Source organism: Pyrus communis, chromosome 2 (genome assembly GCF_041283825.1).
Source record: "Pyrus communis isolate YQ-2024b chromosome 2, ASM4128382v1, whole genome shotgun sequence".
In the NCBI taxonomy this organism is placed as follows: domain Eukaryota; kingdom Viridiplantae; phylum Streptophyta; class Magnoliopsida; order Rosales; family Rosaceae; genus Pyrus; species Pyrus communis.
This window is the reverse complement of record NC_142566.1, coordinates 17,235,065-17,305,387: the sequence shown is the minus strand read 5'-3', so window position 1 is coordinate 17,305,387 and position 70,323 is coordinate 17,235,065. Positions and strand designations below refer to the sequence as shown.

The 70,323-nt window shown below is 36.8% G+C and overlaps 6 protein-coding genes and 1 pseudogene across 15 annotated transcripts in view; 4 read left to right on the top strand and 3 right to left on the bottom strand.

Annotated features, from left to right (window-relative positions):
• The first annotated feature begins 18,151 nt into the window (after positions 1-18,151).
• Positions 18,152-21,011, top strand: LOC137746735 (ADP-ribosylation factor-like protein 8a). Its single transcript, XM_068486742.2, has 6 exons — positions 18,152-18,379; positions 19,545-19,626; positions 19,723-19,755; positions 19,923-20,044; positions 20,392-20,553; positions 20,645-21,011. Exons 1-6 carry the CDS (start codon positions 18,342-18,344, stop codon positions 20,760-20,762), a joined length of 555 nt encoding a protein of 184 aa, XP_068342843.1. The 5' UTR covers positions 18,152-18,341; the 3' UTR covers positions 20,763-21,011.
• A 3,360-nt stretch (positions 21,012-24,371) lies between these two features.
• On the top strand, positions 24,372-25,557 carry LOC137747863 (cytochrome b561 and DOMON domain-containing protein At5g47530 pseudogene; annotated as a pseudogene).
• A 788-nt stretch (positions 25,558-26,345) lies between these two features.
• DG1 (Tetratricopeptide repeat (TPR)-like superfamily protein) lies at positions 26,346-31,547 on the top strand. Its single transcript, XM_068486734.2, has 9 exons — positions 26,346-27,124; positions 27,247-27,438; positions 28,082-28,163; positions 28,255-28,446; positions 28,541-28,654; positions 28,878-28,971; positions 29,053-29,210; positions 29,904-30,341; positions 30,660-31,547. The coding sequence occupies exons 1-9, from the start codon at positions 26,544-26,546 to the stop codon at positions 31,416-31,418; spliced, it is 2,610 nt and encodes an 869-aa protein (XP_068342835.2). The 5' UTR covers positions 26,346-26,543; the 3' UTR covers positions 31,419-31,547.
• Positions 31,406-36,101, bottom strand: LOC137746734 (telomere repeat-binding factor 2). 8 transcript variants are annotated; one of them, XM_088684953.1, is made up of 8 exons: positions 35,838-36,052; positions 35,642-35,697; positions 34,935-35,117; positions 34,481-34,710; positions 33,772-33,856; positions 33,386-33,469; positions 32,301-32,649; positions 31,406-31,933 (listed from the first exon to the last, which is right to left on the bottom strand). In XM_088684953.1, the coding sequence occupies exons 3-8, from the start codon at positions 35,082-35,084 to the stop codon at positions 31,905-31,907; spliced, it is 927 nt and encodes a 308-aa protein (XP_088541079.1). In that variant the 5' UTR covers positions 35,085-35,117; positions 35,642-35,697; positions 35,838-36,052; the 3' UTR covers positions 31,406-31,904. The 8 variants fall into 8 exon arrangements, with proteins under 8 accessions (XP_088541079.1, XP_068342842.2, XP_088541084.1 ...); XM_068486741.2 differs by having other exon boundaries at positions 31,406-31,772; positions 32,316-32,649; XM_088684958.1 differs by having other exon boundaries at positions 34,935-35,132; positions 35,838-36,047.
• Positions 36,102-37,998: 1,897 nt separating this feature from the next.
• Positions 37,999-40,848, top strand: LOC137746884 (NADH dehydrogenase [ubiquinone] iron-sulfur protein 4, mitochondrial). Of its 2 annotated transcripts, XM_088684944.1 has the most exons (6): positions 37,999-38,256; positions 38,767-38,855; positions 39,296-39,425; positions 39,775-39,804; positions 40,446-40,550; positions 40,601-40,709. In XM_088684944.1, exons 1-5 carry the CDS (start codon positions 38,098-38,100, stop codon positions 40,503-40,505), a joined length of 468 nt encoding a protein of 155 aa, XP_088541070.1. In that variant the 5' UTR covers positions 37,999-38,097; the 3' UTR covers positions 40,506-40,550; positions 40,601-40,709. The 2 variants fall into 2 exon arrangements, with proteins under 2 accessions (XP_088541070.1, XP_068343003.2); XM_068486902.2 differs by having other exon boundaries at positions 38,000-38,256; positions 40,446-40,848.
• A 369-nt stretch (positions 40,849-41,217) lies between these two features.
• On the bottom strand, positions 41,218-49,030 carry LOC137746883 (putative amino-acid acetyltransferase NAGS2, chloroplastic). Of its 2 annotated transcripts, none has more exons than XM_068486901.2 (10): positions 48,518-49,030; positions 45,498-45,585; positions 44,798-45,006; positions 44,532-44,683; positions 43,955-44,369; positions 43,722-43,819; positions 42,847-42,958; positions 42,567-42,726; positions 41,770-41,842; positions 41,218-41,586 (listed from the first exon to the last, which is right to left on the bottom strand). In XM_068486901.2, the coding sequence occupies exons 1-10, from the start codon at positions 48,914-48,916 to the stop codon at positions 41,436-41,438; spliced, it is 1,857 nt and encodes a 618-aa protein (XP_068343002.2). In that variant the 5' UTR covers positions 48,917-49,030; the 3' UTR covers positions 41,218-41,435. The 2 variants fall into 2 exon arrangements, with proteins under 2 accessions (XP_068343002.2, XP_068343001.2); XM_068486900.2 differs by lacking the exon at positions 48,518-49,030 and adding an exon at positions 45,784-46,356.
• A 20,777-nt stretch (positions 49,031-69,807) lies between these two features.
• WIH1 (cysteine-rich TM module stress tolerance protein) overlaps positions 69,808-70,323 on the bottom strand; it is a 1,242-nt gene continuing 726 nt past the window's right edge. Inside the window, exon 3 of the mRNA XM_068487850.2 lies at positions 69,808-70,029. Coding sequence (XP_068343951.2) covers positions 69,984-70,029 — 46 coding nt within the window. The 3' untranslated portion in view covers positions 69,808-69,983. The remainder of the gene's footprint in view (positions 70,030-70,323) is intronic.

The following is a 70,323-nucleotide window of genomic DNA, read 5'->3' as shown; positions in this document are numbered from 1 at the left end:
AGACTCCATGCCTGCTTTCTTCAACAAGTCTTTTGCATACTTGGATTGGTTAATGAACAGAGAGCCATCATCATTGTAATGGATATGTAAACCCAAGAAATAGTTTAGTCAATCCATATCTTTGAGATCAAACACTTCTACCAAATTGTTGATTATATCTTGTACCTTTGTTGGATTTGAACCAGTAAGGATGATATCATCCACATATAACAGCAACAAAATAATATCTCCATCATCAGACTTGACAAACAAACTTGTATCTGAAATGGATGGTGTAAAACCCAGTGCTGGAAGATAACTTGTAAACTTGGAATTCCAAGCCCTAGAAGCATGTTTTAACCCATAGAGAGATTTCACTAATTTGCAAACATGAGTTGGATTCTTATCATCAACAAACCCTTGAGGTTGTTGCATATATACTTTTTCTTCTAACTCACCATGTAAAAATGCGTTTTTGACATCCAATTGTCGCAAAGACCAACCAAACTGAGCTGCAAGTGCAAGTATAATCCTGACTGTAGTATGTCTTACAACAGGACTACAAGTTTCAGAGTAATCAAGACCATGTTCTTGTGTAAATCCCTGTGTAACCAATCTAGCTTTGAATCTGGAAATAGACCCATCGGGATTCTTCTTAATCTTATAAAATCACTTACTACTAATAACAGTTCTATTTAATGGATGTGAACTAAAATCCAAGTACCATGAGCTTGGAAGGCATCAAATTCCTCCTGCATTGCATTCTGCCATTCTTTCTTACTTGCAGCACTTTTGAAATTCTTTGGTTCTTCATGATCAGAAACATTAGCAAGGAATGAAAAACCAGCTTGATATGGATGTAAACATTGATTATCAGAATGATAATCCATTAGTTGTAAAGAAGACAACTCAGGTAGTAATGCCAGATAGCTACTATAGTTCTTCCTTGTAATTGCACCTGTTTGTAGCTGAGTTTGCATCCCATGTGATCTTATAGGAACAGTATCAGATGCACTAGATGAAAGAGAAGTATTAAAAGGTAGGATTACTTGTAATTGTGCATGATCGAGGACAGGAAGCAAAGGAGTATTATCATTGTAAAGGGAAAGAGTAAAGCCTGTTGTTAATGCTGATTCATTGTCCTGAGAATCTGTTACTGATGCAGTTCCATTGTCTGAGATAGATGGAGAATAATGTCTACTTACATTGACCTCAGCTAAAACATAAACTTGTGGACTTGGAGATGAGGATGCAGTTAACTGAGATTCATGAATTGGACCATTGACAGGCTATCTATGATATAAAGAAATTTGGTATAATAACCGGTGTACATCTCCATGAATCTGGACTTTGTACCCCACTTGTTTGAAGCATCATAGGTAATTTACCAAGAAAACATGATTCATCAAATATTACATGTCGAGATATAATATATTTCTGAGTTTGCATATTAAAACAGATAACTCCTTTATATCCCATGGAATAACCCAAAAAAACATATATAGTAAATCTGGCTTGTAATTTATTTGCAACATATGGTCTTAACCAAGGGAACACAGCTGAGCCAAAAATCTTCAAGGAATGTACATCATGTATTTTCTTATACAACATTTGATCAGGAGAAGACATTGAAAGAGTCTTACATAGCATTCTGTTAATCAAGAAAACAGAGTGTGCACATGCAAAGTACCAAAAATCAGAAGCTAAACCAGCAGCACTGAGAAGTGTGATTGCAGTTTCAACTATATGTCTATGTTTATGTTCTGCCACTCCATTTTGTTGTGGAGTGAATGGACAAGAAATGTATTGAATAATACCTTTGCTAGCTAGAAAAGAAGTGAAACTTTTACTAACATATTCTCCTCCACCATCTGTTTGCAAACCTTTAATGTGCACCCCAAACTGAGTAAGTACAAAATTATAAAACCGCACAAAGCTTGGAAACATTTCTGATATATTACTCATTGGAAAAATCCACACATATCTAGTGTATTCATCAATTAGAGTTACATAGTACCTATAACCTTCTAAGGACTTCACAGGAGAAGGACCCTAAATATCTGAATGCACTTTTTCAAATGGATGGGTACAAGTATCTGATCTAATTGGAAATGGAGTTCGAGACATTTTTCCCTTAATACAAGGAACACAAACACTAGACTTTTTATCTATATCAGCTACAATATTCGACTTCTGTAACATAGAATTCATGATTTAATGAGTGGGGTAACCCAACCTCTGATGCCAAGTATCACACTTGATAGCTTTACCCATATAAGCAACTGGACTACATGTAATAGACTGCACTCATCTTTTCCTTTGCACAACCGGAATCTGAAACAGTTCTTCAGACTTACTCTTTCCTTGATACACTATTTCCCTTGTCCTCTTGTCTTGCATAAAGAATTCAGATTCATCACATATAAACAAGCTCTTATTGTCAGCACAGAGTTGTTTCACAGATAATAGGCTTCTAGCAATTTGTGGAACATGTAATACTTTGTTGAGAATAAGATAGTGATTGTTAGTGTGTAAAGTAGTTGACCCATACCATTTCCAATGGTTATTTTCTCAGAACCCTCACAAGGTGTAACTTGAGTCAAGGAATTGATGTTAGCTGTCATATGATGAGATGCGCCAAAATCAATAATCCAGGCATCTTGAGGAATGAACTAAGTGGTTTGTTGAGCATTCATTATAGATAGTGATGGGGGTGAAAGTTGACCTTGATATGAGTAATTGCCTCTTTGATAACAATCAAGAGCTGAATATCCTCTCTTGCCACAGATTTGGCATTCAACAACAAAGCTTGAATTAGAAACATTGTTGTTCATGTGATAATAAGTGGCTGCAGTATGCCCCTTTTTGTTACAGATTTGACATTCTATCATAGTATTTGTCTTTGTAGTAGTATTCCCTGACCAAGAATTATTGTCATTCTGCCTTGAGTTATTAGAACCATATCCTCGTCCCATGAAACTGTTGTTATTCCTGTAATTATTGCCTCTGTATTGATTGCCATGTGGTGCTCGAGGTCCAAATTGAACTCCCATACTAGATTGTGCACCAAGAATACTTTGATCACTCGGATGACCAATAAAACCATATCCATAAGATTCACTAGGATACATAGGAGATGATGATAGTGGAAAATATGTTGCAGGATGTTGTGAAGGAGCATGATAGAATGGATGCTAGAATGGTGGTAGAGGCAAAGACTGATGTAATGAATTTTGTTGAACTTGAGAAATGGAACCATATGGTACTGCAGTAATTGTCCCCGCAGTACTAGCAGGAATATAATTGTGTGCCTAAGAATTTGAGGATGTGAACTCGAACTAGCACTTGAACTGGAACCTTGAACATATAAAGCAGATAAGTTCTAAGACAAAACATTAATCTCTCATTCAATCTCCTTTTCTGCCCCCAATAGTTGCGCTCTAAACACCTTCAAGGTAATAGAGGACTCCCTAGCCAAAATGATTGTACGAATAACCCTATATTCCTTTGGCAAACCAGCAAGACCAGCAATCATTAGATCATTGTCAGATATAGAATCACCTGCAGCAGTGAGTTGATCCCTAATACCTTTTAGCTTCAAAAGATACTTATCAATTGTATCAGTTCCTTTTTGAATTATATGTAACTCAGTCTTGAGATGGTTGAACCTAAACTTAAAAACAGATGCATACTATCAACCAAATTGACCCATGCCTCATGAACAGTCGTACAACCAATAACATACTCTATTGCCTTATCAGTTAAAGTGGAAAGAAGCGAACTAAGCAACGCCATATCTGTAGACCCCCAATCCATAAACGACTCAATAATATCCTTTGTAACCTCAACTTCTGTACTGACCACATACTTTGATGGACACACAATTGTGCCATCGAATGCCCAAACAATTTGTACCCCTACAAAACACATTGAAATTGAAACGCCCATTGGGAAAAATTATCATCTCTTAGTTTGATTGTAAGCATACCTAGTATACCATCAATTTTAAAAGTCGAACTACTCATGATTGTCCTTCAAATAATAGCAACTAATCAACAATTGAGAATATACATAGAGAATGACACTTTGGGAAGAAAGAATGACACTTTCTTGAATCTACAACTTCTTGACTGAGAAAGAATAACACTTTCTTGAATCTACAACTTTTTGATTGCGAAAGACTAACACTTTCTTGAGTGCATGAAAGAATAACACTTCCAGCAAAGAATTCACAAATTATCCCCGATCAACATACAGATCAACAGATAACCCAAATCACGAATTATCCCAAATCACTACTTTGCAGACACCAATATGCTTCAAATTTACAAGACTAAGTAATTAGAAAAGAACAAAACCACCTGAAACTCCAGCAGAAATCAGAAGTATGCCCGCAATCTTCCGTCGACTGGAAATCCCCAGCACCTCCTTTATCAATTGCACAACAATTCCTCAGCACCCAAATCGAACCACCAATGAAGCAACGAACAACGGAGCAAGTCAGGATCGGAATCGGTGATTAACTAATGCCGGCGATGATACCATATTAACAGAGAAGAATGAAAGTATTGCTAAAGCAGATTTAGAGAAAGAAACTAGAGAGAATACTGTTGATTAAGTTTCTTTAGAGAGAGAAGAATACAATGAAAAATGCCTTACAAGGTTTGTTTATGTAGAGAAACTAACTACTACAAAAGTACAATACTACGCTTTTCATATCCTCATCCTTTCTAACAAACTCAATCCTGCTTAACAAACTCACAACTGCATAACCGACTATTATGATTATTAGCAATATCATACAACAAATTCATTGCAATGTTAGACCACTATATCTTTGTCTGTTAACTGCTGATGTGGCAATCGGGGACCTCATTCCCTCGCCCATTTGGATCTCCACTCCATGTTGTACCACCACTATGGAATTCTTGCAAAAAAATGGACATGTCATTTGAAAAAAAAAAAAATATATATATATATATATAATTATAAAAATATATTTATAATTTGGGTAAGTTAGGGATATCAAAATTTTAAACCAAATATGTTAACCAAATGATGTGTCACTAATAGGAAATAAGCTCGTTAATTAATACTAAAGTAATAATCCAATCATCAACAACCATATCATTTAGTTTACAAATTTGGTTCAAAAAATTTAGTTTCCCCGTAACATTTTAACTATTTTAAGAGAATATTTCAAAAGTTAAAAGCTATGTTTCTTGTTACCGAAAAATAAAATAAAAACCTATGTTTCCCGCCAAATATTTCAAGCAATTAATTGTCTCTCCCAATGAAATTTTCAACTCGTAAATGGTAGAAAGGAATCAAAATTTCATTATTCACCCCGAATTTGAAAAAATAACATAAAAACATGATCTAACCACTACATCATGAACTAGCAAAAACATCACACATAAACCACCGAAAACTTTCAAAGGACCAAAATATGAATTGTCCTTGGAAATGCAGAAAACCTGCCAAATTATCCACAAGTGCACCATTGCACTGGTTCAGAAAGCCTACTGGAACCTACAACCACTACAAAATTACAGTTCCTACACCAACAATTCACAACTTCAACATTAGAACTCAACTCCAACTTTACAGAATACAATCATCTGTTAAAAAATAAACTAGTTCCAAATGCCTTAAGTCTTTGTTTGCCTCGTCTCTCTCTACTTGGTGCCTCTGGATGATTCAGCTCGTGCATTTGCAAATGATGTGCTTGGTTATGATGCCTAAATTCAATGTTGATTACATTAATAAGAGGCATTAAAACATTAAGAGTCATTCAAGAGTATTTTTAACCTATTCAAAGGAGAGGATGAGGTTATTACCATTGATTTCCTTGTCCTTTTTCTAGGGGTAGATTCACTGTCTTACTTATGCAATGTGGCTGCTTATAACCAGTTGAAAGGATTAAAACAATATGGATAAGTGCAAAATTATAAATAAACAAAAACAATGAAAGTAAAAAGTGTTACATGCTTGTCCCTTAAAGGAAAATGTCTATAGTGGTCCTTGTATTATGCTAAGTACAAAGTGTAACATGCTTGTCCCTTAGAGAAAGATGTTTATAATGATCCTTGCATTATGCTCAAGTGCCTTGCCCTTTCCTTCTTAACTTAAGTGCATTGCCTTTTCGTCCTAACTTAAGTGCCTTAGGAGGATCTTGGTGATTGTTGGTTGAATTTGTACGAGTCTCTTCAACTTCATTCTCTATCTTAGCATGTCCTTTGTTTCTTCTCCCACAACTACGAAACCATTTATTAGTGTCGTTATGATAACCGACAAGAAATGTATGGATGCAGTGGCAGATATAATAAGCGACAGAATTGTCAGCGTCAAGAAATGAATTTTCCGACAGAAAATACTCTAAAACCGACAGAAATTGTGTCGGATATAACCGATAGCGAATATATTAATAATGAATGAATAAGAGCATTCTCTGTTGGCTAAAACCTACAGAAAATTACTAAATTGACAGAACTTGTGTCGGATATAACCGATAGAAAATATATTAATAATGAATAAATAAAAGCATTTTTGTCGGATAAAACCGACAGAAAATATATTAATAATAAAAAAATATACTGATACATGCTTTTATTAATAAATATATTAAGATTGCAAGTGGAGTTGGTGAACCACTCTCAGAACGCATGCTTTTATTTGACGCATTTTCATGACAGATACGAAATGTATGCTTCTTCGTCCAGTACCTGACTTTACTTCCAGCTGTGATTCCTAGACTTTAATTTGCTTTGATTTTATGAATGCATTATTCTTAGAACAAGAATCGTTGAAGCCATAGTGGCTTTGTATCAGTGTAACCTCAATATGTTAGTTATGCAAAGCTCGGGGACTGGATGTAGACGGCTAGGGCCACGGAAGAGCAAGCACTGCCGACGGCTTAGCCACAGTGATGGCGCCACAGAAGAAGAAAGCAGAGCCTGGAGACTGGATGTAGACGGCTAGGGCTTTGTTCGGCGGGAGTGTTAAGTTGTTTAAGAGAAATATGCGGAGCTCACGGACTTGATCGTACGTTTCCCCTGCGCATATTAGAACCATACGTTAGAATGATAAATTGCACCGCCGAAGAAAAAATTGGAAAAAAGGGGAAAATAGGCAAATCTACCGACGAAGGTGTTCATGTCGAGAATCCAATGGAAGGTGTCGATCTGGGAGAAGGAAGAGATGTCCATTGGGAAACTGTGACTCGGGAAGACGACTCCGAACATTTTCTTGACTATGTTGTGATGAAAGAGGAGACTGGATATGCGAACAGTAAATGAGGAGAAAAAAGTAGGAGAAGGAAATGAGGGAAGGAAGGGGGAAGGGAGAAGGCACCGATGCAAGGAAGAGATGGAGGGGTTTTATTTTGGAAAATTTTCATTACTGTTGGTTAAAACCGACAAAAACATTTTTTAAAATAAAAACCGACAGAAAATTTTCATTACTGTCGATTATAACCGACAGAAAAAAAATAGCGGCAAAAATCCCCCCAAAATTTTGTTACGATTTTAAAAAATAAAATAATAATTGTATGGTTTAATAAATAAATAAATAATATGTTTTTAAATAGAATATGTTTTTAAAAATAAAATAAATAATTGTTTGGTTTAATAGATAATAACCCATGTAAAATATGCGATAAAGAAACAAAAAGATAATTGTACAATAAAAATGTCATCACACAAACTAAATATTGTCCAATCAATACTTGAAAAACATAAATAAAAATTTAGCACAAATTACTTTTCCCACTTCAAAATTTAGGCAAATTTAACAGAGATATGCATTCTACGAAATTAGTTTCCAGATCTAACTATTGTAGATACTACAAGATCGCATACATAAAAAATCGCAAAAAAAAAAAAAAAAACATTCAGAGATTAGGTAATGGAACAAAAGTTTTCGACGGTTATAAACAAAAAATCATAATTTAACGGTTATTTTAGCTCCGGGTTTTTATGATTTTTTTACAACTACACTCTTCGACCCTATAAGAATGCAATGAACGAATTCGATCTTCAATTTAAAATATTTACACTAGTGGATACCACAAAATCTTATTTTATACTTAATGGAAGTATAATATTAACTCTAAGTGTTTGTTTAATCTATTGTTTTGATGAGATTCTATGAAACTTTTTTCAATGATCCAACCGTCAAACTTATTTGTACACACTCCGAGATTGCATATATAAAAAATCATAAAAAACAAACATTCAGAGATTATGTAACAGAACAAAAGTTTTTTACGGTTATAAAAAACTAGTTATTTTACAGTTATTTTAGCTCCAATTTTAATGATTTTTTACAGCTACACTCCTCAACCCTATAAGAATGTAATGAATAAATTTGATCTTCAATTTAAAATATTTACACTATCTTATTTTATACTTAATGGAGGTATAACATTAACTCTTAAGTATTTATTTAATCTACTGTTTTGATGCGATACACATTCTACAAAACTTTTTTCAATGATCTGACCGTCAAACTTGTTTGTACACTCTCAGATCGCATATGTAAAAAATCACAAAAAACAAATATTCAAAGATTAGGTAACATAACAAAAGTTTTTTACGGTTATAAACGAAAAATCACAATTTAACGATTATGTTAGCTCCAATTTTAATGATTTTTTACAGCTACACTCCTCAACCCTATAAGAATGAATTAAATGAATTCGATCTTCAATTTAAAATATTTACACTAGTGGATACCACAAAATCTTATTTTATACTTGATGGGGAAGTATAACATTAACTCTAAGTGTTTGTATAATCTACCGTTTTGATGCGATACGCATTCTACGAAACGTTTTTCAATGATCCAACCGTCAAACTTGTTTGTACAAACTCTGAGATCGCATATGTACAAAATTGCAAAAAAACAAACATTCAGAGATTAGGTAACGGAACAAAAGTTTTCGATGGTTATAAACGAAAAATCACAGCTTAATGGTTATTTTAGCTCCGATTTTGATGATTTTTTTACAGCTACACTCCTCGACCCTATAAGAATGCAATGAATGAATTCGATCTTCAATTTAAAATATTTACACTAGTGGATAAATCTTATTTTATACTTAATGGAAATATAACATTAACTCGTAAGTGTTTGTTAAATCTATCAATTTGATAGGATATGCATTCTACAAAACTAGTTTCAACGATCTAACCGTCAAATATGTTTGTATATACTCCTAGATAGCATGTGTAAAAAATCGCAAAAAAAAAAAAAAAAAGAAAGAAAAAAAAAACATTCAAAGATTAGGTAACGGAAGCATGAGTGAGATAAAAAAACATTAAGAGATTATTTTGGTGGCCGTCCAAAATTTTGCCTTGCTCGTGTCGGTTATATCCGACAGGGTCATGAGTGAAAAAAATAAAATCAAATAAAATCAAACCATGTGTTTATTAGTGTTGCATACCCCTCATCATTCCAAATTTAAACCAAAGGTGAAAAGCTGCATAATTGAAGTGAAAAAGATCATGATCTATCAATCAACCAAATAGAAAACGATTGCCAACTTTAATGCGAAGTCACCCTCCTCCCATCTTAATCATAACAATTCCAGAGGAGGGAGTGCTTGAAAGTAGTTCCACTTTTCCCAGTTTATAAATTTCACAATTGAAACATTATGTGCGGTTGGATAGAAAGTATGGATCTTTTATCGCAATAATTCACCAAAAGTGTAATTTTCATTTTCTTCCCCAAACACTGCAATTAATTACAGTACGCTTGAACAAAAAGTGCTGCCAATGAAAAAAGAAAAGAGAGAGAAAAAATATTGTACGTGGCTTGTAAGAGAGTCCAATGGTCATGCATGGCTAGAACATTGAGAAACGAACAATACGTTGAGAAATGTACAGAAAGCATGAACCATGCCGCATATCTCATCTCATGATCATAAATTAAGAGGGTTGTTTGAGAATCATCTCTCTTTTGATATTAAAATTATGTATTTATTTATTTATTTTTAATCAATATAACATTTTTAAATAATAAAATAATCAATTTATGTTAGTTATAACCGCCAGAATACTAAAATAATAACTGCTAAAAACTAAAATAATAAAATAGTCAATTTATGTCGATTATAACCGCCACCATTAACCTAAAAACCGCTAAAATATGTTAAAAATATTTATTAAAAAAAAAAAGAATTCAAAAATATTGGTAGTTATAATAATTTTATGACGGTTGCATCCAACACTAAATATCCACCAGGAATTAACTGAATAATGTGTCAGATATCTTTTGTGACAGCCCGTCCCAAAATTCATGTAACCGTACGTGTGAAATTACAACTTTGCCCCTAATTCGTTTCGTTATGTTTTTGGTTGCTTGGTGTGGTGTTGGCAGGTGCTGGGCCACACACACACTCTCACTGTCTCTATCCCTTTCTCTGTCTCTTCCCTGTCTCTCTCTCCCGAGCTCCCTTCTTTCTTCTTCTTCCTTCGAACTCGTACGGACACACACACAACTACACTAAATCATCACAGATCGAGGAAACTAAGAGCACAGTCGTGATCGTGAAGTTCGTGGGAGCACAATCATACCATTTTCAGGTAAGAAATCCGTCGTTTTTACGTCGATTCGACAATGGCAGATTTGTGTACTGTTCATGCAAACATTAATCTAGCACGTTTTTGGAATTTTGAAGCTCGTAGATGTCTTAGTGAGGTTCCCAGGAGTCCCGGAGTAACTCGTTGGACAAATTTGGACGTCGGAATAGCCTAGTTTGAAGTTGGCCGGTTTTGGTTTGTGTGGACAGGTATGATCTTGTGGTTTTTAGCCCTTAAAACTTGTTTGGACGTGTTCTTCTAGTCTAGGGCTTCATTTTGGTGCAAGAATCACGAAAAATGGTTGAGAATCGAGTGAGAAAACACGAATTGCAGGTTTTTCCAGTTTCCAGCGCCGGTGACGTCGCCGGAGAAGGTGACGGAATATTCCGTCAAGTCTGACGGAATATTCCTGACGCCGTTAACGGAATCTATCAAAACTGACGGAATATTCCTAACGGCGTCAGTTGACGCCGTCAGCGTGCCAGGCACGTGCCTGCGCGTGGCCGGCGCGTGTGGCCGTACCTTGGCCGGCGCGTGGGGGCGCGTGCGGCGGAGAAATTTTTTTCTAAAAATATGGTTGTGATCCTGAGGTTGTGTAGAGCACGTTGGTATATTTAATTGTCCATTTTGAGCAATGTATGAGAAGTTATTACGAGAAGTTGGTTATGTGCTTTAAAGTTAACGTTTTTATAGTTATTTTGCATATAGGTGATACGTATCCCGAGGACGAGCGTGGTCACTCGAGGCAGGGGGGCTACGACCCTTCCACATACCAGTGAGTGGGCTTTTGGTTTTCTGTATATACCTATATACTATATTTTCCCAGAAATTGAATAAATGTTTATTAGTTTGTGCCATGCATTACATTATCGTCATTCATGTATCGTTGGTTATGTTAGTAGTCGCATAAATATATATACATATGCATATGTGGTGCTGTGGACGCACAGGTAAGTGCCAGGTAAGTGTTATACATGTTTACATTCAGTAGCGATTCGAGATACTTAGAGAGCTCATAACCTGCACCCCCGGTGTTAGTGCTCCCGCCCAGAGTAGGGCACAGTCTTTCACGTGATGTTCACCTCCCGCACCACACGCTCAGCTTGGATCCAAGTTAGGTGCACAGTCCTGTCGTACAGACCACTATAGGTGGTTCCGACTCGTAGGTGACTCGCGATTATTCGCACAGCCTTCACGTGATCGTAGCACTAGAGCGTATATATATGTTACACCCAGGCCTGTCGTACAGACCACTTTAGGTGGTTCCGACTCGTGGGCAGGTTCAGTATTTGAGTTTGAGATTTGAGCTCTAGATGCAGCCGTACAGGTCACGTTAGGTGACTCCGGCTGCCAGATTTCATGTTATTGATATGATTATACCTGAGCACTTGCATATTTATTATGAGATTTCGGCATGGCATATTATTGAGCACGTTTGGTATATATTTGAGCATATTTGGCATATGTACTACGCGTATATTTATTTTTCTGGGAAGTATACAGGTTTTTACGGCGAGGGGTTAGAAAGTATTTTTATAAATGGTTTTTGAAAGCTTTGTTTTTGCCCACTCATGCTTTTGTTTTGCGCCCCTCCAGGTTCTAGTTGAGTAGCAGTTTCGGTGGTTTCCCAGAGGGCGTCCCGGCATTTCTGACAGACACCCATTATCGTAGGGTCACCTTCGGGTGTACTTTTGTCGCAACTTTTCTTTTGGGCTGCTGTAGTCTTGCTCTGAATTTGTCTCACTTACGCTAGCACTTGTTTTAGTACTCTGTATGCTAGTTTTTAATTATTCATACTTTTTATATTACTATTTTATTAGCTTCCGCACGTGCACATGGTTACGTCACCTCCGTGTGACGGCCAGCACGCCCTGATCCCGGTCGGGGTGTGTCATCTTTTATCCGACATAATGACTTATTAAACCGCTACCATCATCCGACACCTAAAGCTAATATTGTAGTAGTGTCCTCCTCAGTCTTCTAGGTTTCCTTGCATATACTGGAGGCAATATTGATGGTTATGCTAACGCATATTATTTATCTGACTCGCACAAGGCACATTCTCAAATGAGTTATGTTGCTGTTGAACACACCGCAATATCTTGAAGGTCAATCAAACAGACTTTAATAGTAACTCTTCGAATCATGATGAGATTCTCGCCTTACATGTCACGCCCCAGACGCGGAGTTGGCAGAAAAATATAACCCTGCGCTAGGCAGGCGAGTAAAAGTAAAAATAAATACTAAAAATAAAACTTCTCTTATAAAAAATAACTTTAAAATCTTTATAGGTGTACAAGACAAATAAAAGGGTCATTTTGGTTCCGGTCCTTAATCAACCTAATTGTTAGACTAAAACCTTATTTGTTTAAATATTTTGATTGGGGTCCTTAGCATCATTTAAGAGATTTAACTCATGCATTTATGCATTTAATGTTCCACAAATTATGAAATTTAAACAAATTCAAATAATATTTTTAAATAAATACTTAAAAATCAATAATAGAGTAATATTGTTCTTCACAAAATTATATAAAAAAAATGTACCCACATAATTATTAACATATTTTAAAAAATAACTATTGATATATTTTAAAACATAAAATAAATACATATAATTAGCATGGGTACATTTAGTAAAATTAAAAATGGGTACAAATAAATTAAAAAACATGGGTACAAATACAAATAAAAGTTTAAAAAATATGGGCAAAAAAAAAAAATATATATATATATATGAGTACAAATTAAACTAAATTAAAATTGGTACAAATTAAAAAGAGTTGCAAATTAAAAATGGGTACAAAATAAAAATAAAAATATATGATTAAAAATTTAGCTATAAATATAAATAGATCATATGTAACATTTCTAACAATAAATGAATATATTTAGAAATAAAAAATATTTTGTTATTGAAATAATTAATGACGTCTATTAAAACCTAAGGACCTTGATCAAAAATTGAAAAAGAATAAGGTTTTAATCAATGGAGTAGCAAAAAGAGGGATGAGAACCTAATTTTTCCTAAATAAAAACTCTTAAAATCCCTCGTCTAACATAACCTCAGCTCATCTACCTTTTTTAATCTTGTACCGAACCTGTAAGGTCTAAAATGTATAGGGTGAGGGAAACCACAGCTCAATAGGGACATAAATCTTATCAAGGATAATTGTCATGGCTAAACAAAGTGTCATACAACATGTAATCAATTATAACATGTTATCAAATATAAATTATAGTCCATGAATGTAGCTTAACTTCAATTACCCAACCCATTAATATATATAATAAAACATGCGGACCTGCATGTCCCATACCATGCATTTTACCAATACAGTGGTGGTCTGAATGCTCTTATATATAAACCAACCCCCGTAACTTTGTCATCCCAATTTCCCCTTTTTTTAGTCATCTTGTTCTCTTGGTCGCTAGAGTACCCACTACGCCATACCATTCTTATAATTTCACTTTTGCCACCCTTGCTAGTCCTTATGAGAGTCGAACTCAACCACACAAAAGATAATTCCATTTTCATATCCCAATCTCGAATAAACCAATGAATTCTTCCACTCCAATATGCAATGACATATGCATATAATCAACATTATCATGACTAGTAACATGAATATCATATTTCAAAATACATAATTATATCAATTATAGAGATAAGATCAAGTATAACACATATTCCACAAAGGTTAAACAAGATAGATACCCCAATGATGATAAGTTCCCCAAGAAACCCCTACCTCGATTCCACCAAGCTAAAACGAAGATCTACGATACTACTACAATACCTAAGCTCCACGTACTTGAACAAGCTCCTTAATCACTCACAATACCATGCATTTCTTTTCTAAACTCTCTCCGCATAAACACACACACACACACACATATATATATATATACACACACACACATATAATATACGTGAATCGCATGCACAAGCATGCAACAATTTGCATAATGTAAAAAAATGGAGTGAAAGCTCCTATTTATAGAGAAATGGGCGGCTACCCAAACGTAGTGGCCAAGAAAACTTAACCATGAACTAAACTATATTAATATAATACCTATATATTATAGATAGACACAGAGGATGGCTCTTGTCTTGGTTATCGAAACAAAGGAAGAAGTGTAAATAAGTGATGAAGGTGGCAGCTGGGAAGGGTGATTACAAGCACCTCAAAATGCAATCCAAAAATTACTATAGATTGCTATGAACATGGTCATGCCACGTTAGATGTAATAACTTGACAAGTGTAACTGTGTAAGCTATGAGATGGAAAATGAAGATAAGATAAATGAAGTGAAGATAGGTGAGAAAATGTTGTAGGTTCAAATAAGTAAATAACTATAGCTATTACTTGCTCAAATAATATAAAATTGTAATTAAATATAAATAATACAGTTAACAAAAAGGCAAAAGTTTTGAAAATACAGGTCATCACACTACATGAAGCCACTCGTGAATGCTTCTGGCTAAGAGCAATAATAAAACATATTCGAAGCAAATGCGATCTTTTTTCTGTCATTGACATCCTAACAATGATTTATGAAGATAACGCAACTTGTATCGACCCGATCAAGAAATGATACATCAAATGAGAAAACACCAAGCATATTGCACCAAAATTCTTCTTGTCACATCAGCATCAAGAGCATTAAAAGATTGAAGTCAAGCAAATACATCCCAGGATAACTTAGCCAACTTCTTAACAAAGCCACTAAGAAGTTGACCTTTCAAAAGCTTATTCAATGAATTGGTATGCATAAATTGTCTGATTTGCAATGCTCGTAGTTTTCATTTGAGAAATTTTGTCAATTCTAGGGGAGTACCTAGAAGTATACTCACTTGTCCTAAATGTACCATTTTCCCTACGATTAGGAGCATCTTTGCCTTTGGGTTTTTGCTACCTGATGAGTTTTTAATGAGGCACCTATCTCTGGGATAGTCATACCCATATGTGCTTTTCTACTTACGTCCTAAAGGCATTTTAGTGCAAATTCTTATTTTTCTCCTTAGACTATGAGTTTTTACCCTACCCTGGATTTTACAATAGCTAGGTTTAGTGAGTTTTACTTTTTAAGCATTCCTCATTTGTTTTGAGACTCGCATTCGCTCAATGGACCGACTAGACGAGAAGACTTCATCAACTGCTTCTACATCATCCATGAAAATCTAATACGAAATCTACTTAAGTATCTACACACTTTAGAGGAGTGTTGTGACATAAATTCTAGCACATGTGTGTAAATCATTAGTAGACTATCTTTAGGATACTAGAAGATATTATCCCTTTATGATCATATTATTTACAAGGTAAGCAATCATTTTCAATTTACTATAAAAGTCACAGACAATGAGAAATACACATAAGAAACTGCTCAACTCTCTCTTATCTCTCTTTGCTGCACTCTCTCTCTTTCATTTCAGAGAAAATAGGCCACAACAATATAAGATTTAAAAGAAAAATATTGATAATAAGTTAATAAGGAATGACTTTAGAGAAAATAGACCACAATAATATAAAATTAAAAGAAATCCTCGGATTCGAGTTAGGATTATCTGGTGAGATTTGTATGAATCTCGGTCAAGATCATGACGGGGACAATTGCTGGTCGTCGGGGATGGCAACTGTGGTGGCTAGGCATGGTTGCATGCCATGCATGCGTCAGTTTTGGCAGTGGCGACGCCGTTAATGAAGTCGGGTTTTTGGGGGTGGACGACGTTGAAATGATGTCGTGGGTTTTGGGTTCTGAGGGAGCATCTGTGCTCTAGCTTAGGTTCGTGACTCGGCTCAGCCACACATGTTGCTGACCTGGTGCTGGCAGCTCAGGGTTCAGCGACGCAGCTCGAACCGCTACTCGCAAGGTTTCCAACGTAACCTTAATTTTTTTTTTTTTTTTGAAAAAGTTATATAATTCTATACATATTTAATAGAAATTCACATAATCCAACAATAATGAATATAATACATGAACAATTTATGTAGAATCTAAAATTCGTAAGCACAAAGTTAAGTTATGCATTATGATGAATGTTCATGCAATCAAAGCTGAAGAAATATCGAGATAAAAACCGTTATTTTGGAAGAACCTGAGTGCGTGATGTTATTGATGAACTGGTTTGTAGCAAAAAATTCCACATTAGATTTCTTAGCGCAGCGAATGAGCGTGCTGATAACATGTTATGGTCTATTTAATTGACAAGGAATAAAGCGTCGTCAAAGAGAAAGTGGAGAAAGTGTAGAGGTTAAGATGTTGTTATCCTTCTACACATTACCTTAAGTATAGGGTCTTTGAAATCATATACCAAAGCTGATGAAGGAAAAGTCTTAGTGAACACAACGAACATGCATTTAAAGCATAAAATATTTAACTTCTACACAACAAAAAAATAGTCATTTACGTGAAATATGCTAACAACCATACCAAAACCAACAAAAATATGAGGATCAATCGTGTAACGACAAATAATTATTCTTTTTAATTAAATTACATCCAAACATAACATAGCAGGCTACAGAAACCTAAAAAGGGCTCATATTCTAGCACATTAGAAGGGTAATAACAACCAAGGTATCTTAGGCAAAGCATGATAAGCTGAAAGTGATTTCTATAGGTGCGAATAACTATAAGAATTGGGGAGAAAACAGATAAAGATGAACACTCACAAACAAATAAAGTTGGTAGAGATATTTATGAACAAGATTGGGAAGGAGAAGAAAATTAAGCTTTTGGAGTTGAGAAAAATAAAATGCTTTGATTTTGGGTTTTTAATTTTTCAAATGGTGTAAAGATGAATTTACAGATTGAATTAGGTTTGTGTGGGTTTTTTTCTTTTTCTTTTTATTTTTGTCGAAAATCAAAATATTATTATATACGAATTGAAATGTTTACATTAGAAGCCAGAGAATTAAACAAACACTCTGGTTCAAAGCAATCCCACATATGAAAACCCCACACGCGTGACATAAGATGCCACTTGATGCGTAGCCTCATTGCAGATTAAATTGGGTTTGTGAGGGTATTTAAGATAGTAAAGTTAGATTTAAAGAGCTATTGATAATTTAGTTAAAAATCAAATGAGTACAAAAAAAATTATATTAAGTGTATAAAAAGGTTACATGAATTTAAATAAAATTTTCTTTACGTTAATTATCCATTTAGCTTAACGAGCACAAAAACAAATAATTACCAAAAATAAACACAGAACAGAAACAGAAACAAGACAACTCTGCCACTCGAAAGTTCCTCGACATCAGCCTTGCTGTACAAAGGGTTGATTCACTCCACATACACTCTCCATACCCGTAACCGTTCAACCAACGATTTTCTGCCACGTCAAAATGAGCCAGCTTATTATTGGTCCGTATTAGTCGCTCCCAACTACTGGTATTACGATAGCAAACCTTCCTAAACCGTAGAGATTCATCTGATTGGTCCTAATAAACGGAGCGTGCGGCCAGCGATTGTGTTTGTTGTAAAATGAATCTCAACCGTCCAAATTGCAGGGTCCGACCGTACTCGTGGAAGGTCAGGATTTCACTGGACATTAGACAAGCAAATTATTCAGAGATTGCATAGAGATAGAAAACAAACAAAAAAGAAATAATTCGTATTTATGAAGGAGGAGTGGTAATCGGTAGAAGAAGAAGGAAGACGAAGAAGCCGAAGGCTCGATTCGGGGGGAGGCAGAGTGATTGTGACCGTAGAGATCTCTCTCTCTCATCCTCTTTCTCTCTCTAAGCGCAGAGAAATCAAGATTCGTCAATGGGTTTGTGGGAAGCTTTTCTCAATTGGCTCCGCAGGTTAGCCCCCCCCCCCCCTCTCCCTCTTGTTTCGGTTTTCAATTTGTTGGGGTTGTTGTACGATCCAGTCTTGATACATTTGTTCATGAAATTTAGATTTCTTTTTATTGTTTTTTACATGTGCGGAATGTACAGGAACTTGGTTCAAAGATTTTACTTTTGTTTTGGTTTTGAAAGTAACAATTTTTTTAGTGGGATTTTGATTTTGATTTGAATTTGTTGGGTTGTAAGGTTTAAATGCATAGGTTGCTTTTGGGTTTCATAAAAAGATGGTGGAAAAGAAAACCCAAAAAAAAGAAGCTCAAAATGGTTTCCTTTTGCTTTTTAAGTTTTAGTTTTTGCCAAACTTCTTTTTTCTTTCGCTATATTTTGCCTTGTGGGTGAATGTAAGTTTATATATTCTGGATTGATTGTCCCTAGCAATGATTGCGGCCTGTTTATTGATAATATATGTTTTTGTGTGTATTTCTGTTTATTTGGGTTGCTTTTGCCTTGAGTTAAATTGCTGAGCTGAAATAGGCACAATTCTTTCCTAGGAGTAGAACAATCGTTTGATTAAAAGTCTAATCCTTGGCGCAACACAATCACTTTCACATCTTTTCTACGTCGGCTAATCTAGGCCATGTGGTGGCACACTCGCTCATCTAAACCAAAGAAGGGCCAAAATTCATTCTAGGCTGCCCGACCCGGCCTATAAGAGGGAAACTTGAATTTAGCTGCTAAAGGATTGGTAAAAGGAAACGACAATGTGGACTCCTAATGTTGCAGAATGTTAGAAATTAGGAGATATTTTAGATTTAGCGATAACGTGTTTTGAATAATATCACTCACTATATACCAAATTGTATGTATATGTAATTTTGATCTTTCTTTGTCAAATTTTAACGTATGTCAGTGACTTACGCTTCTTTCAATCGGGAAACTTGTGTATATGATACTGTGTAGTCTTGGCTTGTGTTGAGGCATTGAATGAAATGTAGAACTGCAGATGTAATAACTTTCTTGCTGAGCTAAATTTTTTTCCTCTTTGGGTTGTGGGAATTGCAATTAGAACTTTTTGAGTGGTTATTGCAACATTGGGCGTTCTATATTTGTATTAGTTTATCTGACCTCTATGTCAGTTGTTCACACTGCCTGTGCTTACGCTATTGTCATGTCATTACAGCCTCTTTTTTAAGCAGGAAATGGAACTATCTTTGATAGGACTTCAGAATGCTGGAAAGACTTCTCTTGTAAATGTTGTAGCGGTAAGTAAATCAGCACAGTGACTTTGAATGGGTGTCTCTTTCCTTTCTGTCTACTTGTTTGGCTGATGTGTTGAAAACTGTATTTTCTGTTTTCAGACGGGTGGGTACAGCGAGGACATGATCCCTACGGTAAGTTATCTTTATAAAAGGGTTATAATTGCCACTACTTCTTCTTATAAACAATATTCTTAAACCAGATATTTGTACCTCTTATGAAGAGCTTCATCCATCCAATGTCTTTCTAGTGAGTGAATTAGTTAATTAATGACAATGTGGTCATCTGATTCAATTTTCAGGTAGGATTCAATATGAAGAAGGTGACCAAAGGGAATGTTACAATAAAGTTGTGGGATCTTGGAGGTCAACCCAGGTTTCGCAGCATGTGGGAGCGATACTGTCGTGCCGTTTCTGCTATAGTGTATGTAACCACTTTTCTATCTCAATTGATTTTACTTTTTAAATAAGTAAAAACTTTAGTTGTAAAACGAAATTGCCTTTGCATGTTTGTTAATATTGTATACCTTTTCCCCAACCCTTCGCCTTTCTTTGGTCGAACAAACCCAATTTGTTCAGCAATTGATTTCTTTTATGTGTCAAAGACCATTAGCTGATATTCAGATGTTGTGGTTAGTGGCTCATGTTTGTTGGTAGGCGAGTGTCAATGATTCAGAGTATACATTGACTAATGATTAAGTTGAGTTGATCCTTGTATCCTTGTATTATGAAGACTTAAAGAAAAGTTGTGCAACTTCTTGTTTGCTGCAGTTATGTTGTTGATGCTGCGGATCCAGATAACATGAGTGTATCAAGCAGTGAGCTTCATGATTTGCTCAGCAAAAACTCACTAAGTGGGATCCCACTACTGGTTCTCGGAAACAAGATTGACAAGCCGGGAGCTCTCAGTAAACAGGCATTAACTGATGAAATGTAAGTCCAATTATGCTTTTATTATTGAAACTTACCAAAAAATAGAAAAAGACGTTGTTTTGGTACTGATCATACCATTCTGCTGGTGCAGGGGACTGAAATCGATTACCGATAGAGAAGTTGGTTGCTTCATGATATCATGCAAGAACTCAACCAACATCGACTCAGTTATCGATTGGCTTGTAAAGCATTCGAAATCAAAAAGCTGAGAGATGGTTTTACCTCTCTGCTTTTGATTTTTATAAAAGAATTCTTCGCGTGCGGGGTGTTGGTGGCGGGATTCACTTGTTTGATTAACTTGATTGCTGATTATTTTGTTGTTGTACTGTATTCTACTGTATCATTTCTTCTGACTGGGGACGATCTGGGGTTGTTTTGGTCTCCTAGTCTCCCTTTTCTCCCCCAGACATCTGCCTACATTTACATATTGGAATTCATGGAGGTTTTGGAGACTAGCATTTTTCTTCGCGCATGTGAAAAATGAAACGTTAACTGCAGATTTTGCAATCATAATAAGAGGATTATATTTTTCATTTCAAGGTTAATTAAAATGAGAGACGTTTTCCTTCCCAGGACGCCGTTATGTCATCTCACCATTACGTTTTAAACGACAAATCCAATCTGTTTCAGTTGATGGGAAAGATACATTGTTAATCTTCTTTATGAGATCATGCATCAAGTTAGTAGCGCAAGTGCAATTGAGCAGACACATCAGTTTATCTGTCAGTTGAGTTGAGAACGAAACACTCTCCATCTCCGGATGGATATTGTTAATCCCTGAGCTTGGATTGTAGATAGCTGATTCAATAATCAAGGTTCTAAAAGACATTAGGCGCTAGTCGGGCAGTGGGTTAAGGCTAGCGCCTAGGCGGCTAGGAGGAGTTTAGGCGGATTAGACAGATTTAAGTAAATCTATTATATTTTATGTAAATAAGTGTCTATTTATGCTTAAAATATGTATAATTTCATCATAAAGTACAAAATAGAATAACATATGTATTATTAAGTATTGGAATATAATGAAAACATGGGGAACAAGCATATAGTGTGTGCTCCTTTAAGTATTCAACAAGTCTCTTACAATTTATTGAAAAAAATTAAATGCAATTTGAAAGTTATCTATTTTCTGTCTAAGTGAGTTGCAACCTAGGCAGGTGCTTAGGAAGGTTTGGGCGGGCCAGGTAGGCTAGGCGGGTGCCTAGGTGGTCTAGGAGCCCTTTTTAAAATTTCAAACGCTTAGACATTAATTGGGGAGGTAACTAACCGCCTAGCGCCTTTTTAGAATAGTGATGTTAATTGTCGACTTCAAGTTTCACCAACTCGCTTTGTCTTCGGCCTACCAGTTCGACGTTCTTCCTTTCGAGATGGAAAGATCACACCGGAAACAAAATATATATTCGGCTTCAAGGATTCAGAATGCAGGTGATGACCCTAAAATTCACACTGCTGTTATTCACTTTTTAACTCGTATGACATTTTAAGTTGTGGAAAAAAGGAAAGAGATCATTTAGTTGCAGTCCTCGTTCCTAACTGTTATAGACTTAAACCTTATACATTTTAGGTACGTTTGTTGCATCAGATTATTTCGAACTGGACTAGCTTTAGGGATTAAGCTGGATTGGCTTAGACTAGACTAAGCTAGACTAACTTAGTGAAATATTTGGTGCAATGTCAAACTAAAAAACAAGATAATTAAAAAACTATAATATTATATTAATTAATGCATATAGTAAGATTTTATATTATTTAATGTATATATAATAATATTTTATATTATTTAATGCATATTTATTATTTATTCACCTTTTACTTTTTTACTCCTCAAAGACTACCCTCTCAAAGCATCTTTTCTTTTCGCCTCATTTCTTCTTTCCTCCCTCTTTTAATGCAGGTGTAAAGCTCATCGCAAATCCTTCAAAACAAGCTCATCCTCTTGCCACTGTTAAGCATCTCCACCTTCCTCATCCTTTTTTTTTTTTTTCCAAAAAATTTCGGATCTTTCTCCTCCCTCTGATACATGCGTTGGCTTCTCCGCCTATAAAGCCATCTCAAAATTTTTTGGCAATGGGTGGATTTTGAATTTTGGGGTTGGAATTTTTTGTTGTTATTATTATTTTTTTTTAAATTTTGATGGTTGGATTTTGAGGTTTGGGCAGTGGGTGGGACTTTGTTTCAGATCTGGGCGGTGATTAGAGCGTGTTGCAGAGGAACGCTTGCAAACGACGCAGCGTATAGACGATGCAGCAGGCAAATGGAGCAGGTTTGGGGACGGGACTAGCAATCCCATACATATTGGGGGTCCTCGCTAAGAGTGCCTAGCGAAAGACTTAGTCGGTGCGAGTCCGATTTAGTCTCATCAATGGTAATCCTTGTTTGCATCAAACACCCGCCATCAATCCTAGCTAACCCAATCCAATCCAATCCAAGGAAGTTCATTGAGGGCAAACAAATGCCCCCTTAAGCCCCTTTAGATTTTAGATTGAAGTCCCTCTCTTACCACATAAATGACATAATAACAAAAGAGATGCAATAAAACCAATAAGGACTCAAACTGTTATTTTGCTTTTATTTATAATACCAATTTAATTATTGAAATTTTCTTATGGGTTTCAACCAAAAAAAAAAAAATTGCTTATGGGTGCATTCTAAATTTATTTTTATTTTTATAAAATATGAGTACATCTATATAAGGGTACATTTTACATATAAAATTTTGATACATTTATATAAAAATGTGGGTCCATTTCACATAAAAAAAATGAGTACATTTTATACAAAAAAAAAAAAAAAAAAACGCCACGTTTTATAAAAATTAGATGGGTACATTTTATATAAAAAACAATGGGTAAAAAAAAAATAGATTTTACATTAAAAAAAGGGTACATTTTACATAAAAAGAATGATACTTACAAAAAAAAAAAAAAGGGTACATTTTGCATATAATAAAGTGGTACATTTTTAAAGAAAAATGGACACATTATAAACATATTATGAATACAAATAAAAGGTTAAAAAATTATGAGTACAAATAAAAGTTTAAAAAATATGGGCACAAAAAGAAATTAATATATGGGTACAAATTAAAACTGAAAAGAAAGTTGATACAATTTAAAAAAATATACTGCAAATTACAAATGGGTATAAACTAAAAGTAAAAATATATGATACAAAATTTAGCAATAAATATAAATATACCAAATGTAACGTTTCTAACACTAAATGAATATATTTAGAAATACAATTTAATTGAAAAGATTATCTTCACATGTAAATATTTTATTATTGAAATAATTAATAATGTTTATTAAAACCTAAGGACCTTGATTAAAAATTGAAAATGAATAAGGTTTTAATCAATGAAGTAGAAAAAACATGAATATGAACCTACTTTCTACAAAAGAAAATTACCCTTAATTAATTAGAATTGAAATTGGATTACCTGATATTGAGTTTCCTTTTCCTAGTTAGAAAATAGATAAGGCTTGGCTCCCAAGTAACCGGCAGCATGTCGGATTATGAAATCATGTCTATGGCAATCTATATATATATATATATATATATATATATATATATCTTAACATGAATATTAATTAAAAGTGAAATTTGAATAGGAAAACCACCTGACATTGGGTTTCCTTTTCCTAGTTAGAAAATAGAAGGCTTGGCTCCCAAGCAACCAGAGCAGTCCTACTTCATGTAGGATTATGAAATCATTCCATTAGCAATGTGTATATATAGGCTTGGGCAGAAGCCAATGAACCACAACAAACGATCAACTCTTGCTTTCTTCTAAATTGTAACCCGACAGACACACAATTATGGCACTTTCGAAGTTTATCTTTGTTATTTGCTTACTGTTTACCGTCTTCTCCTCAGCCGCCGCACAACTGCCATGCACGAGCCGTACCTTCTCCAACAAGAAAACCTTCGCCGCATGCAGTACTCTGCCCGTTTTGAACTCGACGATCCACTGGAATTACTACCCGTCGACAGCCACGGTTGACATTGCATTCACACAATCTGTGGTGAGTGACTCGAGATGGGTTGCATGGGCCATAAACCCTACGTCCACTGGCATGGTCGGTTCACAAGCCATTGTCGCTTACAAAAGAACCGACGGAACTATTACTGTTTACTCTTCACCAATTAAAAGTTACGGGACACATTTGGAACAAGGGAATGTAAGCTTCCCTTTGTACGACGTCTCTGCAGTTTTTGAGAACAACGAATTCATCATCTTTGCAACCATAGGCCTTCCGAACAATGTCAGCGTTGTGCACCACGTCTGGCAGCAAGGACCCATGTTTGGAAACGCTCCCGGAATGCACTCGCTTTCAGGACCCAACGTGCAATCTTTTGGAGCCTTGGATTTTCTTTCCGGGAAAATTGAAACAAGCAAGGGAAGTACTTCAACGTCCGCCTTAAAATATGCGCATGGAATTATCAATACCATCAGTTGGGGCATACTTATGCCCATCGGCATAATCGTTGCAAGGTATCTCAAGACAGTCGAAGGGGCTGATCCGGCATGGTTTCATGCTCACAGAGGATGCCAAATGCTGGCTTTTCTTGGAGGGATTGCAGGGTGGGGAACTGGAATTTTTCTTGGCTCTAAATCTCCGGGGATTCAGTACAAAGGGCATAGATGCATCGGCATCACTCTGTTTACCCTTGCCACGATTCAAGTAGCGGTAGCTCTTTGTTTGAGGCCGAAGAAGACAGACGAGAATAGGAAATATTGGAACTGGTTTCATTGGCTTGTGGGGTATGGAACAATCGTCCTAAGCATCGTCAATATTTTCAAAGGATTTGACATATTGGAGCCGGCCAGCAAGTGGAAATTGGCTTACATTGCCATCATCGGTACTTTGGGATGCATCGCTGCAATCCTAGAGCTACGAAAACTAGGCTCTTTCCTTTCGAGGTTTAGAACCAATCGAGCTGCAGGGCAAGAAATAGTCGAGAGTATTCAAACAATAGTGTAACTATGTACTTTTATTTTTATTTCTTGGTTGATTTTTTTTGTAATTGAATACTTACATTAAATAGTTGGTTTCTGTAACATGTATGCACTTTTATATCAGTATTTTTGTTACATTCCATTAGCAACTGACATTTTTTCTCTGACTCGTTATTAAACATCCAAAAAAAATTAGAAAATAAAAATGTCAAAAACGTAGAAATTTTATATGATCCAAATATATATAGCCCGCTTATGCATAAATCATTCCATAACTAGACGAAGCCATAATCCCCACAAACATTAACAAAGTACTGATCTTTGACGTCGGTGAAATTTTTTTTGTCAAAATAAAACACGTGCCTGTATGTAGTTTTCTAGTATCTTATTAAGCAGCAATATTCTTTTAATTTTTGGGTCAAACAATAAGCATGTTTATTCTCTGCTCGATAGTAAAAAAGAATGCATCAATTTCATGTTCGTTTTCCACTAGACCAATCTCGTGGAGTTTTCCAATCTACTTCTTAAAATGAGTTTATGTCTCACGTGCTTATTTAGAACCAAAACTACAGTTCACTATACTGTGGTAAAATTGCTCCAGTTTGCGAATTTTTTTAATTAAAAAAAGATAGAACCTATATTATGCTGGCGGGGCATAAGCCAAGCCTTACAAAGTGCTACGGTTTACGGATTGGACTACATTATTTACTTACGTCCATGTAAACGGTCAGCTCAGGAATTGGATCCTCTCAGCTTGGGTTCAGGAGCCTTCTGATCAACATATAAAACTCATTGAATTTTAATTCTAACAGTTACAAACATGATTATCTAGAAAGTATAATAATTGTAGAATCCAACCGTCCTTGTGTTAGTTAGAAGGCACCTCGGAGGCACTGAGGCCAAGTTCAGGAGAGGATGCAATTCCAAATCTGAGAGTCCGCGCATCCATTTTTATCTTCACAAAAACCTTAGCCCCTTTGGGTTTTTAGCGCCTAAAACCCTCGGATTTCTTCACTTCACACCTTGAGCCATGGAAGCTCTGCAAGCTTCCCTCCCGCAAGTCCCTCACACCCAATTCGAACCCGACACTGATAAAATCAAACGCAACCTCACCAAGAAAGGCGTCCAGCCAACTCCCAAGATCATCCACACCGTCCGCAAAAAAGAAATCCAAAAACACAACCGCAAGCTCAACCGCCTCGCGGGGGCGGATCCATCGCCGCCGTTCTCGCAGACCCAAAAACAGGCCTTGGCCGAAGAAACCCATTTCCGAACTCTCAAGCGCGAGTTCAGGGACTTAACCAAAGCTGTCAAAGCGAAGAGTCGCGGCGAGGAATTCATGGTTGGGAGGCCTTGGGAGGGGATTGAGAGAATTGGCTTCCGAGAGCTCGCCAGTACTAGTGCGGAGTACGGCGGAGAGAAGCTGAAGAAGGAGGAGCTGAATGCGTTGAGGGAAATGTTCGAGGCCCGGAAGCTCGAGGAGTTGAAATGGGTGTTGGATGATGATATTGAGATGAAAGAAGAGTGGTTCAATGGTGAAGACAGGGTCTGGGACCCTTCTAAGCGGCGGAGACGTGGCGAGGGCGAGGTGATTCAGTTCCTTGTTGATAGGTATGTATTGGGGGTTTTGGTTTTGGAATGTATTGATAGTGGTTTTAGAATGCTGTGCTATCTGGGGTTTTGTCAATTTTGGGAATTTTGTTTATTTTTTCTTGAGGTGGTTTTGTGGGCAGGCTTAGTTCTACCGAGTTTTCAGCGAGGGACTGGAAGCTTTCGAAGATGATGAAACAGTCAGGGTTGCAGTTCACTGAAGGTCAGATGCTTAAAATTCTTGGAGGACTTGGTGCTAAGGGATGTTGGAAACAGGCATTGTCTGTTGTGGATTGGGCATACAATGATAAGGGGAATAAACATTACAAAAGCAGGTAACTTTATTTGGTGAAAACCTTGGTTACTTTCATATATGTTTCTTCAAGCACAATTTATCTATATCCACTTGTGAGTTTGGAAAATCTGACCTGAATTGAACTACTAAAGGGTCTTAAAATTCAAAATTTGAATAATGGAAAGAAGCTCGATTGTCATACGTGCCAAGGATGTCATCCAATATGTCAAAGGTTTTTGTTGGCTTTCTTTCTGGGATAGATTTGATGCAAAAGCAAGGATTTTTCTTGTGCTGGAGCCATATTTAGGAACATCAACCTGCTCACGCAAAGAAATAATGTTTCAGATTCAGAAACAAACTCAACCTAGATTTTGGGAAGGATTAAAGTACCTCAAGTGGGTTGTTCATTGTTTGGTAGAACTGTGATTATTCTGTAGTCATGTACTGAAAACAATGAGATGCCATACTGTAGTGCTTTTGTTATAGGCAACAACTTTTGGCCTGTGAACTACTCTATTGAATCTTCCAAAATCTTTTCTTTCACAGCCTTTGCTATTTTTCGTATAAAGTATTGGTGTGTGACTTCACTGACTTGATATGCTGCTATTGGCTCAGTTATAAATCTACACAGATCCATTAAACTACCCTCTTTTGTGTTGTTGACAAATTGATGCATGTTGTAGGTTCGTATATACAAAACTTTTGGCAGTTCTTGGGAAGGCACGAAGGCCCCATGAAGCTCTTCGCATTTTCAATCAGATGCTTGTGATGCCTTGCTCTTTGCAACTTTTTTCTGAATCCTCTGTCATACTTTATAGAGATTTATTGAATAAATTCTTACATGCAAGTCATTCAGGGAGATTTCAACATATATCCTGATGTTGCTGCCTACCATAGCATTGTGGTTACACTTGGTCAAACTGGTCTTCTGAAGGAATTGCTGAAGATTATTGAATGCATGAGGCAGAAACCTTTCAAAGGAAATAAGAGTTTGTCTCGCACGAACTGGGACCCTGTTGTTGAACCCGATGTCATTGTGTATAATGCTGTAAGAGAGCAATTTTATGTTTTGCACTGTCATTCCTTGTCATAGATTAATCTCTACATTGATGTGATTCTCTCTCTTCCAAATTGGTTGCCAGTTACTGAATGCTTGTGCCCAAACCCATCAGTGGAAGGGTGTATCTTGGGTCTTTAACCAGTTGAGGAAGAGTGGCCTGAAACCTAATGGAGCAACATATGGACTTGCTATGGAGGTAATAATTGGATTATGTCATGTATTAACGCGTAATCCTTCAAGCATAGGTCTTTTTTGTTACGATCTAAAGGAATACAGAAATACAATGACTCAGGGGTCGAGAATAAACACTTATGTCTTGATTTGAATTATTTGTTTACCATCAGATATTTGTATATATCAGTTATATTGCAAGCAATGTACGTCTTACTCTAATAGGAGGTGCTTGTTGTTGTTGTAAGGTAATGCTGCAATCTGGGAAATATGACCTTGTCCACGAACTCTTTAGGAAAATGAAAAAAAGTGGAGAAGCTCCAAAAGCTCTTAACTACAAAGGTTTCTGTTTGTATCTCATGTGGTATGATTTGGATGCTGTATCATTATTTATGCTCTTACATATGATGTATCATTTCCCAGTTATTGTCAAAGCTTTTTGGTGTGAAGGGAAAATTGATGAAGCAGTGGAAGCAGTTAGGGATATGGAACAAAGAGGAGTGGTTGGAACAGGCAGTGTATATTATGAGTTAGCTTCCTGCCTTTGCAACAGTGGCAGGTGGCAGGATGCCCTGGTAGAAGTAAGTTTCTTTCTCTGTGGAATTTAGGTCTATTGTGACTGGCTTTAATTGTTTACATGTGGTGTAATCAAACTGTGCATGATATGTGGATGAAGAGTCTTCGGCAGCATTGTCATCCTTGCTGCAGTTCCTGCCAAGTTTTTTGTCATTCATTTTCTTTTTATCAAGTTGTTAGGTTTTTTTTTTTCCTTTCCTTGAATGAGGTGGATGAAGGAAAAAGTTTTTACGCTGGGGTCCTCGTACTGTTATGATTGTTTTATTGCAAATATAGGAAGTTTCTTGTGGCACAAGTCGTACATGTTTGCATTCAACTATCTACGCATACCAGATCATCAAGAATTGAAGCATGGACAATTAATTTATAGTGTAGTTGTCGTGGAATAGATGATGTTCATTTCTATAAATTTTGCTTGGTTATGTTTACTATGTGTTCCTGTGTAGGTGCTTTGAATATTTTTAGGTGGACTTGTTCCTAAAACAATTTTCTTAAGGGTGCATTTATATAATGATGATCATTGTGAGTTTGCAGAGATATGTTTGGCACTTGATTAGACATTTTTCTTTCTACATAATAAGCAACGTCTACCTTATTAACGAGTTTCATGTATGTGGGGCGAGGTGAAACTATATTCAGCTAGCTATGGCATGAAAAAGTAGCACTTGATTCTAAGTTGTCTTTAATACCGACTGCAGGTTGAGAAGATGAAAAAGGTACCGAATACTAAACCTTTGGAGGTCACCTTCACAGGCATGATAACGTCTTCCATGGAGGGAAGACGCATTGATGACTGCATATCTATATTTGAACACATGAAAACCCAGTGTTCCCCTAACATAGGGACCATAAATGCAATGCTGAAAGTCTTTGGACGTAGCGATATGTTTTTCAAAGCTAAAGAATTGTTTGAAGAAATCAAGACGGTTAAACCTGATTCTGATCCGTTACCAGATGGAGGTGGTACTTCCCTTGCCCCCGATGAGTACACATATATCTCAATGCTGAAGGCATCTGCCAGTGCTCTACAATGGGAATACTTTGAACATGTGTACAAGGAAATGGCTTTGTCTGGATATCAAATCGATCAAAGTAAACACGCATCGCTACTTGTGGAAGCATCCAGAGCTGGGAAGGTAAACTATAGAGCTAACGGCCTTTATTTCTTCGTCTTCTTACATCGAACCCTTTTATTTTTTTACTGTGTCCAGTGATAGTGTTCATCTTTCCACTAAATGCACCTTGTTTGGAATGAAATCCAAGAATTTATTGAGGTATTAGGAAACATGTAGATCTCCTTTTGATTCTTCTTGAAAGCCCTCGACTTTTAAATTCTGGTTTTTGATTTGTTTCATCTTTTTCAGTAGCCCTATCACTTGTGTGGTTTTGCGGTCTTGTTTTCTGTAACCACTGGATGAGTCGGGAACTTATACTTTGTAATCTGTTTGATGCAGTGCCATCTACTCGAGCACGCATTTGATGCAATTTTGGAAGCTGGAGAAATCCCCCATCCGTTGTTCTTCACTGAAATGGTATATCAAGCTACAGTCCGGCGTGATTATAAGAGAGCCGTAGCCTTGGTCAGCGCCATGGCTCACGCCCCGTTTCAAATCAGCGAAAGGCAGTGGACGGACCTTTTCGAGAAAAATGGAGACGCGATCAGTCAGGATGGTTTAGAGGAACTGCTGGATGCTCTAAACAATTGTGATGTAACATCGGAAGCCACGGTCATAAACTTGAAAAGATCATTGCTTTATCTTTGTCGGTCTTACAGATCAAGAGGCTTATCAAGTTCGGGCTATTTTGGCAGTGGAGCCACAGATACATCATCCTCGGTCTATAGCAACGAGGGATTTGATGGTAACAAACTGGTTATTCCGAATCATTATTTGGATTCGGTTGATGGTATCCCCAAGCCGGGGAGGGATCATCTTGTTGGTGAGAGTATTGACGTTCCCTCAGATGAGTTTTCTGTTGGTAAGACCCGCACCAGAAGAGACATAGACATGGTTAGGTCAATGGATTATGTTTCAGATGAAGATGGAGAACACTCAGAAGTCGATGAGGAAATTGAAACACTGGGAAATGGAGTTGATTCTCACGACTCGGATTTGCCCGCGGCAAATGAAATACTGGAAGCTTGGAAGGAAAGAAGGAAAAGGGATGGGATACTCTTCCCCTTTCATTCGAACCAGATCCCTTCAGAAAGATGAACATCTCAGATTTCAATTTAGCATATTTCTGTCAATGTGTATATAAGAAAAGTATTTTGGCCTACAACTCTCAAACTCAATGTATTTACAGATGCATATATCAAATCTTATGTTTCATTCTTCGGGAAACTTTCCTAGGTGGGTGTGTGCGTTCGTGAGAGAGAGCAAATGTCAAGTGAAAATCTCTCATTTTCTAAGAATAGTAATTCTCCGATGCACTTACAAAACAGCGACAACTGCAGATGCGCATAATTTATCTACCTTGGCATGAAAAACCCGCTCTTTCCTTCGCTTGTGTTTACTCATCATTTTAACTCTCTGAAACAGAAAACCTATAAGCTTCTTACATGATACCTGTAAAAAGAGAAGAAAGAAGGTTCACAGACAAAGCTCCAACGTTCCAAATATACAATCCCAAACTATTTACACTAGACACATGAAGACATCGCTGCACCAGCGTATCATCATCCCACGCATGGTTCTTGCTCAAGAATGAGTTAACCCATGTGAGAGTTCTGCAAAAAAATTGCAAAGAAATACATAAAGGGCATGGATAGGAGTACTAGATTAGTTTTACCAAAATAAATTTTTATACATGAATCTTTGCATGATAATATATAACTTTGGAGTGAGAAATCATGAATCTTGCAAGTTTATTTTAGCATGAAAAAAACTAGTATTTGCATATCACTATACAATGTGCTAGTGGATAAAACTGCGATCTTTCAGTAACTTGACAAGAATTCGGGCGGCATTTATCCAAATATTGGCCAAGCTCACAAAATTCAAAAGTTAAAAGGATGCAAAGACAGCATCCTACAAGGGAATACTCACAGTCTACACACATTTTATGTGAAAGGTCAACTTATGATGTGAAATTGCTTAAGAGAACTTTACCAAGTTTTCTACATTTCAACGCTTTCATTGCTGCTTTGGCAAAAACTTGTGCTGCTTCTGCTTCAGCTTCTGCAGCCTCCGCCTCCCTTGCTGCTTCTTCAGCTGCTGCGATGGCAGCCTCTGCCTCTGCTACCGCCTGTGCAGCAGCAGCAGCAGCCTCTTGTGCAGTCATGCTTCTCATCTTGGTTAAATCTGCATCTACTTGGGATTTAGTAAGGATGTTGACGTCACTCTTATCTGTTCTTGATGAATCCTTCTGCTTTCCATTGGGAAGCAATGCTGAAGAGCTTCTTCTTTTTTCAGAAGTTGCTGGAATTCTGTATCTATGCTTTACCTGCAACACAGACCGAAAAAAACAAATTCCTTAGATATGATCACGTAATTTTTTGTTTTTCATTAAGAATGTCTATTCCTATTATAAACTTCGTTTCAGGTGGGAGGTAAGTCCTGATTCATACACATCCACAATTGTGAGTCTTATCAACTTAAACCCGCTGCTCAATCCCATCCTACATCGCCTAACATTCCGTATCTTTGTTTACTACGAAATCTTAATCCTACTAGAGCTTACCTAATTAATCCGGAATTAAGACTGCTTAATAAATCCTAACCCTATTGGGACTACATAAAACAATAAAACATAAAGGGAAACATGAGAAATAATAAAATAGCTAACCCAAAATAACTAGAACCCTAGCCTAATTGGATAAAGGACCCAAGTACTCATGGAGAGCCTTGTTCCCTGGTTGAAAAAGACTCGTCCTTGAGTCTAAATCGTCGTCACCAAAGACTCCATGAGAAGCCTGAAACTGGATTCTTCCCTTCCAAACAAAGAGATTTTTCTTCAACACGAGACCATTTTTTGAGTATTTATGTTTGTTCTCATGCATCGAATGCTACATAGAGCTTCAGTATGACCTTAGACGTAAAATTCTAGTATATATTGTCATCAATACATTTTTCAGGCTTACAGGCCAAGGTTTCTTACATCAATCAGATAAATGCAGTCTCAGTCCAAACATACTACAGTAAATGTGCTCTAAGATACCAAAACTTGAGAGGTTAATTACCTTAACCAGCTTTCTGTTGGTTGTCATATGCTTTAATTTTGATGACAGTAGCTTTTTTAGGTTTGGTGGTGCCCAATATTGCTCCTACAAAATGAAAAGTGATAATGTCGAAATTCCTCCAAAAGATCAAGTATTAGTAAATGAGTTATTGAGGAAATTTGATATTGACAGCGAAATGACACATAAAACATAAAATATGAAGAAAGCATGCACTCTCCCCTATTTTCAATCCATTCATTTTCAACTCATTTGCATTCAAAGATGACAGAATTATGTACTTTAGTTTGACTTGTTAAATGTTTGTTATTTAAACACAAAACAGTTCTGAAAGTTTTCTATGAGATGGGTTTCCAAAACTATGAATGAAAGACTCACAATATATATACCTCTATGTACATAACAATTGCAGCTCTGTCAGAACCCCCTGGCTCCTTCAAATTTGTAATAGCTTCTAATATAAGGTGATCCAACCTAAAACCAACCAGATGTCAAGAAAAATACGATAGCATGTCATAAAGTACAATGTTTTTTTTGCCATTGTAAAGGAAGAATAAGATGTGGAGTCGTCTCAAAACATATTTTTGTAAATGTAGAAGGATATCAGAAAACTGCCTCGCAAATTAGCAAACGTAACCATACTCATATGCCAACCATATCAACAGTCTTCAGTTAAGTGACCTTTACAGCTATGCTTACATAGAGAATTCCTATTCTATTGTTCAGGAAATACAAAGTGAGAGTATAGAGTAAGCATGAAACGAAAAGGGATTGAGAAAAAAAGGTAAAATATATTTCACAGGACAGTCATACCTATCACAGAACTCCTAAAGACAAAATATTATAGATGCAAGTGATAAAATTCATTTGTACAACATTAACATTTTCATGCCATTCGCTTTACGGTGACAATATTCATGAGTACGAGATTTTATGGAACTAAGATAATGAATTGAGGGTCAAAATAACAGGTACCGTTGATCCTTAATGCTGACCAGTTATTTGACCGTTATCCCATTAGATCAAGAATTTTCAGATCCAGTTCTTATCACAGAATGAATGTACATTCAATATCCATAAAATCAGTGGAGATCTAACCTGGAAATTGGATGTTTTGAATCTTTTGATTCAGTAGTCTGTGACTTTCCACCAGAAATGGCAAGAGGCTTAGCATCAACCACCTCTTTATGACTTTGGATTACAGTGCTCACAGCCAAAGGGTTATTGTTGTTCTCATGTTTAGGAGTTGGTAAGTTCCTTTTAAGTGCAAGCTTAGCCTTCTGTCGAGAACCCCATATTGCAGTCACATTTATATTTCTCCACTTGTCCTATCCAAGGAAACAACTACAAGCGTTATTAAACAAAAACACAAAATCTAATATTTACAACCAAATCAAGAATGAATCTGTACAGTACTGTTTTAGGATATGAAAAGAATAACTTATCCAGCTCAAATAATAGACCTTTAAATCCGAAGAAGATTTTGTACATCCACATTTTTCTATATTAGTTTAACAATACCGACTAAGGCTAAAGTCTCGAAAATGGAGACCTTGAGATCAACATTTGAACGCAGATGTAAGATAGTATTGAATTCTGGATCTGTCAGTATTGTGCGCCACTTTCCTGCCCCATGTTTAAGTACTCCAGCTTTAAGGGCTTCTTCTTCTTCGGAGGTCCACTTCTGCTTAGGAGCACCCATCAACCGAAATCCAGAGCCCTTCCAGAACGAAATCTGCCAAGTCAATTTCTGCACTTTTCAGAACTTCATAGATTATCAAATTTTGAATGGTAAAAAGCTTCAACTACAATATAGTAACTTAAAAGACCAACAATTATAATTTTACCATAATTCCCCCAACCCAATATAAATGAATATATAAGGAGGGTAAAAAAAAACCCTACAGTGAAACTTAAAACCCCTGTGGAATTGAACTCATCCACTAAATTATATGTTCTGTTTTCAAGTCATTTTTTTTTCTTTGATTAAAAAACGATATTGGCAAATGCGATCCGAGGCTAAAGAAGCAGAGGAAGACCTAAGAAGATTTAAGAAAAAAATGGAATACTTGGAGCTAACGGGAGACTTGACACAATGTTCTAGCCTCAAATTACAATGAAGTGTACAAAAATTCCAACTGGGTATATCAATTTAATAAAGGTTACAAGCTTAACAATTTATCATTTTTTACGTTAAATTCTGTCTAAATCCACTAAATTTCTGAACTTTTACAAGAACCTGAATTCCAACTCGCTCACCTCAACTAAGAAAATTCACATCAATTGCATCAAATGGCAATGCATGTCGGTAATTCCTGCACACGCAAAAAAACCCCAGAATCTAATTCTCATAATTACAATAAAATACGAGCGAGATTTTCAAAAAATTGAAATTCCGGCAAGTAGCCGGTGAAAAACTGAAAAGAAAAAAGAGAGAAGGGAAGCAGAGGATTACCGGATCGCAGAAATCACCGAGGAGCTGACGGAAAATGTGGGCAGCTGAGAGATTGGCTGGATAATCCGAAATTTGAAGAAGCTGAGAATTTTGCTAAATTCATACAAATATTTACATGAATTTTATTTTATGGACTCTTGGTGTTCAAGTGTGTCGAATTTTGTCCGAAAATTAGAAGGAGAAAAATTGTTGTAATTGAAATTCTTCCAGGTTTTGTTTTTGTCTCGCTCGGCCTACCCTTTTGAGAGATGGACAGCCAGGCCTGAGGGATGGGACCCGCCAAATGGTTAATGCTAAATGCTAATAGGGGTCTTCGGTTTCTCTAAATTATGTTAAACCCCTCATTTCGAAAGCATTATACACTTTCACCCCTATACTTTTTCTGTGTTCCTTTTCTTTTATTCTCTCTTTTATTTTTTTTGATATATTTTTTTTTTTTTGTGCTTTTTGAATAAGGAAGTTAACGAAGAGCGCATTCTTTTGAAAAACTTTATTTGAGCAAAACCTTTTGTGTTCATACAAAAATTAAGGTCTAATCGGTAATTATATGATTTTTAGTTTTTATTTTTTTTGTAATTGATATACAAAAACAAATGTGAAAAATGAGAAATAAAAAAAAGTGGAGGAAAAATAGTGGGATAGATACAAACAACATTATATCGAATGACTCCACAAATTAACAACGAATTAACCTAAGTTAGAATTCACTAGCAATCAAGAACTCACCAAGAACTGAGGACCTTAAAATTTATTGATTTTCTAATATAAAAGATTATACAATGCCTTTTAGCCCTCATTTTTCTAGGAGTACAAATAAGAAAACAAATTAAAGAAATAGTAATCCTGAAATGCCATTTTGGGCTAGCAAATGGAGTTTGGCAAAAAAATATATTCATATTTTAGGAACAACATAACAAGTTTTTTTATTTTTTATTTTTTATTTTTTATTTTTTATTTTATTTTTATATTTTTTTTTCGCGACGTCATTCTCTTCAAAACGGGGGTTGTGTCCTCAAGTTTGCGATGCTTGGGCCTTGCTATAGATTTTACGGCCTTTAGTTTATTTTACATCACAAAACCAAGTTATTAAATTGGAGACTAGGAGTGTATTCAATTGAGATTTTGAGGGGTTTTAATTATTTTAATGAATCTAGAGGTATTCAATCAGGATTTTAAGTGATTCTCTAAAATTCAATGTGTATTCCATCAGGATTTTAAAATAGTTTATTAAAATCCTTTGAAATCTAGGTGTATTCAATTAGAATTTTAAGAAAATTTATAACATTCCAGGTGTATTTAATTTGAATTTGAATTTAAAGAATTTAGTAGGGTTAAGGAATTAGAGGGAATTGAAGAGATTTTGTAGTGTATTTTAAGCATCTACAAATCTCACATCTTCTTATGAGATTTCGAGAGAATTGAATCAAAATTTTATATAGAATATCTACAAATCAGTTAAACTCCATAAAAACCCATAGATTTATAAATCTATTAAAATCTCTCAAATTCCCAATTGAATACATCCCCTTCATTTCTCAATCTACAAATATTCAAGAGCATTCATTACTACATTTAAGGTCTCGAGTTCGGTACTCCTTTCATGAATATCAATAGTATAAATTTGCAAAGTATGTTGGAGTGTAAAACTATGAAGTAAAATATTTTGGTTTTCAAAGTGCTAAGTGCATATGTGAGTTAAATCAGTTTACTAAAATGTTATATCCTTTCTTTGTACACAAAAGTTAAAATCGTGCTATATACAAATTAGTTCAAAGTAATTTAAATATCATCATATATATAATAACAACAAAGCCTTTTTTTACTAAGTGGAATCAGTTATATGAATCCTAAAACGTTATTGCACTAAATTATATGTAGAAACTTGTATTTAAAAAATTACCCTTAAAAATCTCTTTGAGATGCTCGTATTAGATTTTGGGGCTTAGATATTACCAATTCAACTTAGTTATGGGCGGTTAGCAAGTAACTCTTTATCATAATGTTGAAGAAGAGGGTTGTAATTTCGAATTCTGTCGATTCTTTAATATAATATTTAATCTAACAAATCTATAGTTTGACAAAAATAAAAATAAACCAAAGTTTTGGGCAGTTTCTGTATACTTAAAATTAAAGTAGTGAAAAAGTAAATTTCATCAAAATAGTTGAAACTTGAAAAACAACATTTCGGTTTCAGCTGCAACTTCTACATTTCACAAGGCGCGCGTGAGTTTTGGTTCTTCCGTTGATTCGTAAACCTGCGATGGCGAGCTCTCTGCAGCGCATATCAAACCACGCTCGTCTTCTCCGAGCCTCTGTTGCCTCAAGGTCCAGGTCGTTCTCGACGGACGCTCTAGTCGAGTACATGCCCGGCGAGATCGGAAAGGTCGCCGGCATTCCCGACGAACATCTTCGCCGGAGGGTATGATCCTTTTCGTTTTCCTTCTGAAATTCAATTCGAATTTTTCTCTAATTTTGACACAGTTTCTGAAATGGATGCACATAACCCAATCCCAATCTGATTTTTTGGTTTATGGATCGAGAATTAGGGTACTGGGCATGGGTGATGCTAGGAGATCAAATTTCTAAGCTGAATTTTGTATACCAAATGATGTAGATGTTGATGATTTGATTAGTTTAGTACTTAAATGTTGATTAATGTGTTTATTTACTATTAGTACACTTCATTTGGTTTGTAAATTTGATTTAAAATTTTGGTCTCCTCGCATTTTAGCGCCGTTTGATAATCACTTCGTTTTTAGTTTTTGGTACCTATGCATTGGTAAGAAAATGGTAAATTTTGAGGTTGAAGTTTCTATTTTTTTAGTTTTTGATGAAAGTCACAAGCTGGACATGGTTAATGTCATTTTTTTTTTTGAATTTAAAATTCATTGTGATTGGGAAGTTATCCATTTTTGGGGACGCATGACAGGTTATAATATACTCACCTGCAAGAACTGCATCTCAGCAAGGATCAGGGAAAGTTGGGAAGTGGAAAATCAACTTTGTGTCAACACAAAAGTATGTTTTTTGGTTCCCCATTTAATAGTTCCCATTGGAAAAGTATTTGGACTTTTGAGGGATTGCTGATTCGGTTATATATTTTGGATTTGTTTCTGAAGGGTTGTATCTTCTGATGTGGTTCATGGTGGGCAGATAGGTTTTATACCGCTTAGTTTTTACGGACTTTTGTGTTAACCAATGTGAATGTTGTGTTATCAGTCAATCTCTTCATTTAGAACATTTTCTGCTCCTCCGGTAGTTTTAACATGACAATAAAACCTTAGAACTGCGCTGCTTTAGCTAGATGGCACCTTTCTTGGATTTTGTTTGGGATATTTTAAGTCAGGTCATAGTCGAGCCTTGAAATAAGCTTCTTTTTGTTCTCTCTTAAATATCAGATGATTATTATGTTAGCATAATTGGATGATTAATGGCTCATCTTTTTGATATGTTTGTAGGTGGGAGAATCCATTGATGGGATGGACTTCCACTGGGGACCCATACGCACACGTTGGTGATTCGACACTGGGTTTTGACAGCGAAGACGCTGCAAAGTCCTTTGCACAGAGACATGGTTGGGATTATGTGGTATGTTTTGTTCATTTTCTTTGTCCTCCATCGGGTTTAGGGCTGCCCTTTGTTGTGTTTCTTAAGGAAAATTTGTGTGTTTTTAACCTAGGGATATGTTCATCCCCCATATGGGGAAAAAGAACTAGGCATATAGTCATTGAATTCCAGATATTACCTTCCAGCTATAAACGATTTTGTGCGATTTTGTGATTGCATATAAGTTATGGTAGTAGACTGGTAGCCCTTTAACTGTTGGTTTACTTTGAAAATATGTTCTTTTATGATGGGTGCAAATTCTTTTATCTATGATTTTTTTATTTTAACTTCCCTTTGACCTAATAATGACAGTTCTTGAACTCATCTGCAGGTTAAAAGGCGGCAAACGCCATTGTTGAGGGTATGTGATTCTTTCTTCATACTCTCTGAAGCTATTTCATTCTCATAACAGTTTCTTTTTGTTATTATTTCTTAAATGTATCTATCGTTTTGGGGGTAGCACCCATACAGAAGACTGTTGTCATTTGAGATTAAGATGTTGGTTCTGTTTGGAAATTAGAATATAAAATCATCGTGAAATTTTCATGAATCACAACCCTTTGGTTTCTTTTTCCTGATGAAGCGAGGACCTGCTCTGAAGGACCTGTAGAAGCTACAACTGTTGTCATTTCAGTTTTCGACTCCATTGATTTTAGCTCCCTAAGCCATCATTTTCTATATTAAGTGTTTTATTGAAGTTGTACAGTACTTTTTCCGTTCTGCCAATTCATACCAAAACAGTTTAACCGCTTTAAGCTTTGTGTGTAGTATTATGGAGAATAGATTGGCAAAAATGGCAGCAGGATAGTCCATTTCTAGTTAGGTAGTTAATCTTAGCTGCTTCCTATTTTCCTGGAATCGTTAAGAAATTGAGTAATGAGGTGTTGCCCGCCCTCGAGATAGAAATTTCTGATTATTTGTATTAAAATATTGGGTTTGTTTTTTTGTTTTTATATCTTGAGATGTAAAAATGAATCTTTCTTACTGTATCTGTGGCTTCAGGTGAAAGCATATGCAGACAACTTCAAGTTTAAAGGCCTCCCCAAAACTGAGGAGAATTGATTTTGCTTCAATGGTTTTGTTTCCGTGGTCAATCTCAGGAGGGAGGCTGTTGCAACAATTCTTTGCAGTACCCTTGTCGTATTTCATTGAACGAGTTACTTGGTCCAAATGAAACACAGACTACAATAATAAACGCGATTCATGCTGTGAAGTATCTTCTCCTATTTCTTTGGTATAAATGACAGTGCCTTTGTATTTCTTGTCTGTTCGATAGTATTTTTACAGTTTTTGTATTCCATGTTTTGTATTTCGTTGTATTCCCCATACGTGCATTTCAATCCCAGTTCGAGAAATGATGGAACGGATAGCTTTGCTTGCAATGCACTGCAGTTTGAATTTTTTACTTCTTCTGCCTCTCCTCTCTGTTTCCCACCTTTGCCTATATCTCAATCTCTTTGCTGGCTCACTGGTACCTGCTGCACTTGGTAGCTCGGGAATTTGAAATTACGTGTTGAGTTTTGACCATCTGATTGGGTGAACACGATGGAACCAAAACGACATTAAATTAAAAGTTGTGCTACAGTCAGTCGCCCGCATTCTATGGTCATATTGTACTACTGAATTGATTGGTTTATGTGATCAAACAGTTGGATGGTAATGGGTAGATCATATGTTCATATATGAAGGGGGAATCCCAGTTGGATCTTTTACCAATAGCTTTAGATGAACCATTTCCATCGCTAGTTTGATCTTTCCAAATATCGGTTGAATATATAACCGAATTCGCCCATCATTTATTAAGCAAATTTGCTATTCGGTCGGTGTGACGAAGCGATCGTCGATTTAGATACATTAACTCATACTTCAAACACGCTGATAGATTTGCACTTAGATAATCCTGAACCAGGTTGAGAACTGTTGAAGCTTTTTCCGCCATGATTTGGCTGCTAAACCCGGTGAACAGAGAATTTGCCGGCAACATTTTAAACCTCAAGTGAAGTCCCTGTTAACAGTAATTCCGCTAGCATCTGGTAATAACTGCTTAGTATAATACTTGGATTTACGCGACAGATTGATCTTTGTCCGCCGCCTCTCTGGTATTGATTCAATCGAACATTGTGAAAAACCGCGTCTCACAAACCTGTGAGAGAAACAACGGGTGTCATTCTTCAAGACTGATCACTGAACGTTTGTTTTTCTTATAAAAAAAATAGAACGAAGCGCCAAGGAATACGTGCAATAACCATATCTAACCCTCACATGTGAACCCTCTACAAGCATATGTAGGCTACTATACCATGTATTTCAATTAGTAGAAACTAACCAGTCTGCAGTGCGGGTTGTAAGCAAGAAAAGCTTCTCCAATCCGAGCGAAGATGCCTTCTTCTCAATGTAATCTGCAGATATTAAAACTGTAAGAAATTATGGACTATAACAGTAACGATAATACAGTTTGCAGATATACAATAGTATACATGGTCCAAATTGTCCCTTTGTTTTTAATTGGGTATCAAATTTCAGTTCAAAGCATCTTGGGTCAAATGAATCCAAGATGTTCAGTAGAAAAAGAACAGGAAGAAACAAGATGTAATCCAAATCTACGTGGCTTAGGCCAGAAGTATGTGCGCTGATGTGAGCCGTTACTGATGTTTCTTCCTCTTTCTGATATATACCATCCACTTTTTTAGGAATATATGATATCAGTACAAGAGTGGAAGTTTACAGTAACGGTAAAAGAACTTTTTTTGTAAGAGTGGAATCATTGGAAATGCTGCAAGAAAGAGAGCAAATGCATATTTTCGGCTATAATGTGAATATGATTAGCTACTGTTAATATAATTAGGGTAGTGCTATCTGCACAACCATTTTTACTTCTCACACACCCCTCTCAATTTCTGGCCGTTAGATCGAATGAATTGAAGAAGATCAATGGCCAAAAATTAACAAGGGTGTGTGAGAAGTAAAAATAGGAGTGTGAATAGAACTATCCTGTGATTAAACTTTCAAAAGGGTCAGTAGAAAATATGCTCAGCAATAACTAGTGAAGTATATTAGGAAATGAGGAAAGCAACAAGAGAAAAGCTATATCGATGCTTATTCAAGTTTTTTACAGTATATTACCAAGTAATTTATCACCCTGCCCTTGACCACGGCAATCAGGAGAAACTGCAATAGCAGCAACCTCTGCACATTTCTCCTCTGGGAAAGGAAAAAGAGCAGCACATGCAATGACCTGACCTTCTCTTTCCACCACAATGAAGCAATCCAATTCTTCACGTAGCTATTGGTACAAAGTCCGTTCAAGAAAACAATACAAATTAAGATTAGTTTCAATTAATAATCACGAGTGAAAGGCAGAAGGTTCAGTAAAACAAAATTATAAAAGATCATTAAGACAAACCTGTTTGTCACTTCTTGGAACCAATGTGCCTGATGCTTCTAAAGGTTGTATAATTTGTCTTATTCCAGAGAAGTCAGATGCACTAGCCATCCGGGTTCCTTCATATAGGTCACTAAGAACGAACATTTAATGCATGTCAGTGGATGGATGGAGGAAAACTTATGCATAGCAGCATATGTTAGGTACAATTGTTTGCTCTCCTTTTTTATAATTCATGTAAAAAAACTCTTGAAGTTAAGACTTCAATGGAAACCAAGAAGCTACCCCTATGTACCCAGTATCCAATCTTAGCATGGTTAACCGATGATGATGAGAATATCTTTGGCACAAAAATATTTGGGAATTGTTATCAGCACTCCAAAAACAGCATCCCGCACTCCTCCCTCCTCCCTTCTTCCTGGTTTTTTATTTTTAAATTTGAATTCTTTTCTAGAGAGTTCTTTTTTGGAGTACCAATAAAAACTCACGATTTTTTTTGATGTAATGATTAGAAGATACAAGTTAAATACACATCCAGGAACAATTACAACTTATTTTATGCCCAATCCAAGCAAGATGAGACCAAAACAACCTCTAATGAACTCGTGCAACTCTATCAAATGAATATTTAGATGTAACGTGGCTTGAAAAATTGATGTTTGGATTTCCACTAAAATACTGACTAGGCTAGTAAGCTACAAACGAGGAAAGAAACATAAACCAGAAAAATGTAAATAGCAGACCATCACATCAACAACAAAAAAATCCTAGCAATTAGGACCATCAGCATAGCTTATCATCACACTAAAGTTGATTAGTATCTGACATCAGAAAGTCACAAAAGTTTACAAAATTCAGATACGTAAATTGAAAAAAAAAAAAAAAAAATAGCATACCTAGCCACCATTGTCCCCATTCCATCTCTTTTAAACAATTCCAACAATAAAACTCCCCCTTTAGTTCCATCCAACAGATGTACTCTTTGAACACCTCCCTGGCATTAAATCAGAAACTACCATTGGCTGGGTTCTTGATATTCAACATATAAAGAAGCTGAAACTTTAACCTATGCAGACACATAATTACTGAAGTTCATAAACCAGGGGGAAAAGGACTGTTATGAGCTTACCCTGCAAACGAAGGCTGCAGCAGCCAATTCGGAAAGGTAACCATTTAATCGACTTTGCCGTTCATGACCTCCAATAGCAAAACCTTGTTCACCAGTCCATAATCCATTCCCATTTTCAAAACCAACACCATTGTGAAACCATGCGGTATAATTTTCCTTAAGAGCCCTCCCATTCCGGTAAGTAGCATTGGGATCACCATATCCAAAGCCAGACAGATTTTCTTCATCAACAGCTTTCACATAGCTAGCAGCTACCTCACTCTGCTGAGCCCGCTTACGAATCAACATGTCTGCTTCTTCAAGAGTTAAGAAGCGAACAAGGCGTCCACTCTCGTCAAGAATTGGACCATCTATTATGCAGATAAGTTTATCTGCTTCGATAGCCAAGGCACAAGCTGTTGCAACTTCGTACGTGCTGAAATATAATGAAGCATAAATCATCAGCAACTAGGTATTATATGTGTAAGAAGAGCTGGCAGTAGAAAATAATCAACCAAATATATAACAAGCACTGTGTAAACTTTTCATTTGAGACACCAAAACGGAAACTATTAGAAGCTATGTCTATAAAGCATACTTGCAATTTAAAGTTTCTCCAGAGCTGGAATAACCCAGGTTGCTCAGTATCACAATACAATCATCATCAAGCCTCTTACGCATGCGAGAAACATCTACTTTCTTGACTTCACCTGTTGCCCCATAATCTACACCAGCAACAACTCCTCTTCTCTGAAAAATGAAATAACAGCAGTACTTTTCAGAATTTGTACCAACGAAAAAAATTCAAAAATCAAGAAAACAACTTAATGTTTAATGTCACTTTTGAAAGAGTAAGATTCTTACCTTGGCTGCAAGAAAGTTACCACTCTCGACGCTGACACCAACTTCATGCAAACGACTATTGTCACCATGTCGACGAATATTGCATATGGAAGGTCCTGGAGAAAGCTTTGCCTCTATTGTCTTAGATATCGCCCCAGCTGCTTGCCTTGCAGCATCTAGAGAATCCGAGTCAGTTACCCTGTACTGACCAACAAACTTTGGCTTCTTTCCTGAAAAGTAACAACTAACAGATACCTGCTTAGTTTCAAACTTATAGCACTTCAAATGGCTTAAACAAACCAACAACTTCAAGAACCTAACGAATTAATAATCTAACTAAACTAAGAAATGCATTTTGAAATCAATACCACCAATAAATCATATTTTGTACTCCCCTCCGTGATATCATGCTTAGGGTTCGTTTGGGATTGCTTCTCTAGAAAGCACTTCTAGTAGACGGGCTTTAACCACGTTGAAATGTTTACTAGAATCCAAATCCTACCTGGAAAAACAAGTAAGTACTACTCGAAGAAGCATCTGGCAATTGCTTCTTTCCAAAATGTGCTTCTATGAGTCAGAAGCACTTCTAAGTTTTTCTGCCAAACGCAATCAGATGCACTTTTAGGTGTCAAAAAACGCTTTTAGCGTCCGTGAAGCAATCCCAAACCAGCCCTACTCATTGAGAATGTACAATAACAATCACATACAATAACACCCTCACCTCTCTGTGCCAAAAGTTCATCAATTTGCACATGGGTTCCTGGAACAAGAACAAACCTGATCCCCAGGTGATGAAGAAATGCTATATCCTGCATAAAAAACAATATATAAATAGACATATACTAACAAACAATCCAATGGAAAGAAAACGAATAAAAAGATTTTCTTTTCCTTCCGTTGATTGGCATTGTTTGTTTCATTTTCTCAGCAACCAAAGAGTTCAAAGAGAAAATTTTCTTAGCAACCAAACAGTTCAAAGAGAAAATTAGAAAAGGCAGAGGACCTGCCTTCAGAATGGGTTCCAAGTGACTACTAGACACAATTTCACCCGATATAATCACAACGAAGGTACCGCCGCGGTGGGCCCACAAATACGGCCAAGCCTCCCGGAACCACCGCACGAACTGCTCGTCCTCCATGCTACTGTAGTTCTCGCAATCGCTCTCGCTATCCTCCATCACAGGGCCATACGCATTGCTGCTGCACTTGAGGGAAATTCCAGCCCTGCCCTTCCGCCTCCCGCTATTCGCCACAGGCAGCCGACAGGGTTTTTCGGTGACGGTAAGAGAAGAGCGGCTAGGCGAGGTTAGCTGGGCGGTTACGGTGGCGAGTCGTCGGTGGGTTCCTAAAGTGGTGTATGTGGCGGCCATAGAAGGGGTTGAACGAAAAATGCACGCACAGAGGATGATCTAATTCAAAAGATGAGTGCTGGGTGAACTCCGGAAGCCGCCACGATTAAAACGGTCCTACACTAAAGTTTCTGGTTGACTACCGCTTCACAATTTTTGGCGGATTATTGGGCCTAAATTTCGCATTAATAATTTAATAAATTCGCGCCATAATAATAAGAAACTAGTGTATAAAGTTTTTACTTTTGTTTTTTTTTTTTTTTTTTTTTTTAATTAAAGAAGAGAGAAAGAGTGTGTGACAGAACGTAGAAGTAGGGAGAGAGTGAGAAGTTTGTTTTTTAATTTCTTAAGTTAGAGATGATAAAATCATTTGTATGTGAGGTTTAAATAACAAAATTTTATTTTTTGAAATTACGTTATTATTTTTAATTTTGTTGTTGTGATAAAAGATAAAATTATCTTTTTACCCTCTTTTCGTTAATAAATAGGGTTTTATTAATATGTACTTATTAGATAAGCACTGTTTTAAAAGGGAAATGTTTTTCGCATCTTTATCTTCTCTTTTTTCATATACAAAACTTAGAGGCATCGAAGAAGTCGAAAAATCCTTCCATGTAGATAATTATATTTTTAAGATAATGTTAGAGAGATTAAATTTGTAAATAAAATTTTGAAAACTAAAGAACATAGAGATTGATGATTGAGTTATTACTTAAGTGTTGATAAACGTGCTCATTTTTATTGGTGACATATCACTTAGTTTGCAAATTTTGTGTCCAAATTTAGTCTCCCTAGCATTACCCTATTTTTTTTTTCACTATTAGTTGGATGCATATTAAATGATAGGGTAATGCGAGGATGACTAATTTTGTAGCCAAAATTTGCAAACTAAATGATGTGTCATCAATAGGAATAAACACGTTTATTAATGCTTAAGTCATAATCCAATCATCAACTTTCATGTCATTTAGTTTACAAAATTTAGTCTCTTTAACATTATCTTAAATGATAAGTCGTGTTAAAACAAAAAGCAAACTTAATTGAATATGCATGACGTGTGTGCTGGTTACTAGTATACACAATGTTGTTTTATTAAACTATTTGCAAAACATAAAATATTATACTATCTTTATTTTTTATTCTTCCAATTTTATCAAATGTTCTCGAAGGGAATGATTTTTTAGAGCATTCCTAGTGAGGGGCTCTATATAAGGTTGGAAAAGTGGTGGATATAATAGCCCATTTTAGAGCTCCGAGGAGTCTTTGAGACTTTATAAAAGAATCTCTTCTAGTGAGGGGTTATATCTTTCAAGCTCTATATAAGCCTATATATATATATATAATAATTTGATTAAGCGATGATTTTTTTTTTATTTTTTTATTTTTTATTTTTATTTTTATTTTTATTTTTTTGTGTTAACTTTTCTTAAGTTGATTTTGGACATGCTATCTTAATTTTTTTTTATGGGCCTTTCAACCTAAAAGGTTCAACATGTGACAAAGTTAGATTTAATTACTTATGAATCGTTGAATTAGATTCTCTTATCAATCTTATCCGTTCAAAGAAACAAACCCCCACCTTACCCTCTGAAATAATTTGATTTTTCACATATAACTGTGAACACGAAATGTCTACAATAACACAACAATTTACCTAGCACCAATTGGTAAATTAGTATCATACAATTTTGAAAAATATTATTTGAAAATTTCATCCACCAATGTCCATCAACGTTAAATCAATTTGAAATTTTAATTCTTAAGGAATTTAAGACATCATTAATTAGCCACATTGCAAGAAAATAAGTAAGAAAAAAGAATTAAAAAATAATAATAAAATGAGAGTATAAGTGTATTTGCAAGTAGAGAGAGAATGATAAAATTTTGTTCACATGAGTTGCTACTTTTTTTGTGGGACCTACTGTTTTTTGGGGCTAGATATAGCCCGATTTATGCTACTCAAGAAAGAAAGTTAATAGCCCCAGTGATGGATCTAGTCTCATTTTCAGACTCATTGGGAATGAAATTTATCGCTAAGGCTTAAAATGTAGTAGTCTCGTAGAGGATAGAGTCCTCATTGGGGATACTCTTATAAATGTCATGCAAGTATATATAACATAAATATTTGTTTGAAACATAAATTTACTAATAAACACATCACTAGCTACCATGTATCATTGAGGGGAGTCATGAAGTAATTAACTTCAGTAAATTAGGAAGGAATCGGTCCAATAATAAGTTAGGTAAGGTGTACTGTGTCGCAGTGTGACGCACTAAAATGAACGGTAGCTAGAGCTCACAGGCTCACTGTCATGTCACAGTGTGTGACCATCTCGTATGAGAGGGAGAGGGGGAGAGAGAGAGAGAGAGAGATTGCAAAAGCAGCAAATACCTGAAGTATGGCATCCAAGAAGAAAGGACTAGCAACAATCTCACAGGCTATGACCACAACAAATGTAGTGCTTCTGTGTAAGAAAATGTAAGGCTGAACTTCCCGAAGGACTTCCACAAACCTCTCATCTTCCTCCGCCGGAATATTAACACCCGCTGCAGGGTCACGACCATCGTACCCTTTCGCCACCGTTACCCTAATTCCCTTTCTTTTAATTCCCATTTCCAGCAGCTGCCATTTAGGAGCCAACGCAACACCCCCAACTCTCCGACGACTTTTCGCCTTCATCAAACCGAACGCGTAACTGAAATTTTTGGGTACTTCACAGGGACACGAAGGCCAAGTGTGGTCATGGCCGCGGCAGGTTTGATTCCAGGGCATTGATCTTAAAGTAGCCATCGCACTTTTGGAAAAAATGGTATTATATTTGGGTTTATTGGGACAAGAATGAAATGCGGCAAAACGATTAACCGAGAAAAGATCTTTAGTAGAGCAACTGATGAGAAATGATGTAGAGTTGTAAGACAAAATTCAATCAACTTTATACAAGGGAAGGGATGGCCCACACCACATCAAACTGCAATAGTTTATTTTTCAAATTGTACTTTATAGATTATATTTACAAAATATTAGCTAAATCGAAAATATTTGAGATATCTAATTGATTTCAAAGAAATTGACGAACACTATGTTATAAGAAACATTAAAATTTTATCGTGACTATTAAATGAGAAAATGATTTCGGATTGAATTGAATTTTTGCATAGATTATATATGAATTGAGAAAATAAACAGTTTAAATTGTTAAAATTTGATGTAAAAGGAACACATTATATAGGGTAAGTAAAGTAGATTGTGAAAGGAACGCATTATTCTTGAGCTCAATTATTAAGTTGGCGTTTTTCCCCTCTCATCATCATGTCTGTCTATCTTTATATAGTCATGAGAATCTATTTTCTCCCCAACTTGTCTATAGACATAGTCCACCAAGCTATGTGATTCACATGGGATAACTATTTCCAAAATTTACGACTAGTATTTTGCAACTTCATTGTTATCATGTCATATCTCTTTCTTGAAATGGTTTTATTATTTATAGAGCGAGATATTTGACAATATGTTTATTCATATTTTTTTTTGTTAATATATCAAGACACACAGACACATATCAACATTGATATCGGTCACATGCTACGAGAACATATTTGCATAATGTAGACACCAAATTGACATTCATATATCAATATCTCAATGATGTCATATCAACATGAGATCTGAACGTGAGATTCTTTTCCAAAACTAATTGAGAATAAGAGGAGTAACTTCTTATAATGTCTTGCAAGGTTTTTTAACTTTTTTACATGAGACAACACTTCACTTCCTCACAATATCGACATCTCATATGAACGCACTCTAGCTAAAGTGGAGCTAGACACAAACACACACAAACCATTATGGACCATACACAGAACTACCCCATGGACCAACACACGAACAAGAAGTGATGAGATCTTGTTGCATGTGGTTCTCACTCAATCCCACTCCTCTATGAGTGAAGTTTGTTTTCCATGGGGCAGTCCTAACCAAGACTTACAAGTCAATGCATTTGGTTCACATCGTGGGAAAGTTCAAACAACGTAGATTTTTTGAATCAAAAGAAAATTGGTCACGTCGCAGGATATAATTAAAAAAGTTGCACTACAAAAGATGATGCGATTGTATCCAGGGTCCCGCACATATCAGCTCAAATTTGTTGACATTTCAAGTCACCAGGGAAGAAACCAAATGCAAACCCATGATGGTTAACGCTGAATTAGGTTAATTAGCTCATATCCAAAATGGCGAGCGCAACTTTCTGTACAAGTACAGGGTCAAGTATTAAGTTGTGGATAGAGTTTAATTTACAATGGCAAAGGAATATGCTTTTTGGAAGAAAGATAAAGAAGGTACAAAGAATTATACTTAGATTACAAGATTCCAGTGGCATATACACACACGGAAAAGGATCCTCGCCTGGAATCCTAGGGATCCAGTGATCTTGTTCGTTCATCGTACATCGTGCGGTTAAAAATTATTTTAAAATTTAAAATTTAAAATCAAGTATAAATCGTATCTAATGATTTTTGGTTGTACGATATACGATAAACATACAAAATCACTGGATCCTTAGGATCCTCAAGAAAAGGATCCAACGAGGATCCTTTTCCCACACGCGCGCGCGCGCACACACACACACACACATATATATATATATATATATATATATTAGTAGGAATATGTTTTAGGGAAGTGTTATTAGCACTCTAAAAATCTCGTTTTACACTCTTCAGACGTGTATTTTTCTTTCTAAATATAGAAAATTTGGAGGGTTGAATGAGAAATTTGGAGTGCCAATAACAATTCCCATGTTTTATTCTTTGTATTAAGCTTTTGGGATTTCTATTTGGCGCATTTTCTTTCACTAGTTATAAACAGTTGAAACTAAATTGATTGAGATTTAATTAAATCTCAACCATTCACACATTAAAAAAATATATATGCGAGTGACCAGGCTTTTAAGCCTTTGGGTTTTCCCTGTTGTATATTGTTGGGTTTTACGGCTCAAAATTAGGATGATGCAAAGAAGTAGATTTGTGTTACCTATTTGGTTTTGGTGTCCTATTTGGGTTTGGATTTTGAATTCTTAGTTGTTTTCCTTGGTGGAGAGATTTTGTTAATTACCTATTTGATTAGGATTTGTATTTACTTCCTATTAGGATTCTTATTGTAACCTAAGTCCTATGCACTATAAATAGGACCTTAGGGTTAGTGCATTTTGTGTGGCAATTTGGTGAGAGTCAATTTGTGGGATTTGGGTTGTGAGAGTTTAAACACTCTTTTGTAATCTCCGTTTGTTTAGTGAAATTCCTTGACGTTGATATTGGTATTTTGTTAGAATTCGCTTCCATTTGCGCATAAAAGTACAACAAGTGCTATTAGAGCCTAGTTTTCAGCTTGGGCTTTGCTTGGTAGTCACTATGAAGCCTTTTGTGTCTTCGGTGAAAGTTGATATTGAAAAGTTTGACGGCAATGACTTTGGTATTTGGCAATTGAAGATGCATGCTTTGTTAGTTCAACAACGGCTTTTTAAAATGCTAAACGATGTGAAGGCTTTGCTGAATTCGTGGATTGATGAAGAAAAAGAAGATGTTATGGAGCGGGCACTTGGAGCAATCCTGCTAACTTTATCGAATGAAGTCTTGCGTGAAGTTGGTAGCATCAAATCTGCACCAGAATTATGGCTAAAATTGGAGAGCTTGTATATGACCAAATCCCTTGCTAAACGGTTGTATTTGAAGAAAAGTTTGCATACTCTTCGTATGGATGAAGGTACGTCAATTCATAAGCATGTTGATGAATTCAATAAACTTATGATGGATTTGAAAAGTGTGGATGACCAAATTAGTAATGACGATTATGTGATAACTTTGTGGTGTTCTTTGTCTCCTTCGTATGAACACTTTGTCGATACCATGCTATTTGATAGACAAAGTCTTAGTTTGGAAGATGTTAAAGTCGCTTTGAATTCTAAAGAGCTAAAGAATAAAGTGTCTGACACACAAGATGGAGCTTTGGTAGTTCAAGGAAGAAATAAGGAAAGGAGCAAACTTGGAAAGAACACTTGTAGCTATTGTTATAAGGAAGGTCATTGGAAAGTAGATTGCCCTAAACTGAAGGGCAAAAAGAAGCCGTTTGATAAGTCTTTTGCTAGTGTTGATGCAAACATTGTAGAAGATCGTTGTTCTGAACTCCTCTAAAGGTTATGTGAGGAGGTGGAGGTTGGTACTCAAGCTCTTTGGGCGGAGTGCAATTCGCACTTTTTTGTTCATATGTTCAAGCTTTTGCTTGAATTTTGTTTTGTATTTGTTAGTTTCTGTAATGGAATTTGTTGGAGAAGGCGTTGGAGGAAATTTCAATTTTGAAGACTTTTGGATTTTTTTATTCTAGGTGGAGATTAGTTTCGAAAGAATTTGGTGCACATTTGCGTTTGTATTTTGGTATCCCAAATTTGAAGTTTGTATTTGATTTGGAAGTTTGCTAATTTCTCGCCAAGGTGGAGATTGTTGGGTTTTACGGCTCAAAATTAGGATTATGCAAAGAATTAGGCTTGTGTTACCTATTTGGTTTTGGTGTCCTATTTGGGTTTGGATTTTGACTTCTTAGGTGTTTTCCTTGGTGGAGAGATTTTGTTAATTACCTATTTGATTAGGATTTGTATTTACTTCCTATCAGGATTCTTATTGTAGCCTAAGTCCTATGCACTATAAATAGGACCTTAGAGTTAGTGTATTTTGTGTGGCAATTTGGTGAGAGTCAATTTGTGGGATTTGGGTTTGTGAGAGTTTAAACACTCTTTTGTAATCTCCGTTTGTTTAGTGAAGTTCCTTGATGTTGATATTGGTACTTTGTTAGAATTCGCTTCCGTTTGCGCATAAAAGTACAACATATATAGCCTTTGAAGCCTAGTTGGGCTGTTATGAAATTATTATCAAACTAACTATCCATAAGATTTGAACTTGAAATTTTTCACTTACAAATTAATAAAAATATCATCAGACAATTGTATTGAGTGATGTCTTTTTAATTTTAATATATATGTGTAAGATCAATTGGGGTAAGAATATAATACTTTTTTTTTTATTACAAAGAATATAATACTTATGTTGTCAATTTTTGCTATCCATCGCATTTGTCTGACTACATTTAGACATGATTAGAACCAACTGTAACAATCCAAAGGAAATCAAGCATCACATTTATCTGATGCGGCTGTTCTTGTGTATTTCTTTATGCTAACTAGGTCTAACAACTTCTTACACGACTCGTTAACTCGACACGAATATAACAGATTTCGAAGCAATTTGTTATTGAGTAACCCGTTAAGAACATGTTAACATGTTAGGTCGTTATTGAGTCACCCGTTAAGAACCTAATAAGATATTGTTTGCCAGATTTAGACATTAAGCATGCAATTTCTTTGATGATCCGTTAACCCAACACGACATGTTAATGAATTGGGTCGTTATTGAATCACCTATTAAGAATCCGTTAAGATAATGAGTTTGACACAACACGACCCGTTAAGATAACTAATATGACATGAAAATGACACAAACACGACAAACACAATCCGTTTGCCAAACCTAGCCAACTTGCAGCTTGTATTTGGAGAGTGTGTTGTCTTAAAGATTAATTGTATAAGCCAATGTGTGCGTGGGGCTTCTTGTGTCTAGTATATTAGAACAATCTTATAATAAAACTTTGATAAGTGGGTGTTCGATAAAATTATAATTAAGTTAAACAATAGGGTTAAACTTTGTTTACTATCCTAGAGTTTCATGGTTTTCAACATTTAGTACATGAAGTTTTTTTCGTCCCAGAGTCATACCTAAAGTCTTAATTTTGGGACAGTCTCATACATCCGTTAAGTTTTCCATTAGAACTTCTGTTAACTGATGACATGGCGCCCACGTGGACAATTACTAGGCACTAAGTGTCAATATAGGCCCACTTTAATATTTAAAAAAAAAAAATTTTAAATAATTAAAAAAAAATAAAAAATAAAAACCAAACAACCACCGTCTCCTCCTTCATCCACACACACCCAAAACCCTAACGTTTTCCCCAGCCCTCCACCCCCTTCTCAACCTCGTGCTTGCACGGGATCGGGTTTTTTCGACCGTTTGTGGTCGGCGGAGGTGCTTGTAAATGCTTAACAAGCGCCGAAACTGCTCCACAGTCCACCACAATGTCCACAAGCTCTTTTGCATACAAATTACCAAAAAAAAACCCTAAGCCCCAAACAATCTCACAAGATTTCGCTCAGATTAAAGATGAACAAATTGTTAACTCCAAGAACATCGGCCAAAATAAAAGACAACAACGAGCACACTACCTTCTTTGGCGGTGAGAGCGAGGCCATAGGCGGTTGGGTTGCGCGGATGAGAATATGGACTCCAGAATCTGGACCTGCTCGCGAACTTGCCGATGAGATCTGGGCGATCGTCTTGCGGTTCGACGACGGTTGGGACTTTCTGGTCCGGTTCGCCCTCAATCATTTTATCTTTGAAGTCTTCTTCGACTTCTGCTTCAACCTTTTTTTTCTGGTAGTGACGATTCACGCCTGAGAGCGTTCCATGGAGGACGAAAGAAATGGTAAATTTAGAGAGGGTGGGGGAAGACGAAGGGAAGGGCGTTAACGAAGTTAAAGACGTTCGTATTAGTGCACTTGGCCATGGCTGCGTAGAAGGCTGAGGTGGAGGCTACGATGCTGATGTACTTGACGGCGATGTAAGTTAGGGTTTCAAAGGGTTGGGTTTTGGATTGGAGGTGCTGGGCTTTGGCTATGGCGAATTGGAACTCTGGTGGGGTTGGGTTTTTGGATTGGAGGTGCTCGGCTTTTTTCTAGTTTTGCGGTTTTGCATCGTGATTTGGATTTTTGGGACATGGTGGTGGTGGGGTTGGCAGATTAGAAGAAGAATTGATGTTGTAGAGGAGGAATGGGAAGGTGGTTTTTAATTTTGAAATTTTGAGTTTTTTTTTTTTAATTTTTATTTTCCACGTGGACCATTTAATGACACGTGGTGCTCATTCATTGTCCACATAGGCGTCGCGTCATAGCTAATGGAAGACTTAATAGTTTGACTAACGGATGTATGAGATTGTCCCAAAATTTACACTTTAGGTATGATTCTGGGACGAAATAAACTTGATGTACTAAATGTTGAAAACCACGAAACATGAAGGTAGTAAACAGTCTTTTTGCCCTAAATAATAAAATCTTTCGGTCTCAACTCGACCCAATTTGTTAAGATAATAATCTTGTAAAATGCATAAGATAATATTTTTTTTTTTTTTTTGAATCCATTAAGTCTAGAGATTTTATAAAATAATAGTCAATGAAATACATGAAAGAAATAACATATAAAAATCATAATTATTGTGGAGCAAAAGATAATCAAGAAAATTATGGAGGCGACACACGGGCTTTAGGTGGAAAAAACAAAATTAGCCTCGAGGCACACCAGGATCGCATACAACAGACAATAACGACTCAATCAAGGAAGAGTCAAAGGTGCCCAAAATGATATTTATTCAAAACCATCTCATCACTCCTCATCAAATCCTCACTCAAAATGTAACTCCCAATTATCCTATTTAAATTAGGATTGATTACCAAGTTAACTGCAAGATATTATTTCTTGCAATTAACCTCATAAAACCACCATAAGTGGTCGGTATTCTCCAAATAGGGCCGGCCACACTCTTATATATAGTCTCATTTCTCCACCAAAAATCTAAGTTCATTCTCTCCCTAAAATTCCCTAAACACTTTCTCTCTCAAATTCTAACTTTGGCATCAAAGAATCTTCGGCCAAAGCCCCCCTAATTCATCGTGGGTACGTGAGGCTCTTGGCCTTGATCTTAGGTGTTGTTGTTTTGCAGGTGCATTTTCGTCAAAGGAGAAGAATGCGGAAATTTGCATCTACAAATTGGTGCTTTCATTGAGAGTCTTGATTCACACGCTCGAAGAAGACTCTCGCATTCAACATTTCTAATTTTTTTAGATTTTCCCACACGTTCCTACTCCTAGATTTTTTTTATAAATTCTTTGAATAACCCTGGGGAAGAAATAAGATGATTGAAAAATTATCAAACAACAACAAAAGGCGCTCCCTACAAATTTAGGTTTTAACGCACTCAACGGATCGCAGAGCAACAACGACTGCAACCAACCACTGCTACTGCCATGCCCCAATCAACAATTGGAGCAATTTTTGTAGCCAATCAAAACCCAACCCGTGCTGGTGTAACTTGCAGCTGCTCGCTCAGCCTCCAGGATCAGCCATCAGTGGCCCACTTTGCAAAGCTTAGCAGGCCCAATCCAGCAAGCAACAAGGGCCTTTCCACACACAAGCTCGACAACGGCTGCAGCAGCAACCCATGTGGAAGCAGCCCATTTTAGTAGCCTCCCAAGCCCAATTCGCACGTACTCCAGCACCCCAGCGGGTTGACCCGTACTTAAACCAGCATCCATGTGCCCAGTCCCGGATCCGCGCCTCTTTGCGCCTGGGCCGACCTATTTTTTGCTGATCCGGACCCATTTTTTTAATGTTTTTGACCTATTTTATGTAGATTTGGCCTATTTTAGCTCAAATCTCGCACTTGAAGTCCATTACACTTCTATCACTCAAAGAGACTCATACCGTCCAAGCTCTTCCAACCCAAATGACGAACAACACTTGTCTCGACAAATCATAAAGTTAACAAGCACCCTCGAGCAGAAAACGACCTTGGTGAATTAACTCTTGCAACGTACCGAGATGTAAAGTGCCCCGGACAAGGGCATACGACGAACCTTTCCAGCAGCGCCCCGGCAAGCAGTCCATCGACCAACCACAAACTGAGCATTCGAGCTATGTACACTGTTGACTGACCTCCTGAGATAAAGTATACTCTTGTCTTAACACGCAGATGAGTGTGCACTCTCGATTAGGCCCACGGACTAGCATACACTTACGGTTGGGGCCACGCTCTAATAATCAACATGAGCAACCTTCCAAACAAAGTGTTCATTCGTAGCTAGCTCACAAGGAACATCATCCACCTCACATCGAAGTAGGCAACATAACAGACGGAGAGAAACAGTCACACAATTTGGCTTAAGTTCAACTGGCAGCTTATGAGTAATTCGCTCGCCTGTTAAGGATGTACCATATGCATCGCAACCGTGACATAGACGAGCCGAGCACATGGAAGGGTAGCCTAGATCAGCAAGTCACGACCGGGGGCAGCCAAGAGCTCCGCTACCCCAACAAAGGTATAGGAAGAATGAGAGAAGCTCCTGACCCAACGATTGCGCGATTTCCAAACGCAATGATGTCATAAGCAAGGCACCCGAGTAGCCTAAAAAAGAAGGAGGACAAGAAACAATACAACAACAAAAGTAGGCAGGAGGCCAAGCGCAGAGACTGATCCCCAATTGAAAGAGGCCTGACGTCATCCGCAACATCAAGAGCGAACCATGGTTCTAGCTACCGAAACAATCAAAATGAGATACCTCTAAGTTGGACCATCTATCGAGGTCTCGGTTACACAATTGATAACTGCTACACTTAGCTTAGAAAGAGCACAGATGTCGATAAAGATCCGCCAATTAAGACAATTCGAATCAATGACATCTTCACCGACTTCGAACACTTAGGGGCAACCAACAACTCCAAGAAAAGGAAGATCCAGTAGGCTCTATTAGTCTCACAAGTCTAGGCAGTCAACACCCAACCTGAACCCATCGTTGGCTTTACCAAGCAAGATGTCGAAGGCGTCGACTTCCTACACGACGACGCACTTGTGGTATCTGTCCAACTAGCCCATGTTATAGTCGGCAGAATGATAATGGACAACAACATCGTAGTCAACCTACTCCAACTCTTAGTTATTCAGCAGTTGGGCCTGGAAAAAACGATCATATACCGAGCAGAGGTACAGATCGGATTCAACGGTCACACCTCGACTGTCATCGACAAAATAACACTCGACATGAAAACACCCCCAATGGTCTCAAAGCAGACCGCATCTTGGCGATACATTGTGCAAGTACTTAAGGAGTTAAAGAAGAAGTTATTTACCCCCGTATAGGCTACTAAAGTGTAGAAAGATAACACTACCTTAACAGAAGACGGGTCAATAGATGTCGATCACATATTTCTTGACCCAAAGTAGTGGTCATACCACATCAACAACTTGGCAGAGGTAACGAGGCCTAACCTCACCGATGCATATTTAAGGTAAATCCGAGCAATCTTCAATATGAAGTCCCCTATTACTTTGAAGGAGATTCAAGGTCTGACTAGACGAGCATTCGTACTCAACCGTTCATCTTTGTGATCCACCAATCAACGTGAGCCCTTTTTTTCGACTCAATCGAAAAAGATCAACAAGACGAATAAGACGACGAATGCATGAAAGCATTCAAGGACTTGAAAAAATACTTGACATCACCTCTCTACTATCCAAACCGGAAGCAGAGGAAGACCTATTCACATGTTTCACGGTATTTGAAGTAGCAATAAGCTCTACCCTCATACGAGAAGAGCTGGGGGCTTGACTACCTATAGTCTACAATTCAAAAGCTCTCCTCGATACGGAAACCACTTACCAGAAATTCAAAAGCTAACTTTGGCGATAGTTGTTGCAACCCAGAAGCTCAAGTTATACCTTCAGACCCATGCAATCATCATTATGACGTATTATTCTGGCTAATCCAAACGTAGGATGATAAAGGTGCAAACACTGGCGATTGCAAATTTTTCTGACGAAAACTTAGCCCAAAAGGTGTACCAAGGGCAGACGAACACTAAAATGACACACTTGGAAGCAAGTTTTGTCATCGTTACCCCAAAAAATTCTACATAGGAGTAACATGTACCAGCAGTTAAGCACTACTTTCCTGTTGCACGTCACACGGCCCCAACCGACCCTTGCTCCATAATTTAACTTTAGAGTAGCCCAATACTGGCAGTTGAGCATCTCCTGCTGCATGTAACATGGCCCCTACTCTACGGCTCCCTACTGCTCCTTCACTCCTAGCCTAGGCGACACAACAGAGCGACCCAACGATGCATCAAAGGCAACCTAACATGCCTTAGCCATATCTGCTTCACCCGATAGAGACTTCAGGCATTTGCACGTCAATGACACATCCAACTACAAGGGCCGGGGAGTAAGCATGGTCATTATCACCCCAGACGGTTCGATGCTCGAGCATGCAATCACTCTATGCTTCAAAGCATCGAACAATGAAGTAGAGTACGAAGCCCTACTAGCAGGCCTCTGAATGGCAAAAGACTTGGCGGTGAAAAATCTTGTAATTCATTATGATTCCCAACTAATCACTAGCCAGACTACCAGGGAGTGCACGGTAAAACATCTGAAGATGACGCAGTACCTAAAGAAGGTATGAAAACAACTTGAGGTATTTCAGACTTACACCTTCACTCAAGTTCCATAGGCAAACAATGCCCACGTGGACGTACTACCCAACCTAGGCTCTGCCCTCGATCACCTACTCAAACACTCTATTTCGGTGGAATATCTAAACAAGCTAAGCATAAAGGCGGAGCCAACAGCCGAGGTGTCACAAGTTAGTATAACTCTAAACTGGCAAGATTTCATTATAGACTACTTGGTCAATGACACATTCCCCATGGAAAGATTGGAGTCTGAAAAGCTCCAAACAAAGGAAACGCGTTACTATACATGGAACGATATTCTCGTCCAAAGATCCTTCACTGGACCATATCTTCGCTGCCTAGCGTATCTCGACGACCTAAAAGTTATAAGTTTAATCCACGAAGGCTACTACTAGCTTCATATGCATCAAGACGCTAATGAGTTAGTATAAAAGTGCGACTGCTGCCAACATTACAAACCGGTACCAACACTGCCTGCTAGCGAACTACACATGCAAACAAGTCCTTGGCCGTTCATGCAATGGGCAATCGAATTGGTAGGGCCAATGCCGCCCACTATTGGGAGCAGAGGCATGATGATCGTGGCAACTGACTTTTTCACCAAGTGGGTGGAAGCAAAGCCCATGACAACCACAACCCAGACTGACATAGAGCGCTTTATATAGTGGAACATCATTTGCCGATTTGGCCTTCCTCAATCCGTCGTCATAGACAACGGCCCGTAATTCGTAGGCAAAGATTTGGCGAAGTTCTTCCAAAAATATGGCATTAAGCAGCACATGTCCATGTCAAGGTATCCCCAAGGCAATGGGTAGGCGAATCATCTAACAAGACGATTCTCGACTGCCTCAAGAAATCCCTTTCCGACAAGAAGGGAAAATGGCCATACGAACTCCTTAAATGTCTATGGGCGTACACAACTAAACGACAAGCAATCGATGAAACTCATTTCTCTTTGGCATTTGATTAAGAAGCAATCATTTCTCCCAATGTCATTGTGCCAAGTATCAGCACTCTACTGACAAGCATCGAGCAGAACAAAAAGAAGATAGCCACAAACTTAGATCTGGAAAATGAGAAAAACGAAAAGGTCATCACCCGCATCGTAGCTTACCAGCAGCAGTTCATCTCCAGCTACAACAAAAAGGCTAAGATTCAACGGTTCCAGTTTGGAGATCTAGTCCTAAGAAAAATCTTCATCCCTCATTGCAGAAAAGGCTTCAAAAAGATGGATCTCATCTGGGAAGGTCCATATAAGATCAGCAGAGTAGGTGGTAAGGGTAGCTACACCATTGATACCGTGAACGACAAAGAGATCAAAAAATAGTGGAACGCCTACAATATGAGGAAGTACCATGAGTAACCTCTTACTACATTAAAGCCTGAAGACTCAAGCAGCTCGACGGGCACCACCTCGCAAGCCAAAAATTATCCAATTGTTATGCAATTATTACCTTACAGCTAAGTTTTTGTTCGTTTCACTTGTTTTTCAAAGAGGAATTCAGAAGTAATCTACAACTTGGCTCGGCTGCATGCTTACAACAACTGATCACTCTTGCATTTCAAAAGAAGATCGCGCCCTTTTTATGGATTTATCGTAGGAATTGCGCCCCCTGAAGACCAACCATGTTCTCTAGTGCGAGAGTAAACCAATTCCCCGACACCTACATGGGTTTGCTCTTCAATGCGGGAAGATACACTTACACTCCGGGATTCCTAGGTGCACGATGGCTTGCGTCGAGATTCCTAGAAGTAGCCACAATGGTTTTTTTTTCCAAGGCTTAGCTAATTAAAGGATTTTAGGTCTCTTGGCCTAATCCGTAGGGAATCGGGCCTCAGAGACGGAGGAGGTACATTACGCAATACGCCTTATGGACGGCTACCCTGGAACCCTAAAGCTGTTACCAAGTGCACTAAGGTAGCCTACGGTTTCCAAAATACTGCTACGGCTTGCCCTTTGAGTAGTAAGCCGCGGTAAACTTATACAACCGCACATTTTTTGTGAAAGGTTAAATAGTTAGCATGCATATACGAAGCTCTATCCACTGCCAACATGCTACACAGTCAATAAGCTTCACCTCTGTCAAGCGCATAATGATCGTTTAGATTTACACTAATTCCTAAAGTGTTGTGATACTTGCTTCGTAACCTATGTAATTGGTTACATAAAAAGCAGAAAGTTCTCTCAGACCCTTACTTATGAAATTCCATACAACCGCGTACTTTTGATACGAAATGTTAGCGAATTTCATGACCCAAAAATCTTTAGTATGTTGTGATGCAGGCCACACAATTCAAAGGATTGAAGAAAGCCAAGGTTAATAGCCAAGTGGTCACGCAGACTAGTCTGCTTTTGTAAGTAAGGAATCCGACTACCAACCTTATGGCTAACAACTTTGCAAAAGTTCTACATTAACACATGTGACTGCATAGGCTACGTGGGCCTATTTGCTTATAGAAAAACAGCATGCCTACCGCTGGTCTAAAGGTCAAAGGTTGGGTGTAAACAAAAGAAGCGAAGATGAAGAAAAGCGAAGGAAGCAAGTTTATTAAATTTTATATCAAAATTGATAAAAAAATAGCAAAGGCCGAAGGAGTTCAAGCAAAGCAAAAAGTGACAAGGAAAAGAAAGAAAATCCTAAAGGTTACCTAAAAGACTACTTTTCAACAGCTTGGACATCTCACGACTACTTGGTCGCCACACCTTCAACAGCGACATCATCCAGCACTTCACCTTCGGCTGGCCCAACCTGGGAACCAACTTCTCCAACTACTTCACCAATGGAAGCCTCAAAAGTAAAGGCAAGCAAGTCTTCCAAATAAATAGAGAAATTCTCGAAGTCTTTCCCAGTAAACTCAAAATCAAACGGCCTACCAAAGTAATGATCTACATAACCAAGCTTGTAGAAATCGGCATGACTCTGAACGACCGAAGCCTCGAGCCCAGCCTTAAGCCCTTCAGCTACTCGTTCTCCTCAAGCAGACCAACACGGACCCGCTGCAGTTCATCCACTTCATTATTTAGATTTTCGTTGATCTTCAGTGCAAGCCTATCGATGACCTTCTTGAAGTGGATCACTTGATTATAATCATTAATCAATTCTTCATCCTTTGCGTAAGCAGTAGAACGAAGCTCAGAAACGGTATGCTCAAGATCTTGAATCTAAGGTATGTAACATCCAATCTCTTTCTCTGCACATGTAACATCCAATCTCTTTCTCTGCACTTCCATACTTAACTTAGATCATGTCAAGCCTAGTCTTCAAATCAACGATATCCTGGCAAGTGGTCTTAAGTTGCAAAAAAGTGGGGGGCAAAGATATTATACCTCTTCAAAGCGACGAGCTCATACTCCAACCTCTTGATCTTCTCGGCAGAGGAATAAGCTTCAGATGCCATAGTTTTTGCCACTTCTTTGGTAGCCTTAGTATCCTCTTAATCAAGAAGCATAGACTTGGTTGACATAATCATCGTTTTTCTGCATCATGACAAGTAGAACAGTCCTTCTATACTGGGTCGTATGCATCGCAAATGAACTTGGGCAAACAACCCCTCTAACGCCATCAACAAGTTTGTCATATGTGTCCATATCTTTAAACAGATCAGGCTTCAAAAGTGCATAAATCTCAGCAGACTCTCCAGAAACAGGCTTGGTGAATTTTTCACAACTACGCATGCAAGTAGTCTTCTCTTTTTCAGTAGGCGAATCAGTCCTAACAGCAAAAAGAGTGGGCTTTAACGCCACTTTAGCATCAAAGTTCACCTTACCTAAAGGTGAACCGAACTTAACTCCTAATAGACGTCTTGTACAACGGCACTGGGGGCATGACAGAACCTCTATGCTGAGACATCTTATCATCAATCGTACTAGCCATTTTCGACATGGCAGGCACCACAGGCTCAAATCTAGCAGCCTCATTTTTCTTCCCATTGGAAAAAGTCAAGTCAATCACAAGCCTCTCGACATCAGGCGGACCCTTATGAGCAACAGATGAAGTCTTCGATTTTTTCTCAACTGGCATCTATTCAGCGGGCTGGAAAGATCTCTTTTTTCCACCTTCATTCATAGTACGTTCCATGACAACGATCGGATGAGCCAATGCATCCACCTTGATCCTCTTTATCTCATCTCTCGAGAGCAGCCCACATTTCTCCCGCCAAAGAAGACTAAGCAACCAATGCCATTCACAGTACTCAACGAAGGAGCTTAACCAATTATGGCTTTTCCCTCATTTTTTTTTCTCTCGAACCAGCAGGCAAGATGTCTGCATGCCCAACATTCCAACAGCCCATAAAGCTCGCAACCTTTTCATTTCTCTTAATCGCCAACCTGGTCTGCATCATGACCAATAGCCTAAAGGACATGAGCCATGTGGCTCGCCTAGCACTGTGCCCCAACGCTTCAATCTGCGACCCTAGCCGCACAGCTGCCTTTGGCTCTAGCCAAGTCAAGCAGGCCAAGCAGTGGTCCCTGCCACAACATTCCTCGGCCCATGCCAAGCTGACTTCTGGCCCTTGCTAGCCGACGTGCCTCATTACCCTGACGGCTGCCCTGCGACAACACTATCTAAAAAGAAGATAAGGAAAATTAAATTTTTCTTACCTCAGTGCGGTGCGGAGAAGACGAAGAAAGAAATGAAAAACGGTCATTTGCACGGGTAAGTGCAGAAGACTACTAGGGGATGGGGAACAAATATCCTCTAGCTTTCTCTTTCTTGTAGGGTAGAATAAATTGTTCTCTGAAGTTGATTTAATCATCTACTTAAGGTAGACTTAAATAGACTTTAGAAGTGATTTATTTCCCTTTCCTAGAATGATCTAATTTCCAACTAAGGTGGAAATCTACATCAAAATAGGAAACAATCTTACGTTTCCTAAAGCAAGGGAAGATTTTTAGACCTGCTGCCTTTTCCTGTGAGTAACCCAAAAGGTGTGGAGGCATTTGTAGAGCCACAAATAATCAAGAAAATTAGGGAGGCGACACGTGGACTTTTGGGTGAAAAAAGATAAAATTACCCTCGAGGCACACTAAGATTTCCACACTCATGCAGCGGACAATAACGGCTTAATTAAGGAAGAGTCAAAGGTGATCAAAATGATATTTATTCAAAACCCTCTTCATCAAATCCTCACTCAAAAGGTAACTCTCAATTATTCTATTTAAATTAGGATTGATTACCAGGTTAATTGCAAGATATTATTTTACATAATATCTTGCAATTAACCTCAAAAAACTACCATAAGTGGCCCGTCCCTATTCTCCAAATAGGGCCAGCCACGCCCCTATATATAGTCTCATTTCTCCACCAAAAAACTAAGTTCATTCTCTCCCTAAAATTTCCTAAACATTTTCTCTCTCAATTGTAACTTTGGCATCAGAGAATCTTCGGCCAAAGCCTCCCCCCGCCCCCCCTCAAAAAAAATCATTGTGAACGCATGAGGCTTTTGGCCTTGATCTTAGGTATTATTGTTTTACATGTGCATTTTCATCAAATGAAAAAAAAAAGGTAGAAATTTGCATCCACAATTACGTTTAGGAATTTTTACTTAAACTTTTATTTTCTCAAAATATGCTTCTAAAGGTTTGCCTCATCTTCACTAATTTTCTAGCCATTCACTCGCTCTAAATTTTGCAAGGGCTTATCGAAGTTTAGCCCTTCCTTGTATTTCCAATTAATTTTATAATAAAATCTCAATTAGCAAATGTCTTCCATAATTGTAATGCCTTTAGTAGTAGGGTCATTTCATCGTCAATTCATGGAGTAGGATAAAACCAAAGATGCTAGTTAGCATCTAGCACTCATCGATAATTTGACCATCTCCACTAATTTGGTAGTAGCTGCTATTCACTAGCTCTATATTATATTTGATTGTGTCCTTAGACAAGACATGGAACGAATAGTAGCAATCCAGAGTGTCACTGCAGTTTAAAAAATCGAAATGAACAAATTTTGTGACATACTTTTGCGTTTTGGCATCTCTAATAATTGTGGTCGTGAAAAACAATCGCCATAAAAATCGAATTTGTTGGCGTTGGATTTGGGAGAGGGAGGAAAAGAAAAACAAGGAAACACACAAATGTGTTGTCTTTCAAAAGAATCTGTGATAAACAAGTTAGCGGGTTAAACGATACAAAGAGAGAGCAATTAATCAAGTTTTGGAGTGTTTTGGAGAAACTTTACAAGATAAATTATAACTTATATTGAATGATTATACTTCTAATTGTACTGAGGTTTTTTGTAATTAAACTAAACACTTGTCGAGCTATGCATATGGTTAAGTATGATTGACAATAAGCCGATAGTCCGTCTTTAAAATCTTAACAAAATGAGCATTCATTAGCTGTGAACGTGCAAGAAAGTGGTTTCTTCTAGTGAATTTAAGTTAGTCAATTTATGAACTAACTATTGTTGGATATATGTCAACAATTTGTGATAAAATTCTATATGCTAATAAATAATAAATGTGAGTAGGAAATTAACAAAGTATGAACAAAACAAAAATATAAAACAGATAACTTGAAGATCGAGGCTTGTGTACCGCAATGTTCTTGAAATAGAAATTTTGTCCCTACTCAGTGCTTGTAGTTCTACGGACGTCTGCTTCACCAGGATTCAACGATCAAGTAAGACTTTCAGCACCAAAAAACTTAACTTCTGGCAAATTTATGTGTGATTCTCTCAGTAAGAAGGTTTAGGAACGTAGAAGAAGAATTTGATAATTTTTGTGTTCTAAATGTCATGCAAACGGATGTATATATAGTGAGATTATGCCTGTTCGCAACAGGTATGAGATTGGGATGTGACATTCTCAAAGGTTCATTACTCCAATCACTATCTATAAGAGACAAAACCTTATAAAGTGAGGAAACCTTTTAGAAATGGCCAATGTGTGACAATAAAATTTCTACTCAAAATTTCGAACTAACTATTAGTTTAATGGTATGTCCCCTACACTTTATGGATCTTTAAGTTTAAATCGCCTTTAAAAAAAAAAAAAAAAAAAAAGTATCTTAATGGATAGCATGAAGCTATGTAGGATTCTTGGGCTAGAGTCTGCCTTGGAAATATGTCTGCTTTCTCCTTCTGGGCTCACTGTTTGGTAGATTGGGAGCTTCCGGGTCTTTTCTTACAAGAGTAATTTGCTAAGCGTTTCAGTGCCGTTTGATTGAAATCAAAGGAGTGATACAGTAAAGAAAGGGTATGGCACAAGTGGGTCAAAAGTGATCTGCTACAATACATGAAGCGATTCAAATAACGCGAATGATGATATTAATATCGCATACCGCCGCCACATTGACAACGTACATAAATGTATTGAAACTAGATATCGGGATCATATCAACAATATCAACATTCAAATTCGAGTGGATATGGACACTTTCGCCACCCACATAGACGGAGAACAAGTAGCAAGCTAACTCCATAGAATTCGGCAGATGGTAGAATTTCAACATGAAGTATACCCAATCAGTAGAAGGAGCAAGTCGGTAGTTCTCTTAGGAGCTTGTTCCATCGCCCACTGATTAATCATATGGATCTGTTCACTTGCTAAGAAAATTGAAGGACCATAGCAAGGTTAGCAAGTTTTGACTGAGAAATTCTTCTGTACTATCCTTAATACATATGCTCACGTCCATGCAAAAGACATTTTTTTATTTTTTTATTTCATTATTTTCTTTTTTATCACTGGCGCTACACGTAGGGATGGTTCAGTATAGGACCCCAAACTGAAAATGGGATCCCGAATCCCAAACCAAAAATTTTTGGGATGGAATTTGAAGACAAAACTTGAACCGAAATTTTGGTATTTCCAATTTTCGGGATTAACGAAATGTTTTTGGTATTTCGGGATGTATCGGGATTGTGTTTTGGGTTTTGGGCATAAATTTGAGATTTTTGGGTTGTGGCCTAACATTTGGGCCTTTGGGTTAAAATTTTGTTGCCCAATTTCACATCAATTGAAATTTAGGTTTTTTACCAATTGAAATATCAAAACTTTCTTACCAAGTCAAATTGATGTTCCAAAGTTCCAAACTATTTAATTTCATACTTCTATTTCTAATATAGTCTACTCTCAAATTACTTAAATTTAACATTCAACATGCATGCAACCAAAATAAATATACATATATATTTTCGGTTCAGTTCGGGATTCCCGAACCATTGAAAAAGTAATCCCGATTCTCGTACCAAAAAGTTCGGGATCAGTTTGGTATTGATCCCAAAATTTCGATACTATTGGTCTGAGAATTTTTCGGTATGAGATCGAGATTTTTTTGGTTTGGTTTGGGATTTTCGGAAAAAATTTCCAGCTTGGCTACGCGCCTCTTAAGATGTCTTGAATATGTTTAAAAATAAAGAAAATAATATTTAATAAACAACTGATTGTATAATGATTCGATACAACACTTGCAACTTTACATAATAAGTCATAGCTCTCATAAATTCAAAGAGTTGTACAATTGGACTAAATAAATAATATTAGAACATGCTAGAAGAAACTCGTGGATATTCCACATAATAGTGAGTTACTAATTATAAAAAATTTAAAAAATAAAAACTTAAAAAAAAAAAAATCTTTGTTATGACTAAAATTACCAAATTACCTTTGCATTATTTTATTTATTATTTTTGGTAGCTTGTGAACTTTTTTGTTTGGAGGGCATTTCTATCCCATTATTATTAATTATAAAAAAAAAAAAAAAAAACTTTTTATGACTAAAATTACCTTTGTATTATTTTTTTTGCTATTTTTGAACTTTTTTTTTATTTGAAAGGCATTTTTGTCCCATTATTTTTTGGTGAAGCCGCCCGTGACCCCGAATGGGGGCTTCCGGCTTTATGTATAGAAGTTTTGTTTGGTAACTATGCTCCTTTTTAAACGCGTGCAACTTACATGACGAAAAATTCTCATGGAATTGAGGTCAATGATGAATGCCTCTCAATTTGTCAAATTTTGTACCCATTTTAATGATTTCTTAATTCAACACCAAAGTTATAATTCGTTACTTATAACACAAAACCAATGCTCTCAGAAGAAAAAATAAATTGAAGAGGGTTTACAACAAGGATAATGCTACGAAGATCAAATTTTTTAAATCAAATGATGTAGTTGTAAATGACTGGATAATTAATTAAGTGGTGATTAAGATGCTTATTTCTTAATGATGGATATCATTTGGTTTAAAAATTTAGTCTCCCTAACATTATCCTTATAACAAAAGACCTCGTTTACTAACTAGGAGCATTTCCTAATGAGATGTCTAAATGTCAAAATCAACAATAACGGTAAAAAAAAGGCTGCAGCAATGCTTTCCAACTGAGAAACCAAATTTGATGTGGCATGACATGAAATAAAATCTCTCCCCCATGGTGCCAAATTTGATAGCAGCTTCAGAAAAGAAAAAAAAAATTATTAAATGTTTTTTTATTAATTTTTTTATTGATTTAAAACGTTGCGTTTTTATTTCTTTTCATTACCAATGCAATGTTTAAATATTTTTTTTAACTTTTTTATTCATTTTCTTTCATTACCAATGCAAAGAAGATAAATATAAATTTATATTATATGTTCAAAATTTAAAAGATGTCAAAATGTCACATAAAGCTATCAAATTCAAACCTTTTTAGTGTGGAACTTACAAATTAAACGATCCTTTTTTATTTGATAAAACGATATATTTGGCGACTGTGCTTGGATCAACAATGATTTAGCATCGAACTTATAGTTCAAAAATTCAACCTAAGGCTCTTACTTAAAACTAAAAAAAATGGCTTTTTGAACTAAAATGCCCCTGGATCAGGTCGTTGATAACTTCATATCACCCAACCAACGCATCTCTAATTCAATCACATCGCCAAACATTAGAAAAGCACTATACTTGCCTGTACTCCAAAATGGCACGAGTGGGCACGAGTGGTAGGCCCATCCACTACCAAAATTCTTCGTCTTTGGGTGGGAAAAGACTGAAAGCACTAGAGAATGCGTCCATTCTACGACAATTCATGGCTTCCAACCAAAAAATAAACCAAAACATAAGACTTCCAAGCGAAAACAACAACGTAACTTCAAAATGAACACATTTTGTTCATGAGGATTGTTTTTAAGTAACCCCGAGAGAGTTGATACGCCGTACTCGCTCTGAACCGTTAAATGTAGACAATGTGATGGGTTCAATAAGCATAACTCAATCATAGTAAACCGTAATCAGCTGATAAACGATAGCTGATCACGGTTGACTGATTGATCAAAAAATAAGAATGATGATGCCGAAAATTGACATAAGCCTGCTGTTATTCAAATCCAAAACGTATATTTACTCACATAAATCCAACATATAATTCCTCGAGTCTGCATTACATATTCCAAAACGAAACAACACTATTAAACATCAGACACTAATACTTGATCATAAGCTTGAATCATGAATGAGTAAATCGCCGAGATATCCCTCAGAAGCAAGCATCCAAGAGGCAACAACAGCAGAGTGCTGCTAAACTGCACGGTACATAAACAAACCATGTCAAAGATCGTACGCAAATGTTGCTGATCAGGCTTTAACTTCAAGGAAAAGGAAAACGAAGCAATACGAAAAGGGACCGGTTATGTTCGAACTCCAATAAGTATCCTATTCAAAACCAACATGTAAATTAAGCATCAATATCTTCAGGCATAAAAGACTGCAATTTCTTAAGACTGTTACACAACAAAAATTACTCGAATATTATTAAAAAGAAATCAAAACAAACAAACAAAAGCGGAGAAATATTTGACCACCAAACAATCGTCAAT

What these genes read in the sequence shown, in the direction of transcription:
- LOC137746883 (XM_068486901.2), bottom strand. Translation starts at nt 48,916, where the DNA reads ATGGCTACTTTAAGATCAATGCCCTGGAATCAAACCTGCCGCGGCCAT. An exon ending in TGAACTTTTGGCACAGAGAG is followed by an intron (nt 45,007 to 45,497) that starts GTGAGGGTGTTA and finishes GTTACTTTTCAG; the next exon opens with GAAAGAAGCCAAAGTTTGTT. An exon ending in TTCCAAGAAGTGACAAACAG is followed by an intron (nt 42,727 to 42,846) that starts GTTTGTCTTAAT and finishes TTGTACCAATAG; the next exon opens with CTACGTGAAGAATTGGATTG.
- LOC137746735 (XM_068486742.2), top strand. Translation starts at nt 18,342, where the DNA reads ATGGGTTTGTGGGAAGCTTTTCTCAATTGGCTCCGCAG. An exon ending in TTTCTCAATTGGCTCCGCAG is followed by an intron (nt 18,380 to 19,544) that starts GTTAGCCCCCCC and finishes ATGTCATTACAG; the next exon opens with CCTCTTTTTTAAGCAGGAAA. An exon ending in CTCTTGTAAATGTTGTAGCG is followed by an intron (nt 19,627 to 19,722) that starts GTAAGTAAATCA and finishes TTCTGTTTTCAG; the next exon opens with ACGGGTGGGTACAGCGAGGA.
- LOC137746734 (XM_088684962.1), bottom strand. Translation starts at nt 35,084, where the DNA reads ATGGGTGCTCCTAAGCAGAAGTGGACCTCCGAAGAAGAAGAAGCCCTT. An exon ending in CAATTGTTATGTACATAGAG is followed by an intron (nt 33,470 to 33,771) that starts GTATATATATTG and finishes TTCATTTTGTAG; the next exon opens with GAGCAATATTGGGCACCACC. An exon ending in ACTTGGTAAAGTTCTCTTAA is followed by an intron (nt 31,934 to 32,300) that starts GCAATTTCACAT and finishes ATTTTTTTGCAG; the next exon opens with AACTCTCACATGGGTTAACT.
- LOC137746884 (XM_068486902.2), top strand. Translation starts at nt 38,098, where the DNA reads ATGGCGAGCTCTCTGCAGCGCATATCAAACCACGCTCGTCTTCTCCGA. An exon ending in GACATGGTTGGGATTATGTG is followed by an intron (nt 39,426 to 39,774) that starts GTATGTTTTGTT and finishes ACTCATCTGCAG; the next exon opens with GTTAAAAGGCGGCAAACGCC. An exon ending in GGCAAACGCCATTGTTGAGG is followed by an intron (nt 39,805 to 40,445) that starts GTATGTGATTCT and finishes CTGTGGCTTCAG; the next exon opens with GTGAAAGCATATGCAGACAA.
- DG1 (XM_068486734.2), top strand. Translation starts at nt 26,544, where the DNA reads ATGGAAGCTCTGCAAGCTTCCCTCCCGCAAGTCCCTCACACCCAATTC. An exon ending in ATTCAGTTCCTTGTTGATAG is followed by an intron (nt 27,125 to 27,246) that starts GTATGTATTGGG and finishes TTTTGTGGGCAG; the next exon opens with GCTTAGTTCTACCGAGTTTT. An exon ending in AAAAGCTCTTAACTACAAAG is followed by an intron (nt 28,972 to 29,052) that starts GTTTCTGTTTGT and finishes ATCATTTCCCAG; the next exon opens with TTATTGTCAAAGCTTTTTGG.